The following is a 72089-nucleotide window of genomic DNA, read 5'->3' as shown; positions in this document are numbered from 1 at the left end:
TGTGCAAAAAACTGTTATAGTGAAAGGTTTTATCAAAGTAATTACTTGTGTATATTGTTGATCTTGTCAAGCTTTAAGTAATACTAAATCAGGGATCATTTATGTATTTGTTCATGTGTCTTAAATGACTACCTTACAACTGTTGTGTCTATACTTTATCTAAATGTGGTACAAACATTTACAAAGTTAAAGTGTCAATTTATATAAAATAATGAGCTGAAGCTCTCTTTTACCCAAAAGTGTTACATTTAACTTAAATCCTGACAGTCATCCCCTGTTTGCCTTTGAAGATCCCACAAATTCTTCACAGCAATGAACTTGGACAGTTTTACCACAAGGGTTTAGAGACAGCCCTCATCTTTGTGGACGGGCCCTAACCAGAGACTTATTAGGTTGGCACTATGCAGAGGCCACCCTTCTTCAATATGTTGATGACGTACTTCTGTGCAGAGCCACAGAGCCCCTCATCTACAGGGTGACTGGGTCCGTTTTAAACTTTCTGGCCTCCCAGGGATACAAAGTTTCTAAGGAAAAGACTCAATTATGCCTTCCACAGGTCACCTAACTAGTTGTGATCCTAAAGGGACAGGCTCACTCCCTGAGTCATGAGCAAATTGACCCAGTCCTCTGTTTCCCACTCCCCCATACCATAAAGCAGCTTGGACCTTTCTTGGGAGTAACAGGATTTTGCAAAATCTGGATCCCTAGATATGCAGCCCTTAGCAGACACCTTTTTATGCTCCTTCTAATATTCCTATTTGGGTCTTACATAATAAATGCTGTCTCCACATTTATATCTCAAACTCCAGCTTTTAGTCAAGGAATACTCACCTCTGCCTAAGCATAACCCCGCCATCCTGTTCTATTGGGGGTCCCCTATAGACTACATGGGTCAACCCATGAGACAAGTACCCTCTCCCTTATCTCCCCCATCATCCCATTGTCAGTGTGAAGAAGCTAGATGAGTCATCACCCCTCTCCCCAACAGAAGTTGGGTGCTTATCTCAGAGTAGAGATTTGTTCGGTCTGATAACCTAAGACAGATGAGTGAGTTTCCCATTCCCTGTGGAGATCAATATCATTCCTACATCCTGAGGAGATGGAGGCCTGCATTCCTACATCCTAAAGGAGAGATACAGAGTCTGATAGATCTGCCACAGGGCTGATGAGCAAAATGCTCTGAAGATTGTTTCCCCTCCTCTAATGAAGGTGCAAACCACACCAGTTCACCTGAGAAAGCTGGCAAATCCATGGCCAATTAGAAAAACCCACCTAAACCAGACTTAGAACGTCCATAAAAACTCCAGCCTTCACCTGAGCAGCGAGCTACCGGCTTCCAGGCTCCTCTGCAGTTCCCTAGCTATAGCCTTTCCTTTCTCTCTAATAAATCCTACTTTATATACTGGCTTTGGCTTATCATTCAACTGCCTCATGAACCAGTTCTCTAGCCTGTGATGACAAGGACCCTTGACACAGGCATGTAACAATAGGGGTGTTATGGCATTTTATTTTTGGAATGACTTATACTTTAACTTTTTTTGGAACAAATATTTAACTCTTTCCTGTAGTGAAAATGATAGTAGAGTTTATTGGGAAGGGAATACAGTTTCAATAGACTGAAAACAAGTTGTCTTTAGAGTGAGAAGAGAATGAGCAAAAGTAATTAAATCTTTTAATGCATTGTAAATGTCATTTAAAAAGGAACATTCTTGGAATTCAATTGTTTTTCTGAAGTCTTCAACTATAGATAATACATGCCTGTGTTATCTTAAGGAATTGATGTGTATCTCTAAATTTATTTTGAGACAGGTTCTCTTCATGCAGCTGAGGATGTCTTGAAACTTATTGTGTGCTCCAGGCTGGCCTTGAACTTGTCAACCTCCTGTCTCTGCCTTCTAAGGCAGAAATGCTGGGATCACATGGATGTACCACTAAGTCTGGTTTCTAAGTTTTCTTTAGTTATTCACAAATTGGAACAATAATAAAAGCATTTAAGGTGATAATATAGCTAACATTATATAGAGTATGCAGTCAAAAATGGGAAATGCATTATTTCTTACTCTGTCATTTTGTTGCATTTTGTTTCCTCATGAAGAGACAAAATCTATATATGATCTTTTTTTAAAGGATTTTATTGGTCTTATAATGAATTTCAATCCATTTAATGTATAATTCTTGGGGAAGTAAAATAATTAGGATATGTTAGATAATTTTAAGACTATTTTGTTTTATTTTCATTTACTTTTTGGCAGCATTGGGGTTGAGCTCAGGGCCTCCCTCTTGCTAGGCAGGTGCTCTACCCCTTAAGCCACTCTACCAGCACTTAAAACTGTCTTTAAATGCCAAAAGTATATTAATTATTCCTTTACAAATGGATGTTAGAAGTATTTGAATGGAACAATTTGCCTGCATTGATTTCTCAAAAATACATTAAGGGTAAATATACATATACAATTATGTATTGTCCATTGTATTAAGAAATACAATTTCAAAAATTAATCATCTAAGTCTGGTCACTGCCTTCATGGATATTATATTTCAGAATTTTACAGAAATGATAAATAACAATCTAGAGAATAAATTTTGGTCCTTGAGACTGGATAACTAATAAAAATAGCATTAGTTTCAATTTATATATTCATTGAAATGCAACACAAAATAAAGACCACTGCCATTCTGCATATAGTTTATCACTTTTGCTTCATCCTCATAAATGTTTTTATGCTGCCCTTCACCTCCCACAGTTAGTGTTTTGGTAGATAGTTGGGATATGACAAAAATAATGATGCCGCCTTTTGAAATAGGGTAAGTGAAATGTTTGTGGGGTTATGTCAAGAACATGAAGAAAATTTTTAATGTGAGTTTGGATAATGTTTTATGAGAAGTTACTGGGATGTTATCCATAGAGATGGATACAAGAGTCTGTTGAATTTAAGATTATTGTTTACATAACTAAAGATATACAAAACCAGATTGCATAATTTCCTCATAGGTAAAGGTCATTCATGTGTAGATTTTAGGGAAATAATTCACAGTGTTTGGTTGTTTAATTAGTAAATGGTAAAGCCGCAGAATTATGCTAAACTTATCTGTGTATATGTAGACTAGAAATCATATGTACAAATGATATTCCCTAGTTTTCAATCCATCTTACATGGTCAGTGTATTGTCAATTTGAAGTACCTACAGTGAGCTTTCTGGGGACTAGTTATTTTCCTTGGAACCTACATAATAGATTATGAATCTTTTCACAGAAGTTTTTATCTCTTTGTTTCTCAGTGTATAAATTTCTGGATTTAGGAGAGGTATAAAAACAGAGTAAAACACAGCAAGAAATTTGTCCAACCAGGTGATGTTGAGTGCACACACATAGATGAAAATTCAGGCCCAAAGCAGAGCACCACCACCATGATGTGGGCAGTGCAGGTGGACAGTGCCTTAGATGCACCAGTTTTAGAGCTTTGTCATACAGCGAGGAGAATATACATGTAGGATATCAGCAACAGAATAAAGCAGCTTACACTCACAACCCCAGAGTAAGCGTTCCTTAAAATGTCCAAATTATGAGAACACATGCCGGCCAGCTTGATTACCAGTAGTACGTCACAGAAGAAGCTGTCGATCTCCCTGGGGCCACAGAAGGGCAGCTGTACAATTACCACTATGTGATTCATGGCATGCACAAAGCCAATGGTCCAGGAAGTCAACACCAGCTCTATGTACCATTGAAGGCTCATAATGCTAGAGTACTGGAGTGGTTTGCAGATGACCCCATAATGGTCATATGCCATTACCACCAGAAGTACCATCTCACCTGCAGCAATGAAATGAGCAAAGAAGATCTGGGACATGCAGCCTCCAAAGGAAATGGTCTTGTTCTCCTTGAGAAAGTCTGTGATCATCTTAGGAGTGCTCACTGAGGAAAGTCACATGTCAACAAAGGACAAATTGGCCAACAAGAAGTACATGGGGGAGTGGAGATGACAGTAAGTGATGATTAAGATCATGATGACAATATTTCCAGATCCAATGATCAGATTAAACAGCAGAAATATGAAGAGTAAGACCTGAATGTTCTGTGAGTGGTCAAGTGCCAGAAGTACACATTCTGACACTGTTGACTGATTTCCTCCATTCATTTTATCCAACATGTCCTCTGAAGTACCCTAGAGGGAAGAATAGATTACCAATGAGTTCAATGAGGTAGAATACAACATGCAGAATTTGACTTTCACATTGAAATTTAACATTTATGTCTAAAACTGAAGAGTATAAATACAAAGTATAAAGTATAACATCAAATCTTAGTGACATATAAGTGGAATTATGCTCCAAAGTAAAAGCTAAGATGTTAAAATTAACTTTCAAAGAAGTAGAGCATGAGATGGAAATTGTATGCAAATAATTTACTAAGATAGTACTTTCATAAGAGGGGCATGAGAAAAGCAGCTGAAAGGTAAGAATGATGTGGCTTCACCAGGATGCTACCTTCTGCCCACTAGTTCGGAAAAAAATCTGAGTGTGGCACCAAGAGTCAGTACACTACATAATAAAAATTAAGTTATGAAATTGGAAAATGATAGCAAATTGCATTTATTTTCAATACAAATAATATGATACAATCATACCATTTCTTTGTACTATGTTTAATAATTTTTTCAATCCTTGGTGAAACCTCTTCTAAAAGGCACTATCAAATTACAACTTCAGCTTAACCCTCTAAAATAAATGTTGGGACAGCTTTATGAGAGGACCTGTAGAGAAGGACATATGATAAATGTCTTGGTATGACCATTGAGATGCAAAACCAGGCACATAATTTTTCATTAATTAAAATATATACTAGGATTTATTTACTAGCTAAATTTTTTGATTAGCAAAAAAGGATCATTGTAGAGTCATGTAGAAAAGAATTAACCAGAGACGAATGGTACTGAAATTTAGATTCAAGCTTAATGAACTCTGAAAGTCCCATATAATTTAAGACTGTCATTAGCAAGTATTCATCTTCAATTTTATTAATAGATATTAAGAAATCCTAAACTTTGAATTATTATAGTCTCCTGACCATGAAGAGTACAAAGGTTCATGTCTATCCTTCTATCTATCTCTCTATTTAACACTTTTCTGTAGTGTATATGTTGTTTGTAACATGAGAATAAATTACTTGCACACACAATCAAAGTTAATCTTTGACTGTTAGTGCTGAGTGAATCTGAAATTAGACCTCAGAGAACACCAGTTATTCATCTCTAATTATAATGGCCTTGCTGATATTGGTCTCGAAATAAATTGACAATTCTCAAGCTGCATGGTAGACAAATAATTGCTAATTTTCTTTCTCCTTCATTAATTCTCTCCTGGCATTGTTTCAATTTGTGTGTCTTATCTTCTTCCATCCTTTGAAATCTCTATGGCAGGGCTGAAGAGAACAGGTGAGTAATAAATATCACCATACCTGGAGCACTGTTCACTCCCCTTTCTTTGAGAACACAAAGTGTAGGATAAGGATGAAAAGAAAAAGTCCTCCTGAAGAATTCTAGAAACACGTAAGCATTTGCTATGGAAAGAATGAGAGAAGATAATAGTCTTGTAACTTCCAAATCAACATTTTTCTCTAGGAGACATTTACTGAGTTTCTAAGGAAAATTCACTGATATCATATGCAATTGATTTGTGTCCCTTGAAAAATGGGAATAATCTGTTTTTCTCAAAACTTAATTCCTTTTCAACAGAAACCTTCCAGGATAAATGTTCAAACATCAGTTTTGTACCTGCTATGACAGTTTACATAGATGATAGTGATATCTCAAATGTGTTTTAGAGAGGAGATTGCTAACAGGTGAGTTACACACATTCTTAGGTAACAATTGTCCAATCATACAACTTTCAAAAAATAGGTTTTGGAGTTGTTATTATTCAAATATTGATAGATTAGTTACAGTACTATTTAATATTGACCAATAATTAGTGGAGTTAGTGGACTAACCACCGGTTTTAAATCACTCACAGCTGAGTAAACTCTCACTCCAGTGCTTGGATTATGACCTTACACTAACAATATTTCTGTTTCCATTTCCTTACTGCTGAAAAGAGCACACTCGATTTAACAGACATGTGGTGAAAACATGAAAGAAAATAAACAGAAAACAAGGTTTTCTATAACACATATTAGTTATTTGCCTGTCCGATTGATTGATTGATCCAAAGAGTTTGTGTTTGCAGCAAGCACTGTACTACTTGAGCCATGCTCCAGGGCTTTTGTTTTCAGTTTTTGAGACAGGGTCTTGCTACCTGTGTCTGGCCTGGCCTTGAGCTCAAGATCCTTCTGCCTCCATCCCCAGAATAGCTGGGATCACCACCATGTTCTATTGTGCCCAGCTATTCTCCATTCTTTACAGTGGATCTTGAAGCAGTATTTTTCCCACAGCTATGGGCAGCAATTGTATTGTCCTTGTGAACTTTCTCTGTGGGTGAAATATATATTATCACCTTTTCTTAAAGTACCTGCTAACATTTCCTCTAAGTTGCTGTGTGCCTAAACAGGAACTACTTGGTGTACAACTGCAAAGGCCATCTCAGACATGCCGCCTCCTTTCCAGGAACATAACAGCAGCTCCACTCTTAACTTCTCTTGCTTGGAGGGGTTTTATTAATATTCTTTATTCATTTATTCACATGTGCATACATTGGGCCATTTCTCTCCCCTATGTCCCAGCCCCTTCCTCTCCCCTCCACCATGCCTCGCTTCCAGGAAGAACCTGTTCTGCCCTTATCTTATTAATATTTTAGAGAACTAAAGTCAAGAGAACATTCTATCAAAGCATTTTTTGAATTTTTACCTTTAAATTGGGGATAATTCTCACAGAAAGGAAAGTGTTAGCTTTGGAATTAATGAAATTAAAAAGTTAGAGAAATGAATTGTTTTTAGAAGTAGTGAAAAACAACAGAGTTCATTCTTTCCCCTTCCATAAAGAGAGTTGCTTATAAAACTGATAAACTCTATGATATTCTCAATATTCGTGTTTTGTGAGATTATGCTAGGATTCACACAACTCAATAGATTCCCAAAGATGCATCATGTTGAGGTACACAGTGTGTTCTAATAAGTTTTGAGCCTTGCTTTTTTTCTCACGTTGTGAATTTCAACCCTATTTCTGTAGTAACCATGTTTTACATCTCTCATTAGACTTGTAACCCTTTTTACTTATCTCTCTGTGGTAAATACTATGTTATTATCTTACATAGTATGCACTCCCTTATGCAACAACTTGTTGGCCCTTTTGAACATGGATAACTGTGTTCTTCTCACATTGATTAACAGGAAAAGAACTGCAATCTTCTGACAGAAGTCTGACAATGTGTTTGAGACTGTGCACTTTGGTGGCATGTGCACTGTCATGAAGACCATAGAAATTCCAGTAGGAATAGGAGAACAGGAAAAAAATCCAAGAATCATCTTCTGAAAATGTCAGAAGACAAAGAAGCATCCTCAACTCCATGCATGCTGCACAGAAATATTTTAAGAGCTGTCTTAAAGAAGAAGAACAGAGATGGAGATGACTTACTAAACAAAAGATTCTCTTTCATCTTCTCTCCTGATGTGTGCATATGACATTCATGATGAATAGAGAAAGTATCTATGGAAGAGCATCCCTGAGTCTGATAATATATTCACTAACTGAAGAAGTCCCTTGGGTGAAAATTACCTCTTCTATGTTCTGAACAAGACAAGAATCACGGAAATAATCGTCTTGGACCTGTCCAGGAGATTTCTCTGTAGGAGTGATTGTCAAATGTTGCAGACTTGTGAAATCAGAACAGGGAGACAAGCAAACCTTCATATAAATCAGAACACCATTAAAATTAGTGAATTCTAAAGATAATTCATTTGAGAAATAAGTACTAAGTAGGTGCTGTTTGCAATTTTGTTCAGTAATTGTATAATTATGTAATATATGTAGTCAGAATAAATTAAAATTTTACTTTCAGTTGCAAGAGAGGTCATAGACTACACCATAAGCAGAAACATGCTGTTGACAAAACTCTTTAGTGCATGCCAAGGTTGTTTCAATAGGTAGGCAGTCTTGGTCAAATGACTGATGTGTCTCAGTACATGCTAGGGTTGAGTGAGGAATGTCAGGTCTGTACCAGATGTCACATTACTAACATAGCCTTAGTTTTTTTAAAGGTACATTGATGTGAACCTAAATATATTTTTGATCTCTTAGATTTATAAACAATTTTATTACAGTACAATTGCCATATGATAAAGTGATTATATTTAAAATGCATTATTTAATACATGTTGACTCATACATACAACTATGAAAACACCATCACATTCTGTATAGGGAACACGTGCCACCACCCCAAAGTTCCCTTGTGCTTTGATAACCTCTCCTTCCAGGTCTTACCCCATCTTCCCTCCCTAGACAGCCACTGATGTCTATTCTATTACCAATTTTGCATGTTCTAGGTTTTGTATAAATGAACTCAACTAGTATGTCTTTCTTCTAAAAAATGACTTATTTTACTAATTATACCTAGTTTACTGTTTACTTTGTTTTTGTTTGTATTTGTAGACTATTGCTTTACACCGATGAGTGGAATTCAGTTGTATTTATATACCATAATTTTGCAATCTGCTCACCTGCTGAGAGACATTTGTATCACTTCCAGTTTTGGGGTCATATAATAAGGTTGCTGTGCACATTTGTATACAAATATGGGTAAATTGAATATTTTAATATTATTGATACTTATTTCATGGCCCAGAATATTAACAACCTTGGTAAATATATGTGCTTGCTAAGCAGGTGCTCTGACACTGAGTTCAATCTCCAGTGCTGCTGAAAAAATAATCTGATATTTGCTGAAAGTGCTATGCAAACATCACTCATATCAAACTGATTCTTCTTTAAAGAATTGTTGTTGTTATATCAATTATTTTAGAAATGAGGCCTCTAAGTGAGATGACCTTTTTTCTCTCTGGTAACATTATTTATTCTGAAACATACTTTATATGTTATTAAAATATTCACTGATAGTTTAACATTATACCTATTTATTATCATTCATTAAGTCCTTTTTTTAACTGAATAAATTTTTCCTTTAACATTGTGTGTTTTCACCTTTGATTATAATAATTTCACCAAAAATGTGTGGAATTATATCTGTGCCCACTTTTCTGTGTCACAGATCTCTGTGTCTGCTTTTACTCCAGTACCATAGATTTTTTATTGCTATAGATTTGTAGGTTTTAACGTGTGATACTTCCTCTTTTGTTCTTTTTGCTTGCAATTATTTAGGATACTAGGGGTCTTTTGTGGTTTCACCTCAATTCTAAAATAGAATTTTGATAAAAGTTGCATTGAATCTGTAGATTTCTTTCAACAATGTGGACATTTAAGCAAGATTAGCTCTTAACAATCCATGAATGAATGTTGGCATCATTCCACTTATTTGTATGAATTATTTTTAGCAAAAATCTTTCAGCACTTCAGTTAAGTTTATTCTTAATACTTTATTTGATTTTATTTGGTGGTACTGGGTTTTGTACTTAGGGCCTTCCACTTAGTGGGTGGGATCTACACCACTTGAGCCATGCTCCCTGCCCATTTTGCTTTTAGGTAGTTGAGGAGAAGACATAAGCATAATAAGGAAGACAAAGTATTTTTGCTAGTTGAGTTAATGATAGTTTTATGGAAATATACCTAGCATTGCTTCCATGTACAAATGTGTTACAACCCAAGTAGATTCATCTCTAACTGATCTTTACACTGGTTCCTGATTCCCTTCTCATGTTAACCTCTCTCGCTTTAAGGTTTCTGTATTAGTTCCTCTGGAGTGGGGACATTAAATGCTTTCCTGTTTTGGGTTTTCTACCTATTCCTATATCTCCTGTATGTACTCTCCCGTTGTCATGTGACCCAAGTCCAACCATATTGCTGCATTTGCCCTAGATCTTAAGTCCACATATGAGGGAGAACATATGATTTTTGGTCTTCTGAGATTGAGTGACCTCACTCAGAATTATGTTCTCCATTTCCATCCATTTACCTGCAAATGATAAGAGTTCATTTTTCTTCTTGTCTGAGTAAAATCCCATTGTGTACAAGTACCACATTTTCTTGATCCATTCATCAATAGTGGGGCATCTTGGTTGTTTCCATAACTTGGCTATTGTGAATAGCGCTGCAATAAACATGGGTGTGCAGGTGCCTCTGGAGTAATCTGTGTTGTATTTCTTTGGGTATATCCCCAGGAGTAAGATTTCTGGATCATATGGCAGATCTATGTTTAGGTTTTTAAGAAGCCTCCAAATATTGTTCAAGAGTGGTTGCACCAACTTTCATTCCCACCAGAAGTGTACTAGTGTTCCTTTTTCCTCACATCCTCACCAACACCTGTTGGTGGTGGTGTTTTTGCTGATGCCTATCCTAACAGAGGTGAGATGGAATCTTAGTGTGGGTTTGATTTGCATTTCCTTTATGGCTAGAGATGGTGAGCATTTTTTCATGTGTTTTTTGGCCACTTGAATTTCTTCTTTTGAGAAAGCGTTTTTTTAGTTCAGTTGCCTGTTTCTTAATTGGTTCACTAATTTTAGGAGAGTTTAGTTTCTTAAGTTCCCTGTATATTCTGGTTATCAGTCCCTTGTCTGATGTATAGCTGGCAAATATTTTTTCCCACTCTGTGGGTGGTCTCTTCAGTTTAGAGACCATTTCTTTTGTTGTGCAGAAGATTTTTAATTTTATGAAGTCCCATTTGTCCATCCTTTCTTTTAGTTGCTGGGCTGCTGGGATTCTATTGAGGAAGTCCTTGCCTATACCTATTAGTCCCAGAGTGTTTCTTCCTCCTTCCTGTACTAACTTCAGAGTTTCAGGTCTGATATTTAGGTTCTTGATCCATTTTAAGTTCATACTAGTACAAGGTGATAGATATGGATCTATTTACAGTTTCTTGCATAAGGATAACCACTTTTCCCAGCAACATTTGTTGAAGAGGTTGTCTTTTCTCCATTGTATATTTTTGGCATCTTTGTGAAAAATGAGGTGGGTATCGTTGTATGGATTCATATGTGGGTCTTCTATTCTGTTCTACTGGTCTTCATGTCTGTGTTTGTAGGCAAAGACTTTCTGGATAGGACTCTATCTCTCTAGGAAATAAAATTGAGAATTGACAAATGGGATTGTGTCAAACTGAAGAGCTTTTGCACATCAAAGGAAACAACAGAGTGAAGAGAGCACACAGAATGGGAGAAAATCTTTGCAAGTCATTCATTGCATACAAGATTAATACCCAAAATATATAAAGGGTTCAAAAACATTAAACACACAAAGAGAAAATCCAATTGACAATGGGCAAATGACTTGAACAGACAGTTCTCAAAAGAAGAAATGAAAATGGCAAACAAATACATGAACAAATGTTCAACATCCTTATCCATAAAATGAAAATAAAAAGGATGCTCTATTCTATCTACCCAGTCAGAATGGCTATCATCAAGAGCACAAACAACAGTAAATACTGACCAGGATGTAAGGAAAATGGAATCCTGATACACTGTTGATGGTAATGCAAATTAATCCAGTCACTATGAAAAACAGTATGGAGGTTGTTTATAAAAGCCAAATGTTGAAGTACTATATCATCCTGCTATGCCACTTGAGTATATATGTGATGGAATATAAGGCAATGTGCAATAGAGAAAACCTGCACACCTGTCACTATTCACAGTAGTTAAACTATGGAATCGGTCTAGGCACCGCTCAGCCAGTGGACAGATAAAGGAAATGTGACAAAAGTATGTATTGGAATACTGCTCAACAATTAAGGAAAATTAAATTATGTCACTTGCAGGAAAATGGATGGAAAGGAAGATCATTATATTAAGAAAGACAAGCCAAGCTCAGAAAGACAAATATCACATTTTTACTCATATGTGGCACCTAGAACTATAACAATGATAGTATGATATAATTATAAACAGAGACTGTTTGAAGGAGCTGAACCACAGGGAGAGGGGGAAGAGAGTGGGTGATGGAGGGTGAATGTGATTGAAGTAAACTATATGCATGAAAGTAGCATAATGAAACCCATTAAAAAGTGGGCATAAGGGAGTTAAGAAAGATTAATATAGACAGTGAATTTGTTCAAAGTACATCATATACGTATACACAGCTATCATAATGAAATCACTTTGTACAATTAATTCATACTAATAAAAATAAACACAAATTCTCCATCTCATCTTAGTCTCTAAAGAATAAGGATTACTATTTGGTCAGTTTTTGATGTCTTATTTTGACTATCACGTGAGGTCATGTTCCCTAATTCTTGAGGTTTGTTTGTATTACATATACTTGGTAGGACTGTGTATTTATTCCAGTCTTTGTAATATGTTTTGATTTGTGCTTATTTTCCACTATTTCAGCACTAGATGGTGCCCTAAGTCAGAGTTTGGTATTAATTCATAATTGGTGTGTTGTCAGTGTTTCAAAAACAGAGGATGACCCAAGACCTTTTTTGTCTATGTGTCCAAAAATTCACAGTTGATATGTTCTTCAGCAAGAATTGGAGGTGCACCTAAAATGGGTCAATGATCCCTGTGAGTCTTTTCCTGGGGCTGAGGTATGCCCAGATGCCTCATCCGTAATCTCTGGCCTGTGATCAGCCAGCCACTGTGGGATTCTGTCCAACAATGGGCAGAATCTCTGTAGAAGTACCAGTCCTGGCTCCTGTATCCTGATGGTGACCACCAGAGCTGCAATTCTGTATCATCCCCTGAGCCTATAGTACACCAAAATCAGCAGAGCACTGGGATAAACCAAGGCCTACACTGCTATGGGCCAAAAACCCCTGCAACAAGACATAGATGATGGTGGTCAAAATATAAGTTCAATAGATTAGGATTCATATCTCAGTCTGCTACCAGGGATGTTCCAAAACTCCATCTATGGCCTGCAATAGTGCAAGCCAAAATTTATGCCTGTTCCACTTGTGTGCAGCTCATTGACTCACGTCAGGGCAAGGCTATAGGCTCTATGTATAGGCTGTGGCCTGGGTCCAGCCCTTTGTTATCTGTTACTACTGAGTCTCTCTGCAGTGAGCCTAGCACTGAGCTCCAAGGCAAAGTCTTCTGCTAGCTTTCATACCTTGCTCCCCAGCAGGTAGAATTTTGCTACCCTTTTATGCCCAATATTTGAATAGTGGCCATAATAGTCACCACCTTAATAATAGTTCCAGAAATTCACTCAGTAGGTATCAGCCTGGGAGAAGGCATTGTGGGGCTCTGCATAGTACTGGGTATCTCCATGGTGGACCTGATACTGGATTTCAAGTCTAAGTCCTGGATTTAACCCTAACCTGCATTTAATCTCTTCTCCCTCCCTCAAGTAGGAGACATTTCTCTTCAAGTTTGGCTGCTTGAGGTGGAGGGCAGATGATGCAGGCAACCTGTTCATATCTGTCTTCAGTCTCTCTCTCTCTCTCTCTCTCTCTCTCTCTCTCTATATATATATATATATGTATATATTTCTTTTTTCTTTTTTTGAGCCACACTCTAGCTATGTAGCTTAGGCTGGTCTGGAATTCACTATGTAGTCAAGGCTGACCTTGAACTCATGATCTTCTTGCTTCTACTTCCTTTGTTCTTGGATTACACTTGTGTGCCACCACACCCCAATCTTATCATTACACTAAAACAAGGTACTTATGGCCTCTTACCTTACTTCCTTAAATGTGGTGAAGGTAATTTGGTGTTTGAATACTTGTTCAACTTGGTATGCCTTTCAGGAGATACTGACTGGAGACTCTCACTTAGCTTTCATCTTTGTCATTGTGTTCCCAATGACATTCTTGGCACAAATACAAAATGCAATCCTAATTTTCATAAAAACTACAAGAGTATGTAAAGCAAAAGTAATCTGGAGCAAGAATGACAAAGCTGGAAGTATCACATTACCTGAATCCGAAATATTCTATGAAGTGACAATAATCAAAAGAGAATGATACTTTCATAAAAACCAGATACATATCTGAGATATCAGACCAGTGAAGCAAAATAGAGAGCCCAGAAACAAAAACATATGGTCTTGCCAAGAAAACTCTTGGAAACAGGTTATCTCTTCAATAAATGTCAGTGAGAAAACTATGCATATATAGAATTCTTGTGTATAAGAATCAAATTGGATTCATATACATAAATCAACTCAAAATTGATTACAGAACTCTTAAATTCTTCCAATAAAAACATTAGAGGAAAGATAGGAAGGCATCTTAAGCTTGTGTGGACAATGAGATTTTGCATGTGACATTGCTGTAATTTGGATCTGACATGTCTCCAAAGGTCCATTTATTGAAGGCTTGGTCTCTGTGTTTGCACTATTGGGGAGTTTGGGAAACATTAAAGAAGTGGGACCCAGTGGGAGGTCTTCTGGTCATTGGACCTCACTGAACCTCAGCCCCTCCTCTCCTGCCTTTTTCACTTTCTGGACACCACATGCTCCTGGCCATGATATACTTCCTTGCCATCAGCCCAAAAGCAATGGGGTCAGCCAACTGTGGACTAAAATCTCAAAACTATGAGCAGAAACGAGATGTTCCTTTTGAGGTTCAGTATCTCAGGTATTATTATGGAGTAACAGGAAGCTGACTAACATAGACACTAAAAGCATAAGTAACAAAAGTAAACACAGCTGGGAATATGAATTAGTGCAAGCATTATGAAAAATAGTATGGAGGTTCCTCAAAATCTAACAGCAAAGTACCTTATCACCCTGCTCGACAACTCCTGGGCATATATCCAAAGGAATGAATGAGCATACAAGAGATACCTACATAGCATTATTTATAACAGCACTATTCACTGTAACTAAGCTATGCCCATCAGGTAACGAAAGAATAAAGAAAAAGTGGTATATATACATAATGGAGTATTACTCAGCCATAGAAAGTGTGAAATTACTTGGTTTTCAGCAAAATGGTTGGAACTGGAGATCATAATGCTAAGGGAAGCAAGACAGACTGAGAAAGACAAATATTGAATGTTGTCTCTCATACTCAGAATCCAGACCTAAAACAAAAAAGAAAAGCCATGAGTATAAAAGAGGGACCCTTTGGTGAGAGAGTAGGGGAGGGGAGTAGACAAAAGGAAAGGGTGAAAGCAGCTGTGCGTGATTGGAGTACATTACATGCTTGTATGAAAATAGAATAATGAAACCCATTGAAATCATGAAAACAAAGCTGGAAGGAGATGTGATAGGAAAGAGTAATAGGAGGAGTGAATATGGTCAATGCACCTTCTATGCACATAAGAACATACCACAGTGAAACTCCCTCATGTAATTATATATGTTAAATAATAGAGTAAAAAAAAACTGTCATAACTTTATGTATACCTGACTTTTGTCAATTTATTTCAAAAAGAAGCTAGGAAAGAGAGAAGCAAATGAAATTCAAATAAACAGAAGGAAATAACCCTCACATGTAAGAACAGAAATTGCTGAAATGGAAAGAAGACAAAATAGAGTAAATACATCAGTCAGTCTTCTCCAGAGATTCAGAAAGGAGGATGTGTGTGAGTGTGCATGTGCACTGTGTGCTTGTGTGCATGTGTGTATTTTAAAGATTCATTCAAGCCATTGAGTTTGCAAGTATAAATCCAGGAGGCTGGAGGCCCAGAGAACTGATGTCTCTGAGTTGTTTGGAGCTGTTGAGTTCCAAAGAATGTGAAAGCAGAGGTCTTTGCATGTTTTCTGTCCTCAGGGTATATTCCATATTATTTTGACCATGTCCAACAAAACAGTTCTTTTCTCTGATGTTATATTACCTAATTAAATTAGCATTTTATCACTTGCTTTAGTTTAAACTTGAGTTTTTAAGAAACTAAATTCATCCCTATTGATTAAATTTAATTTTCATTATGTAAAATAGTTATATGATCTCAAAGTCAAAACTACAAGTAAGATATATTCAGAAAAGCCTAATTGTTATCCTCTGCTTTTCTTCTTGCCAAAAGAGTCTTCATCATTTTAATTGTCATTTAAGATGCTTACTTAACTGTCTATACAATTATATACACATATAAATCTGATATATGTCTGTTTTAACATCAAATTAGCAATTGGAGACACTCTTTGTCAGTTTACTATTTTCACTTATGAAAAATCTCATAGATTATTCCAGAGTGGTGTTTGGAGATAATTCTCATTCATCTTTCAGTTCTTAAACACTGCATTGTGTGTAATTTATGTCAGGAGTTCTTTACTGATCATTATTTAGGTGTTTCTGATTTTGCTATTAGAAATAATGTTTGAATGACTTAAGACTTTTTATTTTGCATTTTCGCTAGTACATCTTTATGATATAAAAGAGATTCTACACAACATTTAGTAGTGTGTTAATCTTTCTAGCTCTTGCTAAAATGTCATACTGTTTTCATTCTCAGCAATGTTGCATAAGAGTGCCTCTTTCTTCACAACCTCATTAACATGTATTTTTAAATACTGAAGTCAGGTATTTCAGATATTTGATGTCTTTATTTTGCTGGTGCTGGGTTTGATCTCTGTTTTGCACATGTAAGGAAGGTGCTCTATCACTTGAGTCATGCCTCCATCACTTTTTGTTCTGATAATTTTGGAAAAAGAATTTCATTTTTTCCCCAAACTGGCCTGGACAGCAATCCTATTTTACTTCCTACCATAGTTGGGATCACACCACCATGCCAAGTTTTTCCCATTGATTTGAGATCTCAAAAACATTTTTTCTAGGCTGGCCTGCAACTGTGATACTCCTGATCTCAGCTTACCACTAGTTTGGATGACAGACATGGCCTACTACTGTGCCCACGTATTGGTTGAGATGGGGTCTTGTGAACTATTTGCCCCTGCTGCCTTGAACAATGATCTTTCCAATCTCAGCTGCCTAAGTAGCTAAGATTACATCCATGAGCTATTGGTGCCTGGCTTAGGTATTTGATATCTTAGAACAGAACTTATATAAATTTTGTTTTACTTTGCATATATCTTAAAATAAGAGAGCTTGAACACTTTTTCATGTATTTAAAGATTGTCATCTTTTTATTTATAAACTATAAGTTTATATCTTTCACCCATTTTTCTATTAGTTTGTTGAGTTTGGGGGAAATTCTTTATATATCAAAACTACTATTCTTTTTCACGTGAGTTGTAAATAATTTCTTTTCCTTTATTTTCTTACTCTTGGAGATACTTTTTAACGATACATTAAAATTAAATTTAGTCAATGTCAATTTTTATCACATTCATAGATCATAAAGACATCAAATCATGTTTTCTTTTAACATTAATATAGTTTTAAAGAAGATTCATGTCTTGAGTTCATTTAGAAATTGTCCTGGTATGTAATATGATAAAAAGATCCAACACATCCTTCCCAGTATTGACATCCAGGTATTCCCTCATCGCACTAATAGGTCATTTCTTTTCTCACTGATTTGAAATGTTGTCATCACCATATACTAATTTCCTTATATATTTTTAATATCATTATTAACTTTATATTCTGTTTTTCTTGGAATAGACATAAAATTCACCCTCTATCATCTGACTCTCCTTATCTATTAATTCCCATCACACTTAAGCAAGCTATTTTCTTAGAGTAGCTAATTTTCAGTGATTAGAATCACTTGTCAAGATATTTCTATTTATATTTCCATCCACTTCTATCTGGACTTTTTAGAATGCTTTGCTGTATAGCAGTGTTAGTGAGCATATACACACTTGCACATAAATATACACACTTCTACTTACAACTACACACCCCAAAGGAGTGTCAGCTAAGACTGGGCTATGTCATACCTCTCAAGCCATTAGGAAGAAAAGGTCGAGAATTTTTGGCTTTGTTGATGTGTAGGGTTTACATAGTAATTATAATAGTGTCTGATATTTATTGAGTGATGAATCTGACACAAATTGTCTGATGTATATACATGGTCTCATCACCCCTCATAGTAACCAAATGCAATAAATACTGTCTCCCTTTAAAAAGTGTGAAAACCAAAGCTTACCAAAGGTAAGTAATGAACCCAATGTCATGATTAGTAGCAGAAAGTAGTGTTGAACCCATCTTTTTTAATTTTTAAAAGCTAAACTTTAAAAATGATATAGTGACACACTTTGTGGTAAGGTGTTGAGAGACTGGAACCCCATAATTCTTTTAGTACTTCTTATGAGCAGCTGTCACGTAGCAGAGAATGTCAAGTGCCTGGAAGATAGATTTCACCTTGGCCACCTCAGTTTTCCTATTGCCCTCAGGAATGCACTCATAGACTATGGTAGGAACTGGATTATAACCTGTTATAAGGGAGCAGCTTCCTTTTTAAATCTCTTAATAGTTGACTTATAAATCCTAACACTAAGCATGTTTTTGTTAGGCAGGTTACCGTTACTTTATTGATACTTTTAGGAAAACAAGCCAAATAAAAAGAGAAATTTATTAGCCAGGCTAGTTTCTAACCCTAGTTCTATTAAATCCAAAACCCAGAAAGTCTCAGTTGTGTACAAATACTAGCTTATTCATGCCTTTCATGTTCAACAACTAGTGGGATAATGCATGATTTTAAATTTGGAGTTGTATCAAAAATATGAAACAACTGATGCTGAAGGATTGAGACTTTTGACACTTCTTTGACAACTCCTAAATGAGATGGACAGGGATGGTACAATTTCATAAGCTTTGCTGGACATTTTACCAACGTTATGTCATTGTCAAAGATGGAGCTCACACTCACAGATCTGACTTTACCCTGGAATTCACATTTCGATCTCTCAGTCGTCTCATTGCAGTCTTCATGTCTTTGTTCCTCAGTGTGTATATAATGGGGTTCAAGAGAGGAGTGACCACAGAATAAAACACAGCAAGGAATTTATCCAAAGACTTGAGAAAAGGCCAGGCATAAATGAAGATACATGGTCCAAAAAACAAAAGAACTACTGTGATGTGAGCAGTTAAAGTGGACAGAGCCTTGGACGACCTATCTGAAGGACGATGCTGGATGGTCGTTAGGATGACAGTGTAGGAGATAATTAGAAGAACAAAAGTACACATGGTGAACACACCACTGTTAGCAATGACTATGATATCTGAGCTGTAGGTGGCTGTGCAGGCTAGTTTGATTACCCGAGGAAGGTCACAATAAAAGCTATCAATCTCATTGGGACCACAGAAGGATAAGTTTATTGCAAACACCAACTGGCTTACTGAGTGGAGAAAGCCAATTCCCAATGCAGCAGCCAAAATGCCTACATACACGTCCCCACACATAATTGTAGTGTAGTGCAGGGGCTTGCAAATTGCTACATATCTGTCAAGGCCATAGCTGTTAGGATCACCATCTCACTCTCACCAAAGAAGTGAAGGAAAAATATCTGTGCCAGACAGCCCTTGAAAGAGATGACTTTGTGCTTGCTGAAAAAGTCAGTAATCATCTTGGGAGCTGAGACTGAGGACAGAGACAGATCAATGAGTGAGAGGTTGGCCAACAGAAAGTACATGGGGGAGTGAAGGTAGGAGTCAGAAGCAACAGTTATGACAATAAGAAGGTTTCCAAACACAATTCCTACATAGAACACCAAAAAGAACAGAAACAGGAAAATCTGAAGTTCCTGAGAATTGGAGAGTCCAAGAAAAATGAACTCAGTCACCACAGAATGATTTGTTTCATGTATTGATTCATTCCAGTAGAGTAGCTCTGCAGTTACCTTACAGAAGACAATGAAAAGGAGGTCAGAATTATTATATTTAAATCCATAATCTCACTTTTTATCCTTCCATTCACTCATGTAGTATCTTTCTAATTCAAAAATATAAACTCACATTTTTAACCCACCCTACTTCCCTGATTGTGTCTTATATTTCAGTCATCCTGGTCTTCTCATGGCCTCCACTCATGCAATGTTGAGTCCTAATAAAATGATATTATCTAGGCTGCCTAGTTTGCTGGATTAAGGGGATACTATCACTCTACATTTACCTCCTTTCCCCCCTCAATTTGAAAAGCAGTTCACGATCTGCAGCACGCATCTTATGTAATTTGATGAAATTAAAGTTTTCAGGAGAAAAAAAATCAAAATTAATTGAAAGTTGAAAATAGAAAGAACAAAACAAAAATTGAAATGTTACAGATATAGCATTTAAGTTGGATATGTGGTTCAAACCTGTAATCCTTAGCTACTTCCGAGGCTGAGATCAAGAGGATCACTGAGGAGATTAATGGTAAAAGTTAGCGAAAGCCCATCTTAACCAATAGGTGGGTGCAGTGGTGTATGCCTGTCATCCCAAGCTATCTGAGAGTCTGAGATCTGAAGGATTATGGTTCCAGGCCAGCCTGGGCAATAAGCAAACAAACAAAAAAGACAATTATAAAATAAAACCCCATTTCAATGGAAAAAAGCTGGGTGTGATGGCACATGCCTGTCATCCCAAATACAGTGGGAAGTACAGACTAAGAGGAGCAAGGTCAGGCTGGCCTGGACAAAAAGTGAGAAAATATGTCTAAAATAACCAGAGAAAATGGACTGGAGGCATGACTCAAGCAGTAGAGGGGAACCTTCCCAGCAAGCATGCAGCCCTAAATTCAAACTCCAGTATCACCAAAAAATAATAACATAAAAATTGAGAAGATAAAGAATGGGGTATTTAAAGGTGGAGTGAAGAGAATGCAATGAAATAACATGAAAGATAGTGTGATGGAGTTTAATGGAGATAAAATTGGAAAAGTAATTCTTACTAAGTGATTTGGGTTTGTTATCAAAATATTTAAGAGCTATTAGAGAATTATGAACAGTGGTTTAGTAAATTCACTCTGATGTCAGTGTGACTTGGAAGAAGGAAGAAAACCCAGCTGATTTTTTAAGCCTAAGAGCAGATAGCAACTGGAGCATGGAGCTGTGAGAGCAGGAAAAGGGTGAGAAAAGATTTGTGGGTTTATGAAGCAACACTTGGTAGGGTTAAGATGTGAGCTGTGTGCTAGGAAGTTTCCATTTAAATCCTGAGTTTATCTACAATGTAGAGAGCTGAACTTGAATACCTCATTTAAAGCCTTTCAAACTTGTGGCTGCATCTGGACAAGATGGATGACTATAGCACTACATCATAGGATTGTGTGCAGTCATAAATATGAATTACCTAGAAAATAGTGATAGAGACATAATACACAATAACTGTTATTAAGGTAGTAATAGAAAATTTGTCATCAGGATGTGGGAGATGGAAAATGTCACTAAGGAATTTTTATTGTGAGTAACTGGGAGTACTGTGATGGCTTTAATTCTGGTAATACTAGTACTTGAGTTACACTATGTAGCACACAGAGCACGTTTAGAATAGAGATAAATTTGGAAGAAAGTGAAGGATAATGATAAGGGTTTAGACACACGGAGGCATTGTTGGTATAAGTTTTTGTCTGCTGAGATAGTGACTGAACAGTGAGTGTTGAGAGAAACATTTCAATTCTGTTTCTAAGAAGGAAAATTGAATATTGTTTCAAGAATCTTTGCAGTGAAGAAGTGGCACATGGAGGTGCACTGGATGTGAAGCATAGCCATGAGAACACATGACAGATTAGGTGGCAGAGCCAACAAGCAAGCAAAATGTAACAGAGGAAAATGAAAATTGAGACATGAAGGTGCAGAAGTTACACTTGTCAAATTTCTTGGAGGAATACCAGTATTTGATCTGGACATTTTTTAAATCACATTTTTCCATTCTTAGGAATTGCATTTCCCTCTTCACTATTCTGAATTATTTAGCTCTCCTCACTCAAGCACCACATTACTATTTTCAAAGTCCTTTAAAGCTTACTAATTCAATATTTTTCCAAACATTCAGAGAAATCTAGTAGTAAAATAATTTGTGAATTTTTTGTTCCCTTTTGCTTAACATAGTAACAAACATAAATCATATATTCATACTAGTCACGGACAATACAGAGGATCCTATTGTGAGATATTTTCTGATGTGACTGGTTGGTGGGGATGTTTCTTTAGAATCAAGTATGCAGTATGGAATTGACCTTAGTATTAGCCAGTGGAAAACCATTTCTTTTCATTGATAGAGACAGACAAATTTGAAGTTATATCTTCATAGGAAAAATGCCAGGAATTATGACTGGTCCAAGGGTTCTCAAATGTAACTCAAAGATTGTCTATCATAGTAGCAAGTAAAAATTCAGGAATGATATTCTTTAACAAAAGGAATTTGTTAGTTATTTAAGACATAACATATTCTGAGCCATCTTTCTTAGGGAAGAGTGATAACACAGGATCCTTAGGTATGGGGTCCTTTTTCATAACCCTCTCACAGTTCATTTATTTTTAATTTTTCCATTATTATTAGCATATATTCAACGTATGGGGGGACTTGTTGTAACAATTCTGAATAGCCTTACATTGTACATTGGTTAGATGATTGTCTCATCCATCTCCTCCCGCCATGCTCTCCAATCCTACTTAAAGCAATAAGAAGTTTCATTGTTCTATTTCCTTCCTTCAATTAAGCCTATCAAACCTACTCCATCACCTTCATTTTCTCTATTCAACCCCCTTCCCACAAGTGCCCCCCAATCTACCTATTTCACAGTTCTTTCTTTCATTATTAATTTCAAAGTCAATGTTCAAAGGGGTTTCTCAATGTACCCCAACTATGAATATACTTCACTTTGATCAGTTCAACCACCTCTGTTACTCTCCCTTACCCCATCTCTCCCTTCCTGACTATTTGGCAACTCTCAGTTCATGTTTTTATGTCCTCTACCTAAGCAGGTATGAAATATGTTGATATTGGTGACTTTCACTTGCTTTTGCTTTCTGTCCTTCCCTAAGTTCCATAGCGCATTTCCACTGTTGCCAACATTCTACCTCCCAGCTCATTTATGGTTCTGCAAAAATTACTTGAGAAGTCTTAGAAGTGCATTGCTTCTAACATTAAGTTTAAGCTTATTGAAAGAGTTCTCCAGAATTTTACATACAGGTTATAACAAAATGAAGAGCCAGTCACAGTTGTAAAAGAAAATCCTGCCCCATATGTTACATTAAACTTTGAATTCAGCCACTAGGACTTCATGCTTTTCTTAAAAATCTTTTACCTTTCTGTAAATAAAAACACTGTAGGTCTTTGTAAGTCTCATTGACATGGAAGACAGGGGCTTGAGTTTAGCATACATTCATTTCATGATCTTTCCCATGTCATCCCAAAGCTCTGGGCCTTTGTTTTCCTATTTCAAAATTACTTCACTCATTTTATGTGTGAACTTATTTACCTTTATGTGAAAGAAATGTCCCAAACCAGGTTTCATTGGAATTATAACAAAGAGGCAAAGAGGTGGGCAAGAAAACACTAGATTTGAGGGAAAATAAAGATAAGTCCACTAAACAGAAAGAGTCAGGGAGGCTACAGAACTGTTGCCATTAGAACACTAATATCAAGGGGAATCCTTCTTCACATTACCCTTACTAAGTATTTAAGCCAACCCATCATCATCTGTCCATTTCTCCTGAGGATAAACACATATCTAAATTCTTTACAATGGATTTCTTTACTAGAAGCATCTCATTATCAATAAAATTCTACAATAGAGTTAGTTCTACTTTTATATATCAGTTTCATTATTCAACCTACCTCTTTCATAACTGGAAGAGAGTAGAGCAGTCTTCATGGAAGGAGGAGTTCAGATTTCCTATTCAATTTCATGCTTAGAGATTAAAGTTTCCAAGAAAATGACATGTATGTGAACTGGCTTCTTTAATAAAACCCTTGGCTAATTAAAATCCTTCATGAAAGTGACCAGAAGCAGGTGAAGAGATCCGGAAATAAATACTTGGAGCTAAGAGCACTCTAAGACCGACTTACAGTCTCAAAGGCTTTCCCTTGGCCATTAGAGGAAATGCAAAAACTTCTTAAGGAATATTGCCATAATGACTGGGTCTGTTTGGGTAATTTTAGTAAGAGAATATCTTAAAACATGGATCATCAATATGTGGAGAAAATACAGGAAAAAATATTTTCAATGATAGTATCATTTCTTACCAAATAGTCATTTTATTTTTTAGCTTTAATTACAATGTAGGAGTTAAAAACAAGCTAAGAAACAACAATGAATATTTCTTTAATCTGTCCTACAAATGCATTTGACATATGTCTCAAATTGTGCTTCTTACCAACAGACATTCAGAGTTGTACCTGAAAGATGTCAGTCACCTTCTTTGTCTAAGCACACAAGCTTAAGAGCAGACACATCAACATACTTTTGAAATTTTAGTGAGAGTCTTCCTCTACGGAAAACAAGTCCCCTAAAATACTTTAGAATTGCAGAACCCTTTTTCTCACTGTGAATCAAGAAATTCTTTGAGGTAGACTGTAAGGACAACAGAATTGTGCTGTTAAAAAGTAGAATACACATAAATTTTGCATCATGTAAATTGCTGTAGTTTTTAAAATTATGTTGTACAAAACACTGAAAATTAGATTGTAAAGAATACTGAGAAAGTGTAACATAGAGTTAATTATTTTACTTTTCTGACTTTAAGTACATCCGAGATATGATTTCCTTCACAATTCAAATATCTTTTGGTTTATAGAAACCCATATTTTATCCACTGGATCCACAAGATTTCCATAGGAAATATCTATTACTTTCCAGTGATGTGTGTTATCAGCATAAAGATGCTGATAAAGTAAATTTGTACATATATATGTGCATTTCTACAAAGGTATATAATAACAGATGAAAATTAAATGTTATCATTGCTGGTATCTACAATTTAGGTCTGCAGATTAGAGAGAAATATTTAATACTCTACTTTCATGATTAACAAAAGTTGCTGTGACTCCATCTGAAGTGTAATTCTTTAATTTAATACCTTCTTTTCTGCAGACTTCTCCATTTTCAAGGCAATAATAAAAATGGATTTATTATAGTATTAATGTGATAATGGCAGTCTTGATTGCTCATGGCATTCATCCGTGTTCTTGTCAACAAAATCTATTGTTATCTCTCTAGAACTTACCACCTGTCGATTCAGCCTTCTTATCGCCAACTTCATACCTGAATTCCTTAAGGTATAGATCACAGGGTTTAAGATGAGAGTGACAACAAAGTCCACAATAGCAAAACATTCATCCAGTGACTCCGTGGGGAAAGGACACACATAGAGACACATGCATGGAGTGAAAAACATAACCACCACAGTGATGTGAGCTGACAAAGTCAAGAATGCATTGGGTAAATCACATGAAGAATGTTGTTGCACAGTGAGCAGAATAAAGATGTATGACAGAATCAGGGAAAAGAAGGTGCCCATAGATATGAAGCCACTGTTGGCAATGAGGCAATGACACAAGTTCCAGTTGGTAAGTGTCTATGCATGCAAGCTTAATAACCCTAGGAAAGTCACAGTAAAACTTCCCACATTATTGGGGCCTCAAAACGGCAAATTTATGACAAACACAAACTGAGACACAGCATGAATCATGCCTATGGCCCAAGGAGTTACTACCAAAATCGTGCACAATTTGGAGTTCATAACAGTCAGATAGTGGAGAGGTTTGCAGATTGCTGTGTACCTGTCATATGCCTAGCAATGAGTAGCACCATTTCAACTCCTCCCATGATGTGGATAAAGAACATTTCTGCCATGCAGCATGCATTCAGAAGTGATCTATTGTATTAACTGTTCTCAATTGCTCAACAATATAAAGGCATATTCATAGAAGGTGTAAGGCATTTTGTAAAGTTAGAAAAGCATGCACAAAACAAACTCAAGGAATTCAGGTGAAAGAACAGAATTAAGTAATGCACATAAATGAATATAGAATTCCATACAATGGGAAGATTGTGTATGAACACACAGAAGCATTTTTTTGTGATAGTAAACTTAGGGTTTTGCATTTGCTACGGAGGCACTCTACCACTAGGGCCATGTCCACAGCCCTTGTTTTACTGCAATTTTTTTTTTGGATAGGGGCTCATGTTTTTGTCCTTGGTCAGCCTCAAATTGTGATCCATCTGACCTCTACCTCCAGTGTAGCTGGTATTACAAGTATGTGTGACAATGCCTGGTCTTTATGGTTTTCAAAAATTTAAGAAGATAGACAACCTTCTAAAATGTAATCAATGATAGAATAAAATAAAAATGATGCATGAGAATATAAGTGCAAAATAACAGTTAAGGCACTTCTGAAAGTTATTTCATGCATGTGCCAGGCTAGAATGTGGCTCAGTGATAAAGTGCTTTCCTAACAGATATGCAACTCTGGCCCTCAGCACTGCCAAAAATTGTACACATTCCTAAAGCGATCTACTCCAAACTAGCACATGAATCATCTTGTACTTGAATTAGGATGCTGTAGGGGAAGAAAAGTTTGATATCATCACAATAAAAATGAGTCTAAATGATTCAGGAGAACCTCCAAAACCTAATAGATGAATGAGCGAATGACATAAAGGGAGAACTAAGAAATGTAAGGTTTATATCTATGGCTGTCTTAGAAATCAATCTTATTAAATTAGAAAATCACAATTGTTACTATCAAAATTGACACAGGCTCAGTGAAATAGTCACATTTATATACTGCTGGAAGACAGGGTCATTTTAAACGTCAAAGGATACATTTCAAAATAATGTATCATGGATCTCAAATCCATACCTTTTGGGACAATACTGTTTCTTCTGGAGTTCTGTTTGTTACAGAAGTCTTCTGTTCAAAATTGCTCATCATACTTTAATGACAGTGGTAAAAGCTTGAAACAAGCTGAATTCCGAACATCGGGTTTAAGTCCACTGAATGTACAATGGATTGTAACATTTATTAAAATGAATATTGACAGAAGATTGTGCAATAGCAGTAATGCTTTTAAAAATATTAACTGCAATATAGTAACTAAGTTACATCCTCTAACATTTTAAATGAAAGTTATTGATGTTTTTATAGCTTCTAAATATACTTTTAGATTTAAAAATATCCTTCAAAGCATATGTTGTATTTATTTTGGTATTTTTGCTGAAACATCGAATGATATGGGTAGTTGAAGGAATGATGGTTTACCAAAATGTTTGACAATCAGGATTGACTCCACTATGTCCTTCTTCTGATTACACATTTTCCCAGATACTGTGGAGACTGTCAAGGAGGTAGATAGAGTTAAATTAGGAAAGTGTCCTGGTTAAACTTCTTTCACAAAAGTCAAACTTCAGGCACATGGCAGAGAATCCCTGTTGCTTTACTTTGTCCATTGTTGGCCATGCTGAATGAGTTTTGGTAATAATGAAATAACTATAAGGAAAACCATGTTCTGGTACCCTCAGCAAGTTCAGTGTGGGCAAGGCTACTGATGTGCAGTGGGAGACATTAAGAGGTAGAAAAAGTGGTCAAAAAATAGGGGCATATGCTACAATGGGGTAGGAGGAGATTGTTATACTTTGGCAAGAATGTGGAGACAATTTGCTTTGATTCCTTCCCAATTTCCACAGAATGCAATAATTTTTTGTCTCTCAAATAATTTACACATTTTCTACCTTCTTGTACCTAGATGTTCTCCTAAATACTCTTTCTGGCATTTTTTCAATGTGTTATATACATTTAAAAAAACCATGTTTTACCATCTTCAATTAATTCATACCACTATCTCTAGAATTCTGACCCATGTTTTAGATCATCCATGTCACTTGGGCATAAGGAGAAAGCATTGGAGGGTAATCTAAAGGAGCACTGTAGAGTCAATAAGATCATTTCTGGAAGGTTTCCTGTCAATGCCCTCTACTCTGATAAGCAAAATGTGTTTGGTAACTTGCTAACTCAATTCTGTAATTTGGAAAACAAGATGACAAATCATGTCGACTGCTATGGTGGAATGTTGTATCCTGTTAAATAAATATACAGCATATATGATATCGAACACTCTAGTATTCTCATCTTCCAAGATGCATTTCATCTTATAAAAGCAATTAAAGTTTCAAACTACTTTCTCAGATACAGAAATTCATACACTATTGGGTTCATACACTGAAACGGTGTTTGTCTTAGAGTGTAGGTGATAATTAAATTTTAAGGAGAATGATTCAAATTTATATGAACCTATTAGTTTAAAGGTTCAAAAACTCTATTTAAACATGTAAATTTCTCTATTAATGGTCTTTAATCATTCTAATATGGAAGAATCTCAATCCAAAATATGGAACTATTTATGAAATAAATGTGGTAGCATCAGAGTCAGTAGCATGTTTCTAAGACAGGTAGACAAGAAGAGCTAAGGAGGAAGAACTAAGGTGGGATTGGAAAGACAGTTGGATAATAAAAGGAGCAATAGGGGGAGAAATAAGAAAGAACACCAAAGAGAAGTAAGGAGGATAAGGCAGTGATCAAATGATTGGTGGATTGATTAGGTCACCTCTCATGGCTTATGCCAGCACACATCGATGCATTGTGAACAATATGAGAGAGAATTTTCCTTAGGTTTTCATACACTGCTTATGTACATTTTCACTGGAAGTATGGAAAGCCACAGACGGGCTGTAGGAAAAAATCACTAATGTGAAGAAATAATGAAAGTTTAAGCATATGAGTGAGTGGATGTGACAGTGAAGGGTAGGGGAATGGAGTGGGTGGCTGAAAAAAATGGAGGGTGCTTCAGCTGATAGATAGGTCATCTAAAAAATTAGGAAGTAATTGATCAAATAAGATCTTGTCCTCCAGCCATTATTTTACTTAGACTAGTTCTAATATTTATAGCTTTTCATAAATATAAAACAATGTCGAAGAGTGCAGGGAACCTTTATGCTCTGCGCAATGGTTTTACTGAGCTAAAACAGTCTGAACTATAGGTAAAGCTCAAGAAATATCAGATAATGCATCTCTAACACTTGGTACGAAATTAATCATATAAAAAACAAAATTCTATTCCTTACAAATTACAGGGAAGTTGCATTTAATAATTCTTTGTAAGCTTGTACTTTCTGGTGATAACCTAGTTTTGAAAGTATTTAAATAAGTGGAGAAGGCTTAACATTTTTGCAAGCACCTGGAATTATTACATATTATTGTTGAGGAAATCCTGAAAGCCCAAGAGAACTTGTTTAGAAAAGAGACCATGTGTTTGGCTTCTCTGTATTCTTAGGAAATATTGATGACTTGGTGAAACTACCAAGAATTCTTCAGGAGACAAGACCACATAAGATTTGTCATCTCTCCTAGTGGTGATATAAAATTTGTCAGTCATTATGGACCTGGGAGACACATCTTCAAGCAAATGTGTTGTCAGAATTACAGTTTTCAATACACCAGGAAAAGGATTTTGAGAGTAACTTATCCAGTCACTTGATTCTGTAGCAAACAACCCAGTGTAGTTCAGTGAGTAGCCAGTGTGTTCATGAAAATAAAATCACAAAACCAGAATCAGATGTCAGATGTTCATAATTCCAAGCCATTGATCTTCCTCAAGAGTGCTCTTCACCTGTGTAATAAAAACAATTATAGAATTGCTAGAATTATTTACATTTGATAGGCTCATTTGATCCTATTGAAAGGACCCTCTTATTCAGTGAGTTTACATTTTGTCTAACATAAAGTTAGCCTTTCCTTTTTAAAGGGATATTTCCTCTCTTTCTATGAGCCATGCAGCTCCCAATATCTTCTCCTACTTCTTCAAACAATCTGGTCAGTCCTCAAAACTTCCATCTCAGATTTATACCCACTACTTTCTCCTTCACCACCTCAGAATATGTCTGAGTTTAGCCCTTCATCTTAGGCATGGGCTGGAGACTTCCAATGTTGAGAAAACAGAGAACCATGGCAGAACCACTTCAGAATATTGGAGATCAAGGCTTGAGATTCTATTACTCTGGTTTAAAAAAGAATCTGGTCTTTAAATAGGTTGGGGACAGCCGAGACCAGATATCTGCTTTGCACAGGTGAAAATGAAGTTTATAATGATTTGGAGACTACCATAGGCAGAAACACAAATCTTGGAAAATCTTCATACCAGGGAAACAAACTGAAAAATATCAATGGTGTGTGTGCAAAGAACTAATTCAGGAAAACAGTATAATTAAATGAAATTTCAAAAATGAGAGATAGTAAGGAACAAAAGACAAAAATATTTTGGTAAAGATATTTCTGACACAAATATTTTGCAAAAGGACATAAACCTAAGAGGGATAAAAAGGTGCGACAAAAGGGGATTTAAAATTTAAAAGCTTTGCTCTTACCTGTCTGTTGAGTCAGAAGAGGTGCAGTTTTCTACAAAGAGAAATTCCGATAGTTTAGTCTTCATTTCTGTAAATAATACCCCTAAAGACAAAGCTATTTATAAGTTTTTTATATCATGGGAAGAAAGCTAATTAGTTGCACAGGAAAGTGACACACTGGATGCTGTGGAGATGGCTGGTACCCAGCTCATTATTGGTTTCTCTTGGGAACTATATGTTGAGTAATTTTTGTTTCTCTAAGAGAGAAGTATTGAAAGAATTGCCTTGTTACAGAAAAGGAGGAGAGGGACGGTTTTGAGGTAATATGTTGGCTAGCATAAAACAATCCTATTTAGGGAGGATAATCTTGGGTGTGAATGTCTTGGAATGACTGAGACAAGGGAGTGAGAATATATCCAGAGAAGACACACCTGCACTCATGGCACCATAATGACCATAGAAGAAATAAATCTAAGCTCCTGATCTTTAGACCAGGTCCTGTTATTGACAACAGGAATAAACAGATCTTTTTCCTGTTATCAATTATAGGAAATGATTTGCCTCTGCATGCCTATTTGTACCCCAAAACATAAGGAGCTTGGCAATGAGGTCTTCTTGAAATCTTTTGACCTTTATCCTTTGAGATGAATGATGATAAGTAAAGCTTGTATGTTACTGGATTGATCTGCTCGGATTTTGGGAAAAAGTGTGCAATGCAGAGTTATTTTGACAAGAGTATGTGGGAGAGAGATAGGGAGAAAGATAGAGAGAGGGAAGGAGAAGGCAGAGAGAGAGAAAGAGAGAGAGAGGCAGAGAGAGAGAGAATCTTTCAGAAGGACCCATGTGAAGACCTGGAGACAAGCCTAGTGGATTCAAGTGGAAATCCAGACTTTATCATTGATGTATGGAAGGGAGTGTCTCACGTCTAGTTTTCATGGTGGTCTGAAAGTATCCAGGCTCTATCTTTGTTTAGAATTGTCTTTGTTTAGAGCAATAATTTTTTAGAGCTCTATATCATTTGACTCTTGTTCAGAAATGAGGGAAATAATTTTTCATTATCAGGAGAATGAGGAAAGTTGGCTGACCCCTAAGCAATTTTTGAAAGATAGTGATATTGTAAAAATTATAAGCAAGATAAAAACTGGAGCATAATTCAAGAGAAATATTAAAAAATAAAAATTGCATGGCCAGTTATATAAATCGTTTATACAGAAGATGAGGTGAAATAGTTTCAGGGGAAAGTACTTACACTGAGATGAGAGGGAAACTCCTCCTCTCTCTTCTGTGACACATTGGGCAATACTGATCACATAAATCATTCCTCCAGGCCAGTGTGCTCCTGTCCTGATCTGTCATTGGTACAAGTGGAGAAAGTGGTATCAGACAGAACAGTGTATTAAGGACTGACGGAGTGACTCAAGTGGTAGAACACCTGCCTAACAAGCACAAGGCCCTGAAAGAGCTGACCAGACAGGTAACAGCAAGCTGTGAACTGGGAGCTCTCTCCTGAGCCTGGGTCATGGATGTTGGCAGAAGAAGGCTTTTGGAGCATCAATGAAGCAGAAGTTGCCAATGTTGGGTTCGAGATTTGGCAGAACCAGACAGACCTAAGAGCAATAACTTAAAGGCAACTCCATCTAGGACTGGCTTGATTTTTTGCATTGGATTCAGGTGCAAAAGTAATTCAGTAGTTTCCCCAGAAATTGAGAAGACAAAGTTAGTGAAATCATACTTATTAGTAGCTGCATTGTGACATCTATCTTCTTTAAAGAGGATTACATCTTTCTTTTTATTTTTAAGAAAACATTGAAAAGAAGTTTTTGGAGACAGAATGGTAGAAAAATTATTTTCTCTCCTTGGTGGTTAGTTTGGCTCCATCACTCAGATCCTAGGAGACTTTTGAAACAGCTAGTGCAGGAAATCAGAGAGAATGTGGGTCCTCTGACTCCAATGGTTGAAAATTCTCCTTCCCATCAGGGTCCAAGAACAATTTTTACCATTCCCGAGACTGAAAACACAAAGCTAACATGCTAAACACTCATCTCTTATTAATGAATGTATCATATTTACTGATTTTTCATTTTACCTCTGCTCTTAACCATCTTAGCCCACTTGTGACAGAATCCATTTTCAGAACTGATGGGCACCAGTTCTCTTAAACCATGTTCATCTTAATTGTTCTTTTTTTACCTTTTGACCCAGGCATTGGCTTACATTAACAAATGCCCTGTCAAATGTGCCAAGAAAATGGAACTGACCCAAGATGGACTGACTGTGGAGGTAGAGAATAACTTGCTTTGGAATAATGTGTTCAGAGCATGACTGGGGAAATAGAAAGGGCAAGACATGGATGCTTTAAGTTCTTACAATGTATCATAGTTGAATTCCCTCCCTCCATCATTCTCCTTTATCTCTCCTCCACCTATTCCTGGAACAGTTTCAACAGGTCTCATTTTTCCACTTTCACACATAAGTACATAATATTTCTACTACATTCAGCTCCTTCACCCTTTCTTTATATCCTCCCAGTCTTGCTGGTACCACCCCCAGGTAGGACCTATTTAACCGTTCTGTTCTCCATTTCTGAAAAAGGCCATTTTTGTTTGTTTAAGATAGATACACAGGGAGTTTCCTTGTAACATTTCCATGTATATATGTATTACAACCAGAATTGGTTCATCCCCTCTACTTTTCTCCTTTCTACCTTAGTCCCTTCTTATGGTGATTTCAACAGGTTTAAAAAATCTATATTAATTCTTGTACAGAAAGTACATCACCCATACTCACCTTCTTAACTTCTTTCTTTTACCTTCCCTCTCTCATTTGTGAACTCACTTTGTGCAACAGGTTTTGTGTAATATTGCCTGTATTTTTATTGTGTCTATCTCCCACATATGACAGAAAACATGTGACCTTTGTCTTTCTGAGCCTGGCTTATTTCACTTAACATGATGTCCTTCAATTGCATCCATTTACCTCCAAATCATGTGGTTTCATTCATCCTTATGGCTGAATAAAGCCCTTTTGGAGATATATAGATAGATGATAGATAGATAGATAGATAGATATGTAAATATATATAATCCCCTTTTCTTAATCCATTTATCAATTGCTGAGCATCTGTGTTTTTTCCATAGCTTGGCTATTATGAATAGTGCTACAATAAACATTGGTGTGCAAGTGTCTTTATTTTACCTTGACTTACATTCCTTTGGGCACATGCCTAAGAGTGGAATTGCTGGATCAAATGCCATTTCCATGTTTAGTTTTCAGTACTGTTTTCCATAGTGGCTAAACTAATTTACATTCCCTTCAGCAGTGAATGAGGCTTCCATTTCCCCCACATCTTCACCAACACTTATGGTTTGTGTTCTTGATGATAGCCATTCTAACAGGAGTGAGTTGAATCTTAATGTGGTTTTGATTTGCATTTCCTTTATGACCAGGGATGGTGAGCATGTTTTCATGTGTCATTTGGCCATTTGCACTCCTTCCTTTGAAAAAGCTCTGTTCAGTTCATTTGCCCATTTCTTCATTGGGTCATTGATTTTTTGGCGTATAGTTTTTTGAGTTCCCTGCATATTCTGGCTATTAATCCATTGTCAGATATGAAGTTGGCAAAGATTTTTTTCCCATACTATGGGCAGTTTCTTCAATATAGAGAGCATTTCTTTTCTTGTACAGAAGCTTTTTAACTTCAGGTAGTCCCACTTATCAATTCTTTCCCTTACTTGCTGAGCCATTTGAGTTCTTTTAGGAAGTCATTTCTTTTGGTTACTAATTCCAATGTATTCCCTGGTCTTTCCTATAGTAATTCAAAGTTTCAGGTCTTTTATTAAGTTCCTTAATCTACTATGAGTAGATACTTGCACAAGGTGAAAGGCATCGACAATAGACAAGTTTCAGTTCTCTGCAGGCAGATAACCAGTTTTCCCAGCAACATTTGTTGAAAAGGCCTTTTTATTTTCTCCACCATATGTTTTCGGCTCCTTTGCCAAAAATCAGGCAGGTGTATCTGCGTGGACTCATATCTGGCTCTTATATTCGGATCCACTGGTCTTCATGTGCATTTTATGCCAATAACATGCTATTTTTATTGCTACGGCTCTGGACTATTCTTTGAATTTGGGTATTGTGATACCTCCTGCATTGCTCTTTTTGTTCAATATTGCCTTGACTATTGGTGATTTTTGTGCTTCCAGGTAAACTTCAGGGTTGATATTTCAATCACTGTGTTGAATGTCACTGGAATTTTGATGGCGATTGCATTGAGCATGTAAATTGCTTTTGGTAATATAGCCAATCTCACAATATTGATTCTACCAGTCCATGAACATGGGAGATCTTTCCATTATCCCATTTCTTTCTTCAGTGGTTTATAGTTTTCATTGTAGAGGGCTTTCACATCTTTTGTTAAGTTTATTCCTAGGTAGTTTTTGTTAGGCTATTGTCAATGGAATTATTTTTCTATAGTCTTTCTCAGTCTGTTCATTTTTGGTGTATAGAAATGATATTGATTTTTGTAGACTGATTTTATGTACTGCTAGTTTGCTGAAGCTGTTGGTGGTGTCTAGGAGTTTTTTGGAGAAGTTTTTTGGATCTTTTAGGTATATCATATTATCTGCAAATAAGGGTAGTTTAATTACCTCCTTTCCAATTTGTATTCCTTTTATTTCTTCTCCCTGCCTTATTGTTTGGGGTAGGAATTCCAAGATTATGTTCAATAAGAGTGGAAAGAGTGAACATCCTTATCTCATTCCTGACTTTAGAAGAAATGTTTCCAGTGTTTCCCCATTTAGTATGATATTGCCTACAGGATTGTCATATATAACCTTTATTATGTTAAGGTACATTCCTTCTATCCCTAGTCTCATCAGATTTTTTATCATGAAATGGTGTTGAATCTTATTGAAGGCTTTTTCTGCATCTGTTGAGATAATCAAGTAGCTTTTGTCTTTTCTTCTGTCAATGTGCTGCATTACCTTTAATGATTTGCATATGTTGAACCATCCCTGCATTTCTGGGATGAACCAACTTGATCATGGTGTATGATCTTTTTGATATGTTGTTGAATTCTATTTGCCAATATTTTATAGAGATTTTTTGAACTTATGTAAAGAGATTGGCCAGAAATTTTCTTTTTTTTGTGTGTCCTTGTGTGGTCTTGGTATGAGTGTGATGCTGGCTTCATAGAATGAGTTTGGCAATGTTCCTTCCCTTGCTATTGCATGGAAATGTTTAAGGAGTATTGGTATTAGTTTTTCTTTAAGGGTCTGATAGGTCCTGGACTTTTCTTTTTTAGCAAGCTCTTTATTGCTGCTTCTATGTCTTGCATGTCATAGATTTAAGTTATTAATTTCCTCTTGTTTCAGTTGTGGATAGGCATAAGTATCCAGGAACTTGTCCAGTTCTTCTAGATTTTCCAATTTAATTGAATATATGTTTTTGAGTTATTTTCTGGTGATTTCCTTGGTGTTTGCTATTATTTCCTCTTTTTCATTTCTTTTTTTATAATTTTTATTAGGATATATTCATTACATGGCGGATTCATAGTGACAATTCCAATAGATTTGCATTTTACATTATTTATATTGCCCCCATAATCTCTCCCTATCAACCCCCTCTCCACCCCACTTAATTCAATTTCAAAGGTTTTTTAGTTTTGTGTCATATAGGTATATGAAGTCCATCTACCATATACTGCCACCCTAATCTCCTTCCTTCACCTTCCCCTCTCCCATTAGTATGACCCCACTACTGTACCTATTTACAGTACTTATTTTCATTATTAATATTCAAGTTGATGTTCAAAAGGGTGTTTCAATGTATTCCCACTGTGGGTATAATTTACTTTGGTCCATTCAACCCCTCCATTACTCTCTCTTATCCCTTTACTTCCCATCCCCCATTTTTCAACAGCTTTCAATACACATCCTTATATTCTCTACATTCACATACTGTGTTATGCAATATTACTAATGCTCTATCATTCTCTTTTCCTTTCCCCTCATTCCCCAAGTTCCAAAGAGTACTTCCACTATTGCAAATATCCTCTATATCTGAGTTTGTATATGATCATGCTTGTATTTGTGTAAATGTTTGTCTTTGTATCTGTCTTCCACATATCAGAGGCAACATGCAGCTTTTGTGTTTCTGATCCAGGCTTACTTCTCTTAACATGATGTCCTCCAATTGCATCCATTTCCCTTCAAACTACATGTCATTATTCCTTATGGTTGAGTAATACTCCATTGTGTATATATACCACATTTTGTGATCCATTCATCAGTTGTAGGGCACCTGGGTTGTTCCAAAGCTTGAATATTATGAATAGTGCTGCAAAGAACATTGGTGTACAAGTGTCTCTATTGCATTATGTGTTACGTTCCTTTGGGTTGATGCCCAGGAGCAGTATCACTGTATCATATGGAAGTTCCATCTTTATTTTTTTGAGGAATCTCCATATTGCTTATGGTAGTATGGCCATTTTCACAATGTTGATTCTAACAATCCATGAGCATGGAATGTCTTTCCAAATTCTGATGTCTTCTTCAATTTCTCTCTTCAGAGGCTTATACTTTCCATGGAAAAAAGTCCTTAGTTTCTTTCATTGAATTTATTCCAAAGTACTTTATTGTTTTTGAGGCTATTGTAAGTGGGATTGTTTCCCTGATTTCTTTCTCAGTCTGTGTGTTGTGGTGTATAGAAAAGCTACTGATTTCTGTATGTTAATTTTGTATCCTGCTACTTTGCTGAAAGGGTTTATGATGTCTAATAGTTTTTTTATAGAGTTTTTATGGTCTCATAGGTATAGGATAATGACATCTGAAAACAAGGATAGTTTGGCTTCTTCCTTCTCTATTTTAATCCTTTTTGTTTCTTGCTCTAGTTATATTTCTCTGGATAGGAATTTGAAAACTATATTGAATAAGAGTGGAGAAAGCGGGCATCTCTGTCTCATTGCTAACTTCATGGGAACTGTTCCAGTTGTTCTCCATTTAATATGAGGTTTGTCATATATAGCCTTTATTATGTTGAGGAACATTCCTTCTACTCCTAGTTTTTTCAGTGCTTTTATCATGAAAGGTGTTGGATTTTGTCAAAGACATTTCTTCATCTATTGGGAGGAGCACATTGCTTTTGTCCTTGTTTTTGTTTATATGCTGTATTACATTTATGGATTTGCATATCTTGAACCATCCTTGCGACCCTGGAATGAAACTGGAGTATGATCTTTTTGACATGTTGTTGAAATCTGTTTAACAGTATTTTCTTTAGAATCTTTGCATCTATTCTTTAAAGTTATTGGTCTATAATTCCCTTTTCTAGTTGTATATATTTGTTGGATTTTAGAATGAGTGTAATGCAGGATTCATAAAATGACTTTGGTAGTGTTCGTTCCCATTCTATTTCCTGGAACGGTATGAGGAGTATTAGTGTTAGTTCTTATTTAAAGGTTTGGTCAAATTTGCCTGTGAATCCATCAGGTCCTAGGATCTTCTTTGTAGGAAGGGTGTTTATTACTGATTCAATTTCATTAGGTTTTTAATATCTTCTTTGTCCAACTTTCTTCTTGTTTTTATTTTGTTTTGTTTTTTCTTTATTCATATATTCATATGTGTATACATAGTTTGGGTCATTTCTCACACTTGTCCCCTGCACCTACCTCTCCCCCAACACTTCAAGGGAGAACCTGTCCTGCGCTTTTCTCCAATTTTGTTGAAGAGAAGACATAAGCAATAATATTAAATACAAAACAATTTTGCTAGTTGAGATAGGATAGCTGTACAGGGAGATTCTTAGCATTGCTTCCATGCACAAGTGTATTACAACCTGAATTGATTCATCTCTAACTCTTCACTAGTTCCTGATCCCCTTCCCATATTGACCTCTGTCACTTTAAGGTTTCTGTATTAGTTCCTCTGTAGTGGGGACATGAAACACTTTCAAGTTTTGGGTTTCTTACCTATCCCCATTCCTACCATATGTGCTCTCCCCTTAGCGTGTGACCCAAGTCCAATACCTTAATGCCTTTGCCATAGATCTAAAGTCCACATATGAGGGAGAACATATGATTTTTGGTTTTCTGAGCCTGCCTAACCTTGCTCAGGATGATGTTCTCCAGTTCCATCCATTTACTTGTGAATGATAAGATGTCATTCTTGATGGCTGAGTAAAATTCCATTGTGTATAAATAACACATTTTCTTCATCCATTCATCAATAGTGGGGCATCTTGGTTGTTTCCATAACATGGCTATTGTGAATAATGCTGCAATAAACATGGGTGTGCAGATGCCTCTGGAGTAATCTCTGTTGCATTCCTTTGGGTATATCCTGAGGAGTGGGATTGCTGGATCATATGGCAGGTCTATATTTAGATTTTTAGGAAGCCTCCAAATATTTTTCCACATTGGTTGCACCAGCTTTCATTCCCACCAGCAGTGTATGAGGGTTCCTTTTTCCCCACATCCTCGCCAACACATGTCAGTGGTGTTTTTGATGATGGCTATTCTAACCGGTGTGAGGTGGAATCTTAATACAGTTTTGATTTGCATTTCCTTTATAGGTAGAAATGGTGAGCATTTTTTCATGTGTTTTTTGACTATTTGAATTTCTTCTTTTGAGAAAGTTCTGTTTAGTTCAGTTACCCATTTCCTAACTGGTTCATTGATTTTAGGAGAATTTAGTTTCTTAAGTTCCCTGTATATTCTGGTTATCAAACCTTTGTCTGGTGTATAGCAAACAAATATTTTCTCCCACTCTTTGGGTGCTCTCTTCAATTTAGAGACCATTTCTTCAGCTGTGCAGAAGCTTTTTAATTTTATGCAGTCCTGTTTGTCCATCCTTTCTCATACTTGCTGAGCTGCTAGGGTTCTATTGAGAAAGTTCTTGCCTATACCAATTAGTTCTGAAGTGTTTCCTGCTTCTTCCTGTACTAACTTCAGAGTTTCAGATCTGATATTAAGGTTCTTGATCCATTTTCAGTTAATACTAGTACAGGGTGATAAACATGGATCTAGTTTCAGTTTCTTGCAGATAGATAACCACTTTTCCCAGCAACATTTGTTGAAGAGGCTGTCTTTTCTCCATCATATATTTTTGGCACCTTTGTCAAAAATGAGGTGGGTATAGTTGTGTGGATTCATATCTGGGTCCTATATTGTGTTCCACTCGTCTTTATGTCTGTTTTTGTGCCAGTACTATGCTGTTTTTATTGCTACTGCTTTGTAATACAGTTTGAAGTCAGGTATTGGGATACCTCCAGCATTGCTCTTTTTGCTCAGTATTGCCTTGGCTATTTGCGCTCTCTTGTGTTTCCAAATGAACTTTAGGGTAGATTTTTCAATCTCTGTGATGAATGTCTTTGGGATTTTGATGGGAATTGCATTACACATATACATTGCTTTTGGTAGTATAGCCATTTTTACTATGTTGATTCTACCAATCCATGAGCATGGGATATTGTTCCATCTTCTGTAGTCTTCCTCGAACTCTTTCTTCAGGGGTTTGTAATTCTCTTTGTAGAGGTCATTCACATCCTTTGTTAAGTTTACTCCTATGTATTTCATTTTTTTGAGGCTATTGTGAAAGGATTTGATTGTTTCCATGTATTCCTTCTCAGTTTTTTTGCTGTTGATGTATAGAAAAGCTAATGATTTCTGTAAGTTGATTTTGTATCCTACCACCTTGCTACATCTGTTTATGGTGTATAGGAGTTTTTGGTCTTTAAGAGATAGGATGATATCATCTGCAAATAGGGATATTTTAACAGCTTCTTTACCTATTTGCATTCCTTTTATTTCTTCTTCTTGCCTAATTGCTCTGGCTAGGCATTCCAGTACTATGTTGAATAGGAGTGGGGATAGTGGGCACCCTTGTCTCATTCCTGATTTTAGGGGAAGTGGTTTCAGTTTTTTACCATTAAGTATGATGTTGGCTGTAGGATTGTCTTATACAACCTTCACAATGTTGAGGTACATTCCTTCTATTCTTAGTTTTCTTAGAGCTTTTATCATGAAGTGGTGTTGGATCTTGTTGAAGGCTTTTTCTGCATCTATTGAGATGATCAAGTGGTTTTTGTCTTTCCTTCTATTAATGTGCTGTGTTACATTTATAGATTTATGTATTTTGAACCACCCTGCAATCCCTGGGATGATGCCGACTTGGTTGTGGTGAATAATCTTTCTGATGTGTTGTTGGATTCAGTTTGCCATTATTTTATTGAGGATTTTTGCATCGATGTTCATTAAGGAGATTGGCCTGTAGTTCTCCTTTTTGGAGGTGTCTTTGTCTGGTTTTGGGATAAGAATAATATTGGCTTCATAAAATGAGTTAAGCAATGTTCCTTCCCTTTCTATTTCATGTAAAAGTTTAAGGAGGGTTGTTATTAGTTCTTCTTTAAATGTTTGATAGAATTCAGCAGTGAATCCATCAGGTCATGAACTTCCTTTTTTGGGAGACTCTTGATTGCTGCTTCAATTTCTTTTAGTGTTATAGATCTATTCAGGTGATTAATATCCTCTTGGTTCAGTTTTGAATGGTTGTGTCTAGAAATCTGTTCATTTCCTCAAATTTTCAAATTTGTTAGAGTATAGGCTCACAAGGTAGTCTCTGATGATTTCCTGTATTTCCATGGTGTTTGATGTTATCTTACCTTTTGCATTTCTGATTTTATGGATTTGGGTTTTTTCTCTCCTCATTTTTAGTCAGGTTTGCCAATCTCATTTGTTTTTTCAAAGAACCAGCTTTTTGTTTCATTGATTCTTTGTGTGTGTGTGTGTGTGTGTGTGTGTGTGTGTGTGTGTATATATATATATATATATATATATATATATATATTTAGGTTCCTTTTAATTTCCCCTTTTAGTTCATCAATGACCCACTGATCATTGAGCAATGTGTTGTTCATCTTCCTATTGTTTGCATGTTTTCTACTGTTTTTTGTTGTTGTTGAGTTCTGGTTTTAATGCGTTGTTATCAAATAGAATGCATGGAGTTATTTCTAGTTTCTTATATTTGCTGATGCTTGCTTTGTGCCCTAAGATATGATCAAATTTGGAGAAAGTTCCTTGGGCTTCTGAGAAGAATGTATATTGTGCAAAAGATGGATGAAATATTCTGTAGACATCAGCTATGTCTATTTGATCAATGGTGTGATTTAGTTCTAGAATTTCCTTATTGATTTTTTGTTTGGATGACCTATCTCTTGGTGGTGGGGTGTGTGTATATATATATACATATATATATATACATAGTTTTGGGGTCTATATATGCTTTTAGGTCCATCAGAGTATGTTTGATGAATTTGGGTGCACTGACATTGGGTGCATATGGGTTGATAATTGTTATTTCCTTTTGCATATTTCACCTGTTATTAGTATGGAGTGTCCTTTATCTTGTTTGATCAATGTAAGTTTGAGGTCTACTTTGTCTGAGATAAATATTGCTACTCCTGCCAGTTTTCTGCAGCCATTGGATTGATAAATCTTCTCCAGCCTTTCTCCCTAAGCCAGTGCTTGTTTCTGTCAATAAGGTGGGTCTCCTGTATACAACAGATTGTTGGATCTTTTTTGATCCAGTTTTCCAGATGGTATCTTTTGGTGGGAGACTTAAGTCCATTAATATTCAGTGTTAGTATTGATAGATGTGTGGTGATTCCTGTCATTTATCTGTTTTTGTTGTTTAAGGTTTTGATTATGTGCAGCTGAGCTAACGTTACTCTCTCATTCCTTGTCTTTTCTTCTGTGGTTTGGTGATGCCTGTCCTCTCATGATTTTGTTTGCTTTCATTTTCTGTGTGCAGAATTCCTTGAAGAACCTTTTGTAGTGGTGGTTTGGTGGTCATATATTGTTTTAGTTTCTGTTTATCATTGAAGACTTTTATTGCTCCATCTATTTTGAATGGTAGTTTTGCTGGGTAGAGTACCCTAGAATTGAAGTTGTTTTCATTTAGTGTCTGAATACCTCACTCCATGCTCTTCTTGCTTTTAAAGTTTCCCTTGAGAAATCTGTTGTGATTTTGATGGGTTTACTTTGGATGTTATTTGTTTTTTCTCTCTTGCAGCTTTCAATATTCTTTCTCTATTCTGTGTGCTTGTTGTTTTAATGATAATGTGTCATGGGGTAGTTCTATTTTGGTCAAGTCTGTTTGGTATCCTGGACACTTCCTGTACCTGAATGGGCATAACTTTCTCTATGGGAAATTTTCTGTTATTATTTTGTTGAATACATTATGAATCTCTTTTGCTTTCACTTCTTCTCATTCTTCAATGTCCATGAGTCTCAGGTTTGGTCTTATTGTTTATTTAGGACTCTTATAAGTTCATTTATTTCTTTCTGTATCTGCTCGATACTTTCTTTAGTGCCTCTTGTGTGCTTTGGTTAAGCATGTCTAGTAACATCTCCATGAAATTCTCAGTAATTACTTGCAAGATTTCTTCTTTGAGGTTGTTCTTGTGGGCATCATTGGGTTCCTTGCCATCATTTGTCTTTGTTTTGTTGGAGTCTGGAACTGGGTATCTATTTTCTTCATTTCCCTCTGAATCCTGTATTAAATTTTTTTGGGGAGAGAATGATTTCCATCCGTTTTTCATCTTCCCATCACTCCTCTTGGTACTGTGCATCTATGTTCTTGATAGGCTAGTTGGTGGTTTCAGTCACCTGTTTTCTTTCTCTTGTTTTAATTTTGTTTTGTGGCTGCATTGGGTTTGTAGCTAAGTGTATGTGTGCTATTTCTGTCCCTGGACTGTCTGTCATTTAGTGTTAGCCAATTCACAATAGGAAAAATAACAACAAAAAAACCCCAAAGAAATCAACAGGAAGAGATGAACAAACAAAAAACAAAACAAGCAGACAAACAAACAAAAATTCCAGGTTCAGGAACAATAGAATTTCAGTCTTAGTTTAAGTTCTGGTGTTACTCCTCTATCATCCAGCCCTGGTGTTGGTATTTAAGCAGAAGCTCTGTCATAGTCTCACCAGGTGGTTGGGTAGTGTTTGTTTCTTTTTTTTCTTCTGTCTTTCAGAGGCAGCTGCTTGGTCAGCTCACCCTAAGTGTGATGTGGCAGTTTAAGTTTGTATGTTGCCCTCAGGTTCTGGAATCAGCTCTGTAGCCCACCAACTGTCCTGCTTTGGAGTTAGGGTTTTGCTGTGCTTGATTACTGTGGGCTTATTTCTTTGCCTCACCTCCTTACTTTAGGGCAAGTTCAGTGACCCATCAGCCGGCCCACTGTTGTCAGCGTGTTGTGATGATTTGCTGATTTTTTTTTCAATTTTGCAGTGTCCTTTGACTTTGGATGTTGCTAACTGGCTCAAGAGATGAGCTTTGTGGACTGCTACCTGCCCTATTTCAGGCAATGGCTTATCACCTGCCCCCTATCAGCCCTTCTGCCTTTCCAACCATTGGTTTACTAAAGTTTGTGTGGAGGTTAGCTCTTTGCCCCTAGCCCTTCTCTGGTGCACTTTCAGAGTTCCAGCCCCCTCTGCTGATTGCAAGTTTTCAGGGTATTTTTTGCAAGGGGGTCATTTTGCCAAGGGGGCTATGCTCGTTTATCCCAGGGGTGGCTGGGGGAATACTGCATGATGCTTGGCACTCACCTGTTTGTTCTGCTGAATGTATCCCAGGCAGGTTTGGGGCCAGCATCTGGTTATGGTAGGTCAGCCCTCCTTTTTTCTCAGTGTAATGTGATGTGGAGAAGCTTTCTATGGTCTAGAGGCACAGGGCATTGAAGTTTTGATTCTCCTTGGTGTATTATTTCCACCAAGTGTGGCTCCAGTATCTCAGCAAGGTTTTTGATTCAGGGAGTTCACACCATCTGCTTTTGCACCCTAGTTGCCTGCTTGGATCCCACTTCTTCAATTTACATTGGTATATGCATTTAGTAATTTATCCATTTCATATAGATTTTCCAGTTTACTTGAGTATAAGTTTTCAAATACTATCTAATTATTCTCTGAATTTTGTTAGTATTTGTGGTTATGTCCCCTTTCATCTCTGATTTTATTAATTTGGGTCTTCCCCGTCCTCATTTTAGGCAATTTGCCAGGGGTTTGTTGATCTTGTTTATCTTTTCAAAACACTAGCTCTTTGTTTCATTGACTCTTTGTATACTTTTTTGGTCTTTATTTCATTAATTTTGGCCTTTATTTTATTTCCACCTTCTGCTAGTTTTGAGTTTCACTTGTTCTTGTTTTTCTAGGAGTTTGAGATGCAGCATTAGGTCATTTATTTGAGGTCTTTCTGTGTTTTTAATATATGCACTCCTGGCTCTAAGCTTTCCCCTTTGAACTACCTTTCCTGTGTCCCATAGGTTTTGACAGGTTGTGCTTTCATTCTCATTAAATTCCAAAATTTTCTTGATTTCCTTACTTATCTCTTCAATGACCCACTGATCTGGAGTAATATGTTACTCAGTTTCCAGGTGTTTGAGTATTTTCTGCTGTTTCTTTTGTTGTTGAGTTCTAGTTTATTTGGGTTATGGTCTGATAGTATGCAGTGGGCTTTTCAATTTTCTTTATTTGTTAAGACTTGCCTTGTAACCTAAATATGATCTGTTTTGGAGAAAGTTCCATGGGATGCATATAAGAATGTATATCTGCTGTTTCAGGATGGAATACTTTGTACAGATAAGTCAGGTCCAGTTGATCTATGGTGTCATTCAATCCTAGAGTTTCTTTGTTAATTTTTTGTCTGGATGACCTATCTCTTGGTGATAGAAGAGTAGGGAAGTCTTCCATCACCTTTGTGTCAGGGAATATCTATGTTTTAAAGTTCAGTATTGTATATTTACTGAGATTGGGCACACTGATATTGGGAGCATATAAGTTAACAATTGTTATTTCCTCTTGATGTATTGCTCCTTTTATTAGTATGAAGTGACCTTCTTTATCTCTTCTGACTAATTTAGGTTTGAAGTCTACTTTACCTTACGTAAGTATTGGTACTCCTGCTTGTTTCTGGGGCCAATTATCTCAGTAAATTTTCTTCCACCCTTTCACCCTAAGATAATGTTTGTTTCTTTCTATAAGGTGGTTTTCTTTTAAACAACAAATTGTCAGGTTTTTCTTTCTAATCCAGTTTGCCACTTGATATCTTGAATGGGGGAATTGAGGCCATTAAAATTTGGTGTTAATATTGAGAGGTTTGGGGTGATTCCTGCCACTTAGTTCTTTTTGTTGTGTAAGGGTTTGTGTGTGTGCAACTAATTCAGTACTATTCTTTGATTACTTGTCTGCTCTTCTTTTGAAGTTTAATAATTCCCACCTTTGCATGGGGGTGTTTTTTTTTTCATCTCTGTGTGTTGGATTCCTTTTAGAACCTTCTATAATATTGGTGTGGTGGTCATGTATTATTTTAGTTATTATTTATCATGGAAGATTTTTATTACTCCCTCAATTTTGAATGATAGTTTTGCTGGGTAGAGTATCCTAGAACTGAAATTGTTTTATTTCAGTGCTTGAAATACCTCACTCCATGCCTTTCTTGCTTTTAAGTTTTCTGTTGAGAAATCTGCTGGTGTTTTGAAGGATTTACATTACATGCTTTTTTTTCTCTCTCTCTTACAGCCTTCCATATTCTTTTCTTGTTTTCTGTGCTAATTGTTTTAACCAGAATATGCTGTGGAGTAGTGTGTTTGGGTCATGTCTGTTTGGTGTCCTGGTGGCCTCCTGTACCTGGATCGATATCTCTTTCTTGAAACTTGGTGATTTTTCTGCCATTATTTTGTTCAATACATTACCTACGTTGGCTTGCACCTCTTCTTCTTTCATGCTCATGATTTGCAGGTTTGGTCTTTAGATTCAGTAGCAGAGTTCTTGCATATTCTTTTTAGCTCTTGGGTATTTTTTCTGAGGATTTTTCTCTTTTTTCCTTAACATCTATTTTTAATTTGAGCCCTAAAATTCTTTCTTCCACTTATTCCACTCCTTTGGTGTGGCTTTCAACTGTATTTTTTATTTGACTTAGGGAAATTTTTATTTCCATGATTTCTGTTTGATTAATTTTTTCTGAGACTTTCCATATTTTTGTTAAACTCCTTTTTCACTTCTTGTGCTGTCTTCTTTATTTCATTTATCTTTTTTTGATAACCTCCTCAGTTTACTTTGAGAATTTGTTGAAATCGTCTTTGAGTTCATTTAGTTGTTTCTGTGTCTTCTTGAGTTTTTTTAAAAAATTATTTTTATTCAGTTTTCTTGGGATTCATTGACTTGTTTTAATATGACCCCTTAATCTTATTGGGCATTCTTATTATCATTCTTCTAATTTCAGCAACTGGGGATTCATCCCCTTCATGTTTGTGTAGAGATAGATGCTTAGGTAATTAAAAAGATGTTGCTAAAAGAGGGGACAGGGAGTATGGATACAAGGTAATAAGGCCCTATATATATATATATTTATAATATATGTAAAGGTGTGGTTCAGTGATTGTAGGAGAGGGTGGCATTGTCAGTGATTGCAGTGGGAAAGGAAGGATGGGGGTAACCTATAAAGTTGGTATACAAGACTATTGATGAGTGGTGAGTGTGGAGGAGGTAGGAACAGTGGGGGGAAAGGAAGGCAGGGAGAGGATGATAAGGAGGAAGAAGAAAGGAAAGAATAAAATGGAAGAGAAAAAATGTGTAAAGGAGAGAGGGCTAAGCAAATTGGTAGCTGGACAGAATGGAAAAAGGAGATAAGTAATAAAAATTTTTAAATTAATTAAAAATTAAAACAAAAAATAAAAATATTCAATAAGAATAAAATGTATATTTATTGTCCAAATTTCTTCCTTTTTAGGAGAGAAATGGGATGGTTTTTTTCTTCAGTTCAATGGGTGTTCTGGGCTCTTTCTTCTGATGTCTAATGCAGGTGCTGACACTTCTTACAGGGCCTCTTTCTGTGTCTCTGCCCCTTCTCAAGTTTGGTATGCTGGTCTCTGTGGCAATGGATATTGCCTCTCCCTAGCAATCAACTTGGGGGGAGATCAAATCAGCATGTTTGAGCCAACACTTTTCTTGGTGGGATGGGTTCCCTGGTACAGGTAGATTCTCTGAAGTGGTCCTGTGAGGAGCTGGTATGTGAGCTGTTGCCAGCCCCTACTGCCAGCAGCTCAAACCAAGGAGGTAGAATTGAGCTTTTTTGGTCCACAGCTTTTCTCTTGGAAATTTCTCAATTTTAGCTCAGTTCAAGTTTCTACAAGGTTACCACCTGGGAGGATGTTTTGTTTTTACCATACTGTTGCTGAGGTGCCCCATCCTCAAGAAGGCTGGATTAGCTCAGCATTCCTCCCCAACCCCACCAGGTGAAAGTGACACTTTCCCACCATTTATGGCCAATAATTTTGTTCAAGAGGTATGCAATCTGTCCACCAGCTGTGATGGAATATGTAGTTTACTCCATTGCAGATGATGTGTGGCACTCCCCAGCAGGGTTGCAGGTTCCTTCAGTGGAATTGTGTCAGGACAGCTCAGGCAAGCTGGAGTCTGAGGTTCTGTGTCCTGTAATTGTGGTGGGTCCATGACATCCCAGATGCTTGAAGAACTTGATCTGCAGTTTTATGTGTTGCATTTTAGCAAATGAAGAGGAAAGAAGCCAAAAAAGAACAGGGTGGTTGCAGGCATTGGTCCACAGAACCTGGGCTTCTGGGTCTGTTATGTGCCATAAAAAGCTAATTTAAGGGTCCACTGTTGTACATTATGTGCATGCTATGTACTGGTGGTATTTAGTTGGCAAAAAAGCTAAGTTCCCTAATACTTGCTACCTCAAATCTGAAGTATTCTTCTGAAAACATGGAGCTCAGGGTCCCAGGGTTCTTCCACTGTCTGCCATTTTCAGCTCATGTTTTTAAAATCCTGTTGAAAGTATTTTAAGAATGGGGGAAAGAGGATGAAAGAGGATGGTGGAAATGGTTAATTTCACTAAGATATATTGCAAGTACATTTGTAGATGTCATAATATCCCCCGTGTACAACAATAATATGACAATAAAAATAAAAATGAAAAAGTTACAGAATATATAAATAGCTCAGAAAATTAAATACCAAATAATAAATTGGACAAAGAATTGAACAGGTAATTTTCAATTGCTCAGTCTCACTGACTTTTTGCCCAGGCTGACCTTGAGCTAATCTCCTGATCTCTGCCTCCAGAGTAGCTAGGATTACAGGCATTAGTCATTGTGCTTGACCTTACCTATTCTTCAGAGAAAATAATTTTTCATTCCCACAGTCTTTGTTAAAAGCTTAGTGGATGTTTTCTTCATAAAAATATTATTATAATTTCAGTTCTGTCCATCCTTCCAATAAGAACCCCTGAACATAAAGTTCATTCCTATCCTTCTTTGAGTACATGATATACTTTCAAACACATTTGCATTTGTTTCTAGTTTTACAAATCTGGCTTCCCCAAGAAAATAATCAGTTGTACTTATAATACCTCTTATAATTAGATCTTTATAAAGGAGGCTGCAGAGGTGACATAGTGTCTGAGGCAAGCTTATTTGTTGTTTGAATAATCAATATTTATGTCAATGCTCCATAAAGTTTAAACACTTGTTACTCCTGTTAGTATTTTGATTATAAATAAATCAGGGTTCAAAACACATCTTAGTGTCTGTTCAGACACTCTGAAGCAGCAGTCATTATGGAAATATAAGATTTTCCTTGGGGAAACCTCTGTGAAGGAAGAAAATCTAAAGGGATAAAGGAAAAGGAAGGGGGAGCAGGAGGGTCTGACTTAATAAAATATAAAGGTGTCTTCCCAATAAGAATGGCCAGTATTAAAGACATAAAAGTACCCAGATGTTGTGGTTCATGCCTGCAATCTCAGTGCTTGGGAGGCTGAGGCAGGAGGATCAAAGTTTGAGACTAGCCTGAGCTACATAGTGTTGTGTTCAGTTTGGGATAATTAAGGAGACCTTTCCTAAAACACCAAAATCTACCCAACCCAACCAATTCAAACCAAAATCCCCAAAAGTGATAATACAGCCATTATGGAAAACAGAGCTACCATAGGACCCAGTAATCCCACTACTGAGAATATGGCCAAATGACATGCAGTGTGTATGTAAAAGTGAAATCTGCACTTTCATGTTCTTTTCAGCAGTGCTCATAATTCCTGAGAGATGGAAGCAGCCCAAGTGTCCATCATGTAGAGAATGGATAAAGAAAATGTGGTACATATACACAACAGAATATTATGTACCCATGAAAAGACAGAAGTTCTGTCATTTGCAACAGTGTGGCTGAGCCTGGAGGACATTATGTTAAGCATAATAACAAAGGCACAGAAAGACAATCTCTGCATACTCTCATTCATGTACAGAATCTGAAACAATGATGTAGGATTTGAGAGTTGGTCCAAGGTTATCAGAGGCTGTGGAGAAAATTCCTGGAAAGGATGACAAGTGGTGTGAAGTTTCAGTCCTGTGTGAGTAAGGAGTTCTCACGAGCCATGGCACAGTGTGATGACTAAGGACAGTGAAGGTGTACTGTGTGGTCCAAAGGCTAGAAGAACAGATTTTGGGTTTTCATCACAGAGAAATGATAAATGTTTGAGGACATAGTTGTGCTCACTCTGATGCAAATATCACATGATGGATGAATTTATTTTTGGAGTTTTTATTAGCATATATTCATTGTATAAAGCACTTTGGTTGATTGTATGTAACATGCATAGAATGTACTTTATTTGAATCTGTCTCTTTTGGTTCTTTCTTATCCCTTTTTTTTCAAATAATCTTAATGATTTCATTATTCTACTTTACACATGCATATAGAGTACTACGATTTCATTCTTCCTGCTTCACCCTCGCCTTTTCCCTCTGCATTCAAGTGGCTCCACTCCAAACAGTCACTGTTTGACACTTATGTCACTCAGTTTTTAGGTTTAGATTCCATAAATGAGAGAGAATATATGATAGCTGCTACCACTTTATTCCATTAGTTTATAGTTTTTATGTTAAATTAACTTAAATAAATATTAATATTTCTTAAAATGCTAGTGTGCTTCTTTGCAAGAAGAATGAAGGTGAAGAAGGATGTATGGAGCTGCCTCAGCTGTGGTGCAGTGCTGAGACAGTCCCAACCAGGTTGATCAAAGCTCCAGAGCAATGTTGCCCCAGAGAGGAACTCCGCATTAGGCTAGGCAGCAACACTCTGGCTCTGACTCCTTCACTGCTGTCACTTATTGGACTGAGACAGCTTGGATACATGGTTGGTTGTTTGCATGTTGCAGTAGAAATCACAATGGCAACCACAGGAGGCTGTGAACCAACTGCATTCTTGTGAGCAAGTGACATCTTGAGGACATGTAGTGTTAGCCCATCTCTTCCCTTGAAACCTCCATTGAATCTTTCATTGTGCTCACAGTTTTCCCTTAAACAGGGGCCCATTTTAATTTGCTAATCTCTTTGCTTCTAGAATACTATTGAAGCTAACTTTATAAGTTTAAATAAATTATTGTTTATAATGAAATTCCTGCAAGCCACCATGCTGGCTATCTTTTGTTGTTTTTTTTTTTTTTTCGGTGGTAATGGGGTTTGAGTTCAGGACCTTCCAGTGGCTAGGTGAGAACTCTACCACTTGAATCATTCCACCAGCCCTTTTTGTGTTGTTTGTTTTTTCTTTTTTTTTCACAATAAGCTTTAGCAAACTTTTTGCCCAGGCTGTATTTGCCATATTCTGAGGAAAACAAAATAGTAAATATTATGTATCAAGTGTAATTATGAATATAGAGAGGATCATAGACTAGGATAGACTTCTCAGGGGATTTATAACAGAGACATGTCAGTGTTAAGCCTAACTATTACCCTTGAAGAATAGTAGCTCATTTCTATTACTGTATGCACTTTATTATTTCTCTTGCCTTGTGTAACTAGCTGGGACTTGCATAAATTTAATTCATAGTGCTGAGAAGAACTGTGTTCTTCAAAGCAAATGCTAGAAGCAGAAGGCTTCTAATATTTCACTATTAGCTATAAATGGGGGTGGACATATTTGTAAATATATTTTAGCACACTGGGCACTTTCCATCCTGTGTGGTCACTTCTGAGACTTTTATCATGAACCTGTACTTGATTTTATTGATTTTTTGTATTTATTGAGAGGTTTACACTATGCTCTTTTTGCCAATCTGTGATTGATTCACAATCATTAAGTTTAATTTGTGCCTCAGACATAAAAATGATCATTCATAATATTTTATTCTTACTTATTGTTTTTGTATATCAGTTTTTTATAAGTGTATTTTAATTTCACAAAGCAACGAGTCTCATTGTGACATTTTCATACATGTATATGAGGCATTTTGATCATATTTATCACCCATTACCTATACTTATTCGCTCTTGTCCTTCTCACACATCCCATTTCTAATCCCTAGCATTCCCCTTTCCACTTTCAAGAACTTCTATTTTCACCTGAATTCCAAATATAAGAGAATACACGTGACACTTGTCATCCCAGATCTGGATTATTTCACTTAACATGATGTTCTTCTGTTCCATCTCTTTTCATACAAATGAAGTAATTGTTTTTCTTAATGGGTGAATAATACTCCATTGCATATTTTCTTTATCCACTTGTCCATTGATGGGAACCTAGGGTGATTCCATGATTTGGCTCTTCTGAATACTACTTCAATAACCATGGGTATGCAGATATCTCTAGTGGATGCTGATTTTATTCCTTCAGGTATGTACAAGATTGGTACAGTGGAATGATATGCTAGTTCTACTTTAGTTTTTAGATGAAGCTGCATACTGATTTGCATAGTGCCTAGACTCATTTGCATTCCCAAATTGAGCATAAAAAGTTTCCATTTTCCCCACATCCTCACCAACACTTTTTTGTTTCTTGTTTTCATGATGGTAGCCATTCTGACTGGGATGAGATGGAATCTCAATTAAACTTTGACTTGCATTTCCCCAATGCCTAAGAAGGTGGAATGTTGTAAATGTACTTATTGGTCATTTCTATTTCTTCCTTTACATAGTGTCTGTTCATTTATTTTCTCACTTATTGATTAGACCATTTCTGTTTTGGTGTTCAATTTTTTTAGGTATTCATATAATCTGGATATTGCTCATTCTTCAGAAGAGTAGCTGTTAAAGATTTGCTCCTATTTTGTAAGACATATGTCCATTCTGTTATTTCCTTTTCTATGGACAAACTTCTTGGTTAAATTTAATCACATTTGTCAATTTTTGTTATTTTTTCCCTCATACTCAGAATGAATATGCTTATTCCTATATCCTAAAGTGTTTCTCTTATATTTCCCTCTAGTCATTTCTAAGTTTTAGGTGTCACATTAATGTTTTTGATCAATTTTGAGTTGATGTTTACACAGGTCAGGGGTAGGGATCAAGTTTCAGTCTTCTACATGTTGATAATCATTTGTGCAAACACATTTGGTAAATAAATCATTTTTTCTAGAATGGATGTTTTGGGTGGTTTTGTCAACACTCAGGTGAATTTACTCTGTGGGTTTATTTCTGGTTCTTCTATTCTATTCCATTGGTCTATGTGTCAGTTTATGCCAGTGTCATGCTGTTTCTGTTACTGTGGATCTGTAGAATAAATTTGTGGTTGGATACTGTGATACCTCCAGCATTGCTTTTGTTGCTCATGATTTCTTTGATTATGCAGGGTCTTTTATGCTTCCATATAAACTTTACAATATTTTTTACTATTTTTGTGAAGGATGTCATTGGATTTTGATGCCTATCAAATGTAATATGTAGGGAAATGCAAATAAAAACCACATTGTAATTCTCATTGCAATTTCTCATTAAGAAAACAAAGCACAGCAAATGCTGGCAATGTCAGGCACTGAAGCCACTAGGAAAATGTATATGGGGGTTCAATAAAAGACTAACAGTGGTACTACCATATCATCCAACCATGTCACTCCCTAGTATAAACCCAAGGAAATCAAAGTAGGCACACAATAAATGTATCTGTGTATTAATGTTTACTGTGGCTCTGTTCATAATACCTGCTCCATAGCATTAGTGTAGGTACCCATGAATTCATGAATGGATAACATGTTTTGTTAACATGGTGCATGTACACAATGGATTATCATTCAATTATTAAGGACAAAAATGGATTTTAGGGACAAGAAAGAGAAGGACTGACATCACCCCACACTCTTTCTCATGGAAACACCTTAATGAATGTATATTCCTGCATCTAGTTCCCTGAGGAACTGCTAACAAAGTTATTGGCTGTGGTAAAATGTTTCGAATCCATCAGTGTCCTGTGAAAAGTAACAGCCAATATGAATCTCTGACCCATGGTCCAGAAGATGTGATGGTCCCAGTAACTGCAGACAACACAAAATCACAGGCCAGAGGCATAGATGCTGTGGTGAGTCCAGAAATCACCAAAAACATGAATCCGTGATCTGGGGTGCAGAAGCTGGGGTGGTCCTGTGCACAGCCTCTAACATGGCAGAGAAAGTAGTAAAAGGACAAATAGATAGTAAATCTACCTAAATACAAATCCCTACAGAGACAAAAGATTGAGCCCCTAGCCTGGACAAGGTACAGCTGCCAGCTGAACCTTCCAAGAGTTCCAAGAAATCTCAGTAGTGTACACATTGACAGTGGAAAGCACAGCATAGCACATCCCATATGGAAAAGGACGAACAGTGGGGCAAACAACTGTTTGTCTGAATTAGAGGGGACTTGAGAGAAGAATGTACAAGTGTACTGGGAACTGTGTGACACTGAGGACTGAGGATTCAGACATCACAAGCCTTCCCTGGAGATTGTATTGAGATCACATCCCCCTCTTTTGCTGGAAAATAAAAGCATTTGTATACCATTCTATTGTCAATTCTCAAACCCAATTGCAATCTATTATTTGAAAGACTCATACTCTGAGAGGGGGGAAGTAGCTGTTTGAAAAGTTCTTTTTTTAATAGTTGCCCAGGAAAGAAACTCAAAATTCTGGTTTTTAATAAGTATGTTTCTTTTTGTCACTGTTTGGTTTTTATTTTTTGATCTTTTTTCCCATTTGTTTGTATTGATGTTTTTAGTGTAGCTGAATAGGATAACATTACACCCTTCCTCATTTTCCTTTTAGTTCTACTCTTCCTCCCTTCCTTTTCTCTGCAGTCATTGTATGTAAACCATGATACCTGACTTTCGCTACCCAATCTTAAATCATACCCTCTTCCTCCCTTTCCTATTGCCTTTCCCCATGGTACTTTCCTTCCCACTACAATTAGAACTTCCCTCTCACTCACATTCCACCTCTATTTCTATCTCCCTCCAATAAATTTTCTTTGTTACTCACATTTCTAGCAGGTAATTAGATTGCCAGATTGTGTTTTAATTTTCTTCATTTCTATCCTCTCTTTCCAACACATTAACTAAGTCTTTTCTATGAAATCACTCCACTTTCTCATTAACCTCTATTAATAAGCTAAGCCACAACCCCTTCCTGCCTTAATAAAACCACACACTTCTTTACTTCTTTATTATTTATAAGTGTTATCCCACTTATCTCCTTCCCATTACAACCCTTATTATTAAGGACTTGCAAAATCAGGAAGGTTCATCTTTGCTTCTTATTCATCTAAATATGCTGGAGCAGAAGTGGTGACTGACTTTATTAATATTCCATAATATCATAATTGTGGTTTATCACCTGTGATAGCTTTTGCGGCTAAGTTTATGTTTTCTGAGTAGAGTAGGAGGCTGCATCCAGTGTCTTGAGCATTGAAGTCAAATGTTTGACTACAGAGACAGAGACCTCAAATCTATTGAAAAGAAAATACATAACAACTTAGCCATTGATCAGTCTTAAATAGTCTTTGATAAATTTCAAATTAAAAGGTAATGGAAGATTGAAATGTCTAATGAAATGCTTGGCCCCAGATGCATAAATAGCAGCATAGAAACATAAGTTTCATGGAGAAACAAAGTAATATGCCTCCTTCAAAGCCAACAACTCCACAATAATGGACTTTAATGATGGTGAAGAGGAAATTATTTAAAACAACAAATTAAAAACCAATAAGAATCTTCAATGAAATTAAAGAGATGTCTAAGCAGCTGAGTGAATTCTAAGATGTTATAAATAACCAACTGAACTGAAAGAAAATTCAGATAAATAACTGAATGGAATAGAAAAGATAATTCAAGGTATGAATGACTCAGTAAAAATACAGAAGTCTTGAAAATTTAAATCTTGGAATTAAAAAGCTAAATAACCCAAACAAAAAACTCAATAAAATTCTGGCTCATAGAATGGAGCACATTAAAAAGAGTTTCATGGACTGAAGATAAAGTATATGTATTAGATCCATCAGTCAAAGATACTAAAAAAAAAAAAAGGAAACATGAATGTGACATGGAAGACTTCTGAGAAATCACCAAAAGATCAAATCTAAGAATCTTGGGTGCAGAAGAAGAAGAGATACAACTAAAATGTGCAGATAACTTAGTCAATAAACTAATACCATACAATTTCCCTATTCAAGAAAGAGAGGTACATCCAAGCATAGGAGTCTTTCAGAACACCACACTAGAAAAATCAAAAACACCCACGGACATAATATAATTAAAACACTAACCATACAGAACAAAGAAACTACTGAAAGCTGCAAAAGAAAAGTGACAGGTCACATATGAAGGCAAATCCATTAGGATAACAACAGATCTCAACACAAAGTCTAAGTGCAAGGAAGGCTTTAATGATATATTTCAAGTTCTACAAGAAAACAATTGTCTACTTAGATTAGTGTATCCAGCAAGTCTATCCTTTTCTTCTGTCATATTTGTTTTGTTTTCCTTTTCTCCTTTTATTTTGTCATTTTTACCTTTACTTACATGTGTATATATTATGCCATCCCTCCCCACCCCTACCCCTAACCCTCACTTCCAGACAGAATCTGTTCTGCCCTCTTCTTCTCTGATTTTGTTGAAGAGAAATTGTACAAGATAATAAGAAAGACATGTCATTTTTGCTAGTTTGAGATAAAGATAGCTATACAGAAAGACTCCTAGTATTGCTTCCATGCACTTGTGTATTGCAACCCACAATGGTTCATTTCTACCAGACCTCATCACCACTTCCTGGTCCCCTTCCCATAGTGGTCTTTGCCAATTTAAGATTACTTTATTCATTCCTCTACAGTGAGCACATCAACCACATTCAAGTTTTAGGTTTTGTTCCCTTACCATATTCCTCCTGTGCGTGTTCTTCCCCTAGTGTGTGACCCATGTCAAATAATATTGCTGCCTTTGTTTTGGGTCTATAATCTGTATGTGAGGGAGAACATGCAATTTTTGGTCTTCTGAGCCTGGCTAACTTCATTTAAGTTGATGTTCTCTAGTTCCATTCACTTACTTGCAAATGGCAAAATTTCACTCTTCTTTGTGGCTGAATAAAATTCCATGTGTATAAATACCACAATTCTTGATCCATTTATTGGTTGTGGGGCATCTTGGCTGTTTCCAACACTTTGTGTTGAGATCTGTTGTTCCATTCACTATTCACTGTGAATAGTGCTACAATAAGCATGGGTGTGCAGGTGCTTTTGTAATAACTTGAGTAGCGTTCCTTCCAGTATATCTCTAGGAGTGGTATTGCTGGATCATATGGCAGATCTATATTTAGTTTTTTAAGGAGCCTCCATGTTGTTCTACAAAGTGGTTGTACTAGCTTACATTCCCACCAGCAGTGTATGAGTGTTCCTTTATCCCCTGCATCCTCACCAACATTTTTTGGTGGTGGTGTTCTTGATGGTATCTATTTTAACAGTGGTGAGGTGGAATCTTAGTGTGGTTTTGATTTCCATTTCCTTTATGGGCAGGGATGGTAAGTATTTTTCAATGAGTGTTTTAGCCATTTGGATTTTTTCCTTAGAAAAATATCTGCTAGTACAGTTGCTCACTTCATTATTGGTTCATTCATTTTTGAGGAGTTTAGTTGTTCGAGCTCTCTGCATATTCTGAATACCAGTCCTTTATCTGATGTATAGCTAGGAAATATTTTCTCCCATTCTAGAGTATTCTCTTCAATTTAGAGACTATTTCTTTTGTTGTGCGGAAGGTTTTTAATTTTATGAAATCTCATTGTTCATTTTTTCTCTTAGTTGCTGGGCTGATGGGCTTCTACTGAGAAACCTCTTGCCTATACCTACTGTTTCCAGGGTATTCTCTACTCTTTCATGTACTAACTGCAAGATTTCAGGTCTGATGTTCCTTAATCCATTTTGAGTTGGTACTAGTACATAGTGACAGGCACTGATCGAGTTTCAGTTTTGTGCAGTCAGATAACCACTTTTCCCAGCAACATTTGTTGAAGAGGGTGTCTTTTCTCCATCCTGTGTTTTTGGCACTTTTGTCAAAAATAAGGTGGGTATAGTTGTGCGGATTCATATCCTCTGTTCTGTTGCACTGGTCTTCATATCTGTTTTTGTGCCAGTACCATGCTGTTTTTATTGCTATTTTTCTGTAGTATAGTTTGAAGTCAGGTATTGTGATACCTCCAGCATTTAAATTTTTGCTCAGTATTGCTTTGGCTGTTTGCAGTCTTTTGTGTTTCCAAATGAAATTTAGGGTAGATTTTTCAATCTCTGTGATTAATGTCATTGGGATTTTGACAGGAATTGTGTTGAGTATGCTTTTGGGATTGCTTTTGGTAGTATTGCCATTTTTACTATGTTGATTCTACCAATCCATAAACATGAGAACTCTTTCCATCTTCTGTAGGCTTCCTCCATCTCTTACTTTAGTGATTTGTAGTTCTCCCTGAAGAGGTCATTTATTTCCTTCATTAAGCTTACTCCTAGGTATTTAATTTTTTTGAGACTATTGTAAATTGAATTGTTTTCATATATTCTTTGTCAATTTGTTCATTGTTGGTGTATAGAAAGGGTACTGATTTTTTAAAGTTGATTTTATATCCCGCTACATTACTGAAGCTGTTTATGGTGTCTAGAAGTTTTTGGGTAGAGTTTTTTGGGTCTTTGAGGTATAGGCTCATGTTGTCTGCAAACACGGATATTTTGACAGTTTCTTTACCTATTTGTATTTCTTTTCTTTCTTCTTCTTGCTTGATTGCTCCTGCTTGGAATTCCAGGACAATATAGAATAGGAGTTGGGAAAGTGGGCACCCTTGTATCATTCCTGACTTTAGGGGAAATGGTTTCAGGTTTTCCCCATTAAATATGATGTTGGCTAAAGGTTTGTCATATATGGCCTTTATAATGTTGAGGTACATTCCTTTTATTCCCAGTTTCTTAGAGCTTTTATCATGAAGTGGTGTTGACTCTTATCAAAGGCTTTTTCTGCATCTGTTGAGATGATCAAGTGTTTTTTGTCTTCTATTAATGTGCTGTATTACATTTATTGACTTGTGGTTTTTGTACCATCCCTGCATCCCTGGGATGAGGCTCACTTGGTTGCAGTGAATGATCTTTCTGATATGTTGCTGGATTCAATTTGCCATTATTTTATTGGTGATTTTTGCATCAATGTTCATTAAAGTAATTGGCATGTAGTTCTGGTTTTGGGAAGAGTGTAGTACTGGCTTCATAGAATGAGTTCGGCAGAGCTTGCTCCCTTTCTATTTCATGAAAATATTTAGGGAGGGTTGGTATTAGTTCTATTTTGAAGGTATGCTAGAATTCAGCTAGAATCTGTCAGGTCCTGGACTTTTCTTTTTTGGGTGGCTCTTTATTGCTGCTTCAATTTCATTATGTGTTATAGATCTGTTTATATGGTTAATATCTTTCTGGTTCAGTTTTGGATGGTCGTAGGTATCTAGAAATTTGTCCATTTCTTCTACATTTTCCAATTTATTGGAACATAGGTTCTTAAAGTAATATCTAAGGATTCCCTGGATCTCCATGGTGTTTATTGTTGTCTACCATTTTTCATTTCTGATTTTACTGATCTGGGTCTTTTCCCTCCTTATTTTAGTCAGATTTGCCAGGGGCTTGTCAATCTTTATTTTTTTAAAAAAATGAGCTTTTTTTCTTCATTTTTTGTATGCTTTTTTGATCTCTATTTCATTAATTTCAGCCCTTATTTTAATTATTTCTTTCCTGCTTGTTTTGGGATTTGCTTGTTCTTGTTTTTGTAGGAGTTTGAGATGTAACATAAGTCATTTATTTGAGATCTTTCTGTCTTTTAATATATGCACTCATAGCTAAAACTTTTTCTCTTAGTACTGCCTTTGCTATGTCCCATAGGTTCTGATAGGTTGTGTTTTGATTTTCATTTGTTTCAAGGCACCATTTTATTTCCTCTCTTATTTCTGTTATGATCCACTGATTGTTGAACAATGTATTATTCAGCCTCCAATTATTTGCATGTTATCTGCTGTTTTTTTATTATTGAGTTTTAGTTTGAATGCATTATGATCAGATAGAATGCTAGGGGTTATTTCTGTTTTCTTATGTTTCCTGAGACTTGCTTTGTTTCCAAAGACATGATCTATTTTGGAGAAAGTTCCAGGGGCTGCTGAGGAGAAAGTATATTGTGTTGTTGTTGAATGAAATATTCTGTAGACATCAGTTAGGTCCAGTTGATTTATGGTGTCATTTAGTTCTAGGACTTCTTGTTGATTTTTTGTTTGGATGACCAATGCTTTTTTCATAGAGGTTATTAACATCTCCAACTACCCATGTGTTGGTGTCTATGTGTGCTTTTAAATCCTTTAGTGTATGTTTGATGAAATTGGGTGCACTGACATTAGGTGCATAAAAGTTGGTAATTGTTATTACCTTTGATGTACTTCACCATTTATTAGTATAAAGTGTCCTTCTTTATCTCATTTGACAAATGTAAGTTTGAAGTCTACTCTGTGTGACATATGTTTTGCTATTCCTGCCTGTTTTTGTGGGCCATTGGCTTGGTAAATCTTCTTACAGCCTTTCACCCTAAGCTAGTGTTTATTTCTTTCAATAAAATGGGTCTTTTGTAAACAACAGATTGTCAGATCTTCCTTTTTAATCCACTTTGCCAAATGGTGTGTTCTGATGGGTGAATTCAGTCTGTTAATATTCAGTGTTAATATTGATAGGTGTGTGGTGATTCCTGCCATTTATTGTTGTTTTTTAAGGATTTCATTGTGTGCAGTCGAATCAGTGCTACTCTTTGATTGCTTGTCTTTTCTTCTTCTGTGGTTTGATGCTTTCTTTCCTGTTGTGGTTTTGTTTGCTTTCACTTTCTGCATCCAGAATTCCTTGTAGAATCTTCTGTAGTGATGATTTGGTGGTCATATAATGTTTTGGTTTCTGTTTATTGTGGAAGATTTTTGTTGCTTCATCAATTTTGAATGATAGTTTTGCTGGGTAGAGTATCTTAGCATTGAAGTTATTTTCATTCAGTGCCTGAAATGCCTCACTCCATGCTCTTCTTGATTTTAATGTCCATTGAGAAATCTGCTGTGATTTTGATGGGTTTTCCTTTATATGTTGTTGTTTCTCTCTTGCAGCCTTCAATATTCTTTCTATGTTCTCTGTGCTTCTTGTTTTGATGATAATATGCCTTGGGGAGGTCCTATTTTGGTCAAGTCTGTTTGGTGTCCTGGAGGCTTCCTGTATCTGAATGAGCAAAACTTTCTCCAGATTTTGGAAATTTTCGGTTATCATTTTATTGAATATGTTAAGTATCCCCTTTGGCTTGCACCTCTTCTCCTTCTTCAATGCCCATGATTCTCAGGTTTGATCTTTTGATGGAGTCACTGAGTTCTCACATATTCCTTTCACAGCTCTTGAATTTCTTGACTAAGATTTTTGTCTTTAATTTCTATTTTATCTTCAAGCTCTGAGATTCTGTCTTCCACTTGTTCTAGTCTTCTGGAATGGGCTTCCACTGTGTTTGTTTGTTTGACTATAGGGACTTTTATTTCCAGAATTTCTGTTTGATTCTTTCTTCTGTGGTTTTCAAATCTTTGTTCTACTTTTCTTTTATAATTAGTGTGTCTTCTTTAATTCATGTACCTCTTTTTATAGTGTCCTTTGTTTCACTTTGCTGTTTGTTGAGGTCCTCTCTGATTTCCTTTGTTTGTTTCTGTGTCATCTCATTTTCTTTATTTTTAGTGACTTGAAATTTCTTGAGTGTATCTTGTACATTCTGGTTAACCATGTCTAATATCTTCTTCATGAATTTTTCAGAGATTTCTTCCCAAATGTTTTCTTTGGGTTTTTTTTTTGTGGGCATCAGTAAGTTCCTGAGTTACATTTATTGTTGTTTTGTTGAGGTCAGGAACTGGGAATCCATTTTGTCCATTTCCCACTGAATCTTGTATTGATTTTTTTTTAGGAGAGTGGTTTCTGTCCTTCATCTTCTTCCCATTGCTCCAATTGATGCTGTGCCACTATATTTTTGGTATGCTAATTGGTGGATTTGATTGCCTGATTTCTTTCCCGATTCATTTTTTATATTGTGGCTGACTTGGTTGTTAGGTTGATGAGCGCTACCTGACCCTGGTTTGGAGATGTAATTTAGCAATAGCAAGTTCACAGTGTCCATGCCAGTCCAGTTGTTAACATATTCTATAGACAATATATAATATTGGTGATAATATCTACAGACTGTCAGATTTGAGTGGGGTTATGGTTATTAAGCTAGTTATAGATTACAGGGAATTCATAACAGTGGCACTAAAAAAAGGGAGTGGGAAAAGGAGGAGGTGAATGGGTTAAGAGTTTCCAAAGTTCATTTGGAAACACAGGAGACTGAGAGTAGTCAAGGCAATATTCAGCAAAAAGAGCAATGCTGGAGGTATCACAATACCTGACTTCAAACTATTTTACAAAGCAATAGCAAAAACAAAAACAAAAACAAAAACAGCATGGTACAGGCAGAAAAAATAGACACAAAGACCAGTGGAACAGAATAAAGGACCTGGATATGAATCCACACAACTATACCCACCTCATTTTGACAAAGGTGCCAAAATATACGATGGAGAAAAGACAGCCTCTTCAACAAATGTTGCTGGAAAAAGTGGTTATTTGTCTGCAAGAAACTGAAACTAGATCCATGTTTATCTCCCTGAACTAGTACCAACTCAAAATGTATCAAGGACTTTAATATCAGACCCAAAACTCTGAAGTTAGTACATGAAGGGGCAGGAAACACTCTGGAAGCAATAGGTATAGGCAAGGACTCCTTAACAGTCCACAACTAAGAGAAAGTATGGACAAATGGGACTTCATAAAACTAAAAAGTTTCTGCACAACAAAAGAAATTGTCTCTAAACTGAAGAGACCACCCACAGACTGGGAGAAAATATTTGCCAGCTATACATCAGACAAGAGACTGATAACCAGAATATACAAGGAACTCAAAAAACTAAACTCTCCCAAAATCAATGAACCAATAAAGAAATGGGCAGCTGAACTAAACAGAACTCTTTCAAAAGGAGAAATACAAATAGCCAAAAACCACATGAAAAAATGCTCACCATCTCTAGACATAAAGGAAATGCAAATCAAAACCACACTAAGATTCCACCTCACCCCTGTTAGAATAGCCATCATTAGAAACACCACCAACAAAAACTGTTGGCAAGGATATGGGGAAAAAGGAACCCTTGTACACTGCTGGTGGGAATGAAAGCTGGTGCAACCACTCTGGAAAAAGAATTGGAAGCTTCTTAAAAATCTAAACATAGATCTGCCATAAGATCCAGCAATCCCACTCCTGGGGATATACCCAAAGAATACAACACAGGTTACTCCAGAGGCACCTGCACACCCATGTTTATTGCAGTGCTATTCACAATACCCAAGTTATGGAAACAGCCAAGATGCCCCACTACTGATGAATGGATTAAGAAAATGTGGTATTTATACACAATGGAATTCAACTCAGCCATGAAGAAGAATTAAATCTTATCATTCACAAGTAAATGGATGGAACTGGAGAACATCATTCTGAGTGAGGTAGCCAGGCTCAGAAGACCAAAAATTTTATGTTCTCTCTCATATGCAGACTTTAGATCTAGGGAAAATACAGCTGTGTGGTTGGACTTGGGTCACATGATAAGGGAAGGGCAAATGCAGGAGGTATGGGGATAGGTAAGAAACCAAAACATGAATGTACTTGATATTCCCACTGCCAAGGAACTAATACAGAAACCTTAAAGTGACAGAGGCCAATATGAGAAGGGTATCAGTAAGTAGTGTAAAGAATCAGTTAGAAATGAATTTACTTGGGATGTATCACATTTGTACATGGAAGCACTGCTAGGAATATCTCTGTATATCTACCCTTATCTTAACTAGAAAAACCCCTTTGTCTTTCTTATTATTGCTTATGTCTTCTCTTCAACAAAATTAGAGATCATGGTAGAACAGATTCTGCCTGGAAGTGAGGGTGGTGGGGGGGAGAGGGAAGGGATAGGGGGCAAGGGAGAAAAATGGCCCAAACAATGTATGCACATGTGAATAAATGAATAAAAAATGTTAAATGAGAAAATAAAATTTAAGTGAAAGAAAAAGTAAATAAAATAATAAAAAAGAATCTTTGCAGCACTGAATACCTATTTCCCTCTCCCTCAACTATGGAAACCACTATCCTGTTCTCTGCTTCTATGAGTTTAATTATTTGAGTCTTCACATAAGTGGAATCACACAGTATGTTTCCTTGACAGGTTTATCTCAGTTAGTATAGTGTCCTTAAGATTCATCCATGTTGTCACAAAAGGCAGTATTTCTTATGTAAGGTCCAATAATGCTCCATAATATGTATATGCCACATTTTCTTTAAAATATATATGAAGCCTCTCCCAGAATGGAAGTCTTTCCTTTCCCTATTCCTCCTGTGCATATTATTCCCTTAGTGAGTGACCCATGTGCAATAATATTACTGCGTTTATTTTGGGTCTATAATTTGCACATGAGGGAGAGCATACGATTTTTGGCCTTCTGTGCCTGGATAACTTTGCTTAAAATGATGTTCTCCAGTTCCATGTATTTACTTGTGAATGACAAAATTTCACTCTTCTTTGCGGCTGAGTAAAATTCCATTGTGTATAAATACCACATTTTCTTAATCCATTCATCAGTAGTGGGGCATCGTGGCTGTCCCCATAGCTTATCTATTGTGAATAGTGCTGCAGTAAACATGGGTGTGCAGGTGCCTTTGGAATAACCTGAGTCACATTCCTTTGGGTATAGCCCTAGGAGTGGTATTACTGGATCATATGTCAGATCTGTGTTTAGTTTTTTAAGGAGCCTCCATATTGTTTTCCAAAGTGGTTGTGCTAGCTTACATTCCCACCAGCAGTGTATGAGGGTTCCTTTTTCCCTGAATCCTCACTAACATTTGTTCTTGGTGGTGTCCTTGATGCTAGACCATTTTACCAAGAGTGAGGTAGAATCTTCATGTGGTTTTGATTTGCATTTCCTTTATAGCCTGAGATGGTGATCATTTTTTCATGTGTTTTTTTTTTTCGCTTTTGAGATTCTTCCTTTGAAAAAGTTCTGTTTAGGTCAGTTGCCCACTTCTTTATTGATTCATTGATTTGGGGGAAGTTTAGCCTTTTGAGTTCCCTATATATTCTGTTTATCAGTCGCTTGTCTGATGTGTAGCTAGGAAATATTTTCTATGACTCTGTGGGTGGTATCTTCAAATTAGAGACCATTTGTTTCATTGTGCAGAAGCCTTTTAGTTTTATGAAGTCCACTTGTCCTTTCTTTCTCTTAGTTGCTGGGCGGCTGGGGTTCTATTGAGGAAATCCTTGCCTATACCTATTGCTTCCAGAGTGTTTCCTGCTCCTTCCTATACTAACTTCAGAGTTTCTGGTCTGCTAGTAAGATCCTTGATCCATTTTGAGTTGATACTAATGCAGGGTGATAAACATGGATCTAGTTTCAGTTTTTTACAGACGGTTAACCACTTTTCCCAGCAGCATTTGTTGAAGAGGTGGTCTTTTCTCCATCATATATTTTTGGCACCTTTGTCAAAAATAAGGTGGGCATAGCTGTGTGGATTCATATCTAGTTCCTCTATTCTGTTCCACTGGTCTTCATGTCTATTTTTTTGCCTGTACCATGCTGTTTTTATTGCTATTACTTTGTAAAATAGTTTGAAGTCAGGTATTGTGATACCTCCAGCATTGCTCATTTTGCTGAGTATTGCCTTGTCTATTCTCAGTCTCTTGTATTTCCAAATGAACTTTAGGGTAGAAGTTTCAATCTCTGTGATGAATGTCATTGGGATTTTGATGGGCATTGCATTAAACATGTAGATTGCATTTGGTAGCATAGCCATTTTTACTATGTTAAGTCTGCCAATCCATGAGCATGGGAGATCTTTCCACCTTCTGTAGTCTTCCTCTATCTCTTTCTTAAGTAGTTTGTAGTTCTCCTTGTAGAGGTCATTCACATCTTTTGTTAAGTTTACTCCTAGGCAATTGATTTTTTTGAGGGTCTTGTAAATGGAATTGTTTTCCTATATTCTTTCTCAATTTTTTCATTGCAAAGATTTAATTATCATATAAATTCTAGAGCTCTTCTATACAGCATAGTTCTATATTTAATAATACATTTCTGACCTTAAATATCTGCTAAGGGAAGATCTCATGCTGTGTTCCTATAAAAAAATCACAAAGAAGGAAAAAAGAATGATCCCTTTGAACCTTCCAAATAAGCCTATGCAAAAAATGAACAAAATAAAAGGAACACAAGAATATTTTGGAAAGGGTGGGTATGTCTGAGACTATTTTGTAGAGATCATCTTTCAGATGTGAGCATAGTTACAAATCTATCACATTTTGCACATTAAATACAAGCAGTTATTGTGCAGTTGTTGTATTCAAGCAAAACTGTTAAAGGAGCATGTTTTTATTATTCTCTTTGTTAGGAAGATGTAATGTTCCTTATTTATACCTGCCACATAACAAAATAGATCCAAGATGTCCCTCTGGAACTAAGTTCAGAGTGATGTGCGAATGGCTCTTAGCTCAGCACTGGCACAATGTCATTTTTCTCATGAGCCTATTTAACTCCTGTCACTCAGAGTAGCCTTTGGGACTGTCATTCTCTGTAGAGTTCTAAAAATTGAGAGTGTGTTTGTAAACCACGCTGTGAGCCTTTCTCAAAATGAAAATGAACAATGGAAAAATACTTTTAAATGCACTTTAGTAATCCTGTCTTATTCATGCCTCGATTAAACATGGGTTTGTCCTGGTATGATAGGAAAAAAAATGAAAGAAAGTTAAAAAGCAACATTTTTTATTTCTCATGTTTCTATTACAAATCTCAGTTGATGAGGAGAGGCACTCTGTCATTTTTGTCAGTGGTGTTTAAATCATTATGTGATAATGCTGAGTGTTTTCCTGCCTTTAATTTTATGAAAACCTTTCTCCCCCAAAGGAAATGGTGCCCAAGAAGTAAGCAAAGGTTATGGGAAACCTAAGTCAAAAAATTTAGGTATGTTGAAACATAACAAGAGACAGAGGGAGGGTGGATTATACTTTGAGGCAAGCCTGGGCAAAAGTGCTAGCAAGACTGTTTCTTAACAAATAAGGCAGGTGTGGTGGTTCATGCCTGTAATCTTAGCTGCATGGGAGGTCATAGGTAGGATCCTCCTACCTATGTTGTTGGAGAAACTACATATCTACATGTAGATGATTGAAACTAGATCCATGTCTTCCACTCTGTCTTTCACTTCAAAGTGGATCTACGACCTTCATGTAAGGCCTGAAGCATTGAAACTCCTATAGGAAAAGACAGAGAATGACTTCTTTGCATGGGTAGTAACTTCCCAAATAGAATACCAGTTTCTTGGCAATTAAGAGAAAGCTTTGACAAATGGGACTATATGAAATTAAAAAGCTTCCACACAACAAAAGCAGTGGTCACTAGATAGAAGAGGTAGCCCACAGAATGGGAGAAAATCTTTGCCAGCTATACATCTGACAAGAAATTAATTGCCAGAGTATACAGTGAGCTCAAAAAAGTAAACTACAAAAAAATTAATGACCCAATGAAAAATTGGCAAATGAACTAAACAGAACCTTTTCAAAGGAAGAAATCCAAATGTTGAAAACACACATGAAGAAATGCTCACCATCCCTGGCCATAAATGAAATGGAAATCAAAACCACAATAAGATTCCACCTCACTCCTGTTAGAATAGCTACCATCAAGAACACAAATAACAACAATTGTTGGTGAGCATGTGGGGAAAAAACCTCATGAGGGTTGGTGGGAATGTAAATTAGTGCAACTGCTATGGAAAACAGTATGGAAGCTCCTCAGAAAACTAAAAATAGAACTGTCATATGATCCTGGGAAAATATCTTAGGGAATGCAAGTCAGGATACAGTAAAGACACTTGTACACATGTTTATTGCAGCACTATTCAAAGTAGCTAAGCTATGGAAATAGTCTGATGCACCATAACTATGAATGGATGAAGAAAATGTGTTATATGTACACAATGGAGTATTACTTAGCCCTAAAAAAGAATATTAAATGCAATAAGCCAGGTTTAGAAAAACTAAGGTCACATATTTTTTTTCATATGTGGGAAATAGATCCAAAAGATAATGTAGACACAAATATATATACATATATTCTTTTATTTTTGTCAATCCAGCTATAACATGTGTCTTGAGAATATAATCCAACTATATTTAAAAGAATTATTGAGAGTTAATGGTTTAACATTGCCACTTCATGAATTCTGTTATGACTTTTTACATTTCCTTTATTTTTTTTGTTCACATCTCATGGTTTTCCTTAAGGTTTTGCCAGATTTAAAGGTATGTGCTTTGACTTATTTCCTTTAATTACTACATATTTAACTCTATGCATTTTGTTGTGGTTATTGTGAGGCTTACATAAAATATCTTATAGTTATAATAACATGTTAGTTTTACATAAGCACAACTTGATTGCTCACAAATAAAAGTCATTCTTTTACTTGTCCACCCCATCGTCATAATTGGGTTGTGGAACTGCAGCTTATATCTCTTTATAAAATGTCTATCCAATAACACAGTACTATGAATGTAATTATGTTTATTATGTTTGTTATTGAACCTTTGTACCAGAGTTGAAAATGATGGAAACCAGAATTTACAGTATAGAAGCACATAAAAAAAACTAAAAAAAGAGCAGCCATATGATCCAGTAATGGTGCTGCTGGGCATATCCCAAAGGAATCAGAGGCAGCACACAACAGAGCTCCTGGAGACCATGCTTCTGGCAGCACTGGTCACAAAAGCCACACCATGGAAATAGCCTTAGTGATGAACGAATAAACAAACAGTGGTAAATACACCTAATGGATTATTATTCAGTCACAAAGAAGAATAAGATCATGTTTTCAGGAAAACAGAACTGGAGACCATCAAGTTAAATGACATGAGCCAGACTCTGGAAGGTTGTTCTCCTAATTACCTCTTTTATGTGGAATTTAGGGAAAAAATTAAAAGGGACATGAAAGTAAAAGTGATACTATCATGAATTACAAAGTGAGCCAGTGAGAGGCATAGAGGGGAGAGTAAGCAGGGGAAACGAGGGTGTAAATATGGTCAAAGTCCATCATACACCTGTTTGAAAATGTAATAATGAGACCCACTAATAAAGTATGTTCTTGCTTTAGTAACTATGTTTTGTTACCCCATTTCGTGTAATTTTAAATTCATTGGCATAAAGCTGTACACAATGTCATGTTATACCTTGAAGGGTGCAGCATCCCTTGAGTGCTCTCCTTTTCACTCCTGGTTTTGAATATTTGTTCCCATTCTTGCTGTTCTATTTCTTTCTCTGTATGTTTTACCATTTACACACACATGCACAGACATATATGTTCTGAATATGTATATATGATATTTTATATATTTTAATGTGTTACATATTGTGTGAATGTGTGCATTTGTGTGTGGGGGTGTATGTGTGAGATTTCTTAGGGGGCTGTTGTCAGGTGAGGGTTTTGTTAGCAGGAAACTTGTGTACACAGTGAATTACTACATGTTATCTGAAGTCTGCAGAGGATGAATTGTCAGTTGCACTGTGCTGTTGATGGGTTCTCTTTGGCTTTCTTTGCATGAATCTAAATTTTGCTTTGGAAAACTGCCAAAACATTTATATGTGTTATTTTTCCATGCAAGATACATTAAAATTGTAAAAATCACTTGTTAACTAAGAAAATATGTATCAAAGTGTTGTCAACACTTCTTCCTGCATATTTAAGGAAGAAGTCAAGGGAAACTCTGCAAGTACATGAATAGCCAAGACTCAAAACCTGACAGTGATTATGTCATGGAAAGCAAAGCAGCCTTACTGTGCTTAGATTCATTATCATTTTTCTATGTGGATGGAGACCATGCAAATATCTTCAGTATGCTTTCGAGCTAATTTAGACATGCGATGCTGTATTTTTAAAAATGGAAATAATGACTAATTCAAGTGAGTTTGTAAACAGTAAATAGTATATCATCTGGGTGAAATGTCACACACAGAGTTAACAACATAGGTAGTATATAATTAATCATGGCAATTATTACTTTCAGCATCTTCATTATTACCATCTTACGATCTTTGATCATGCACAAAGGAATTTTACTGAGGATTGTGCTTTCTAGTGGTAAGAATATAAATATTTAATTTTAAAACATACTTTCATAATAGAAAATATATAAACTGTATATCTGTGGTCACTCAACATTTACAGAAATAAATGAGTCATACATACAGTTAAATTTGTAAGCCAAAATGTCGCCAAACTTGGGTGCCTCAGTGGATTATCTGATTACATGCGATATCTAACAATTATTACTTGTATTCACATGCTGATTTATCAATTTCTTTATGCAATTCTTAATATTTTTATTTCTCAGTGTGTAAATGGCTGGATTTAGGAGAGGTGTGATCACTGTGTTAAACACAGCAAGAAACTTCTCCACCCAAGTGATGGGGACAGGCCATAAATACATGAAAATGCAGGGTCCAAAGAACAGCACCACGACTATGATGTGGGATGTGCAAGTAGAGAATGCCTTTGATGCACCATCTGTAGAGTGAAGGTAGACAGTTAACAGGATGTAAGTATAGGAAATCAACAAGAGAATGAAGCAAGTTGTTGCTAAAACACCACTGTCAACATTTGTCACTACTCCCAAGGTATCAGTATCCCTGCAGGCTAATTTTATCACTAAAGGGATATCACAGAAAAAGCTGTCCACTACTCTGGGTCCACAAAAGGGCAGTTCCAGTATCATGGGCAGTTGACTCATTGCATGTAAAAAGCCAATGACCCATGATATCAAAACTAGTCCAATGCACTTCTGTCTGTCCATGATGCTGGTGTAATGGAGTGGCTTGCAGATGGCCACATAACAGTCATAAGCCATTGTCACAAGAAGCACAATCTCACCCCCTCCAAAGAAATGAGCACAGAGGATCTGGATCATACAGCCCCCAAAGGAAATAGTCCTGTTGTCCTGTAGGAGATCGATGGTCAGCTTAGGGGTGGTCACTGAGGAAAGGCAGAAGTCAACAAATGAGAGATTAGCTAGCAAGAAGTACATGGGAGAATGCAGACGGTGATCAGTGATGATCACTATCACAACAAAAAGGTTGCCCACCACAGTCATCAGGTAGATTGTAGAAAATGGCAGGAATAGAAAGATCTGTAGTTCCTTTGAGGTGCAAAGTCCCTGAAAAACAAACTCAGACACCACCGACTGGTTTGCTTCTTCAATCTAGTACACTATGTTCTAACAATATATAAAGAAAAAGAGGTGAACTGAGAACTCCTGGAATAGAAAGTAGAACTAAATGTTCAGGTTCCAAGGACCAAAACAGTTCAAATCAAAGCCTTGGCATTTCACTAAAACCAGAATTTAAAATAGGTGTTTCTTGAATGCAGATGTGTGCACAGACATGAGTCTAAGCAGGGAGGGTACTTAGGTGCAGAAAGTCGGGTCAGCAATTACTCAGCAGAAGTACAATACACACAGGTGTGGAAATGAATATTTTAATTAAAAATGTCAGCAGTAAATGTTTTCTTTTAACATCTTTTCTAAGCCTTGATTTACATTCTTTAGGGAGTCCCAAAGAATTTTCTTCAGTGCACAGCTGTAAAATATATTTGGAGTGTCTTTATTGTACCAGAGCGAATAGCAGAAAATCATCTAGTAATACATTTCAGGTATGAACACATAATTCTAGGACATAAATCTATTGCTAAGCAATGAGCAGACTGGATTGAAGCAAAGTCTATTGCAAAGTATGGGAAAACTTTTCATCAAATGACTGGAGAGTGAATATTCATATTCCAACAGAGACTAAAGAGGCTAATTACACATTTGCAGGATTATATACTGTATATTCTTAAACTTTGAATTTTCTCATGAGAGCATATTTCTGCAAAAATCGTACATTCCCTGGCCTGAGCAATGTCACGTATTATCATGTATTATTTGGTCCTTAACCAACAGGTAAGGGAAATTTCTTTTTAGAGACTAGCTTGAATGATATGCTACAGCTTCTTTTCATTCTAAGTGTCACTCTTGGGATATAATACAAATTGCATGTTTATTCATCTTTAAAGTAGTCATCTTTATTGCATAATTTTATCTCATGGAAATATTTATATTTTATAAGCCAGAGCATGAGGTTGTTTTTCCTAATTCTTTCCTTGTGCAATCTCTCCATGCCTTTTTAACCTTTTGCCTTCCTTTCATATTTCTTTCATTTCTACCCTTCTTCATTCTTTTTCTTCTTTTCAGCCAATTGTTCCTTTTTATTTCTTCATATCAATTTTCATACTTTTTTCCTTTACCATGTTTTGGGTTGTAATTGGAAGTTTAAAATCAACTAATTAATCCATTTTCTGATGACTCACACCTGTCATCCTAGCTTCTTGGGAAGATGAGATTGGGAGTATGGAAGTTCAGGG

At 36.3% G+C, this 72089-nt stretch overlaps 2 protein-coding genes and 1 pseudogene across 2 annotated transcripts; all 3 read right to left on the bottom strand.

Annotated features, from left to right (window-relative positions):
• Positions 1–3204: 3204 nt before the first annotated feature.
• On the bottom strand, positions 3205–4142 carry LOC109675013 (olfactory receptor 4K14-like; annotated as a pseudogene).
• A 14626-nt stretch (positions 4143–18768) lies between these two features.
• On the bottom strand, positions 18769–53594 carry LOC109675014 (olfactory receptor 4F5-like). The gene is given in 3 exon segments (XM_074058731.1): positions 18769–19358; positions 19361–19742; positions 53493–53594. Coding segments are annotated over 3 exon segments (1074 nt in total).
• A 16357-nt stretch (positions 53595–69951) lies between these two features.
• LOC109703317 (olfactory receptor 4F17-like) lies at positions 69952–70782 on the bottom strand. Its single transcript, XM_020188429.2, has one exon. The coding sequence runs from the start codon at positions 70780–70782 to the stop codon at positions 69952–69954; it is 831 nt and encodes a 276-aa protein (XP_020044018.2).
• Positions 70783–72089: the final 1307 nt, after the last annotated feature.

Source organism: Castor canadensis, chromosome 2, assembly GCF_047511655.1.
Source record: "Castor canadensis chromosome 2, mCasCan1.hap1v2, whole genome shotgun sequence".
Classification (NCBI taxonomy): domain Eukaryota; kingdom Metazoa; phylum Chordata; class Mammalia; order Rodentia; family Castoridae; genus Castor; species Castor canadensis.
Note: the sequence above shows the minus strand (reverse complement) of the source record. Positions and strands in the feature narration are given on the sequence as shown.

Coding starts and splice junctions, on each gene's coding strand:
- LOC109703317 (XM_020188429.2), bottom strand. CDS start 70,782: ATGACTGTGGTGGGCAACCTTTTTGTTGTGATAGTGATCATCACTGAT.